This window comes from Muntiacus reevesi, chromosome 10 (genome assembly GCF_963930625.1).
Source record: "Muntiacus reevesi chromosome 10, mMunRee1.1, whole genome shotgun sequence".
Classification (NCBI taxonomy): Eukaryota; Metazoa; Chordata; class Mammalia; order Artiodactyla; family Cervidae; genus Muntiacus; species Muntiacus reevesi.
Genome location: NC_089258.1, coordinates 47,200,019 through 47,272,107, shown reverse-complemented (window position 1 = coordinate 47,272,107; position 72,089 = coordinate 47,200,019). Strand labels below are relative to the sequence as shown.

At 41.7% G+C, this 72,089-nt stretch overlaps 1 protein-coding gene and 1 non-coding gene across 2 annotated transcripts; one reads left to right on the top strand and one right to left on the bottom strand.

The window, feature by feature from the left end:
* Positions 1 to 17,325: 17,325 nt before the first annotated feature.
* LOC136176348 (uncharacterized) lies at positions 17,326 to 60,657 on the bottom strand. Its single transcript, XM_065946516.1, is given in 4 exon segments — positions 17,326 to 17,518; positions 18,098 to 18,258; positions 55,306 to 59,840; positions 60,612 to 60,657. Coding segments are annotated over 3 exon segments (4,809 nt in total). The 5' UTR covers positions 59,761 to 59,840; positions 60,612 to 60,657.
* On the top strand, positions 35,261 to 35,332 carry TRNAC-GCA (transfer RNA cysteine (anticodon GCA)). Its single transcript has one exon. It is a non-coding gene; the product is annotated as a tRNA-Cys (tRNA).
* Positions 60,658 to 72,089: the final 11,432 nt, after the last annotated feature.

Genomic DNA, 72,089 nt, shown 5'->3' with positions numbered 1-72,089 from the left:
CTTCCCTGTCCATCACCAACTCCCGGAGCTCATTTAAACTCTTGTCTATCAAGTCGGATATACTATCCAACCAACTTATCCTCTGTCATCCCTTTCTCCTCCTGCCTTCAATCTTTCCCAGATATTGCACTGCCTACCTTCTAAACATGTTTTCTCCCTACTCTTTATTCAAGTACTATTCTTTGAAAATACTGCTTTGACTCACCTGCTAACACATCCTTGACTCATTTGTATGACTTAGATATTTATAAAAGTGGCCATTGCTTTCTTTCCTCATTTGCATGAACAGGAAACAAAAATAATTCATTGGCTGATCACTAGGATTCAATTTTAAAAATCATGTGGCTGGTGGTGGCACCTACTGGCCAAGTGTGATACTGCATCCTGGAGCTATTGTTTTCATGTAAAAATGGGGCCAAAGGCAGAATTCTCCTGTGTTCTAAGGTGGTGAAGAGAAATCAGTGACTGCTATGGATAGGGAAAGTGGAAGCAGTAGCAGATTTTATTTTTTTGGACTTCAGAATCACTGCAGACAGTGACTTCAGCCATGATATTAAAAGATGCTTGCTCCTTGGAGGAAAAGCTATGACAAATCTAGACAGCATATTAAAAAGCAGAGACATCTCTTTTATGACATAAGTCCATGTAGTCAAAGCTACTGTTTTTCCAGTAGTCACGTATGGATATGAGAATTGGATCCCACAAAGAAGTCTGAGCTCCAAAGAATTGATGCTTTCAAATTGTGGTGCTGAAGAAGACACTCCAGAGAGTCCCTTTGACAACAAGGAGATCAAACCAGTCCATCCTAAAGGAAATCAACCCTGAGTATTCATTGGAAGGACTGATGCTGAAGCTGAAGCTCCAGTACTTTGGTCACCTTATTAGTAAGAACTGACTCATTGGAAAAAGACCCTGATGCTGGGAAAGATTGAAGGCGAAAGGAGAAGAGGGCAACAGAGGATGCGATAGTTAGATAACATCACTGACTCAATGAACATGAATTTGAGCAAACTCCAGGAGACAGTGGAAGACAGGGAGCCTGGCGTGCTGCAGTCCACGGGGTTGCAAAGAGCTGAGCATGACTTAGTGGCTGAGCAGCAAGAACAACAGCATGGGGTGCGGCATTATCTCTATAAAGGAAGGATCTTCCAGGTCCTTTAATTGCCGACGTCAACCCGAGCCACGTACACTGCTTTATCACTATATACAGCGTGGTTAGAGTGGAGAGCTAGTCCTGGTACCCCACTGATGGGAAGGTTCCATTTTAGTCATTTGGAATAACTTTTCATGGGATTGCTTGTTCTGTCAATTTACGGAACAAGCAGACTTGTTGTTCAACAGAAGTCAGTGTAAATCAACCGTTGCTTTAAATTTTATGAAGAATTACCTTCCTTCCACTAGATGTGATTGAACACTTGCTGTTGCAAGTAACACTCTACTTAAAAGCATCAGCTACACAGTCAGGATCCATTATAAATATTTAGCATCCTTGCTTTTGATAATCATACTCTCCATTTGTAATCTAACACTCAGTTCTCCATAATAACTTATCTGCTGTGGATAGCTCAAGGTAGCTCAGTTTCAATTTACTCAGGTCATGAGAAATTCAGGAATAGTCACATACATATTTAAATCCAGTAAAAACTAGAAGGTTTTTTCCATCAGATAACTTCTCCTGTCCACTTGTGGAAGTGAATCAAGCTGATGATTTTTAACCAGAGATGGTGACGGTGAGAGGCCCAGGTCTCCCTGGGATCAGCCTAGAAGCTTCTAGAACAAGGACTTCAGCTGTCAAGAGTTCCAAACCATGTGATATCTACTGTGTGCACTCCTCAAAATGTGCACTCCTCCCAACACACCCCACACAGACACCCCTTCTTCTATCACGGAGGTCAAACTCGCTGGCTGTGACACAGGGCGGGGTTAGCTGTGTCCAAGCTCTCATGTGTGAACCTGTCTGTTTAGCTAATCCCTCCGGTTTAATTCCTCATCAATGAGATGGAGATAGGCTGGCATTTACTGGAGAGTTTCTGTATCTGAAAGCAAATGTGATAATGTAATATGTGAAGCAGTTATTGGCTGTGTCTGACACTACTCTATGCTCAGTAAACTGAACTATTCCTATTTTGAACTCCAAGTAGACGGCCAGTGCTTTCCATAATCCCAGATGCCTCCAAGTTGCATTGCTTTTGTCCTTGCAGTTCCTTGTGCCAAGTTAAATTCTCCCAACTTCTTTACAGGGCCAACTTATACTTTTTCTTTATGGCATTGGTATCTCTTCTCTAAAGCAGTTTCTAATGTCTTTGGTAGGAGTCAAGTACCACCATGTTTTTGTTAACCCTTTAAACTTGTCTCCAGCAGAGCGCATGGCTCCATCACCTGGATTCTCTCTCGGCGTGCCCAGACCCTCGTGTGCTCTGAGGGCTGAGACCTTCTCTGGACCTTGGAGCAGGACCGTCCACTGGTGGCTGCTCATGGTGCCCTATTCCTTCCACCCACCTCCTAGCGTCTCACATCCTATCCCTGATGCATCCTGAGCATCTGACAAGCGTTGGCTGGTGCGTCTGCATTTGGTGAAGAGGCAAGGCAAGCAGGGAAGCAAGCTGGGTCAGTTAGCAGGGCACTAAGGTTTGTAGAAGAGATGGAGAAAGAGAAGCTGACTTCGGTTGTCAGGCAAAGGATGGAATTGGTTCCAAGGAGTCCCTTCCTTCAGAACCTGTTGGGTTTGCAGAAGTTTGGGGCCCCGGAAGCTGAGCTCCCAAAAGAGCAGATTCGATCTCAAGGGCCTGGCCCTCCAGGCGGATGTGTTTGCTGGTGCCAACAGCCTCATGGTCCCCTTCTGCCAGCTCTCCTCTGTGTGGGAGCTGCCGTGGTCTTGTTTATGAGTGTATGCGGCCAGGAGGTAAAGTTGGCACTTTAGAGCGATCTCTTCCAAAATCGTGTGGCTTAGGTTGGAATCTCAAAGCCTGGATGCAGGTATTTACTTCCAAATGTACTGTGAGTATTCATCAACCATTACGTCAGAGTATGGACAGATGAGAATGCCATCATTCAGTCAGTTCAGTTCAGTTCAGTTGCTCAGTCATGTCCGACTCTTTGCAACCCCATGAATCGCAGCACGTCAGACCTCCCTGTCCATCACCAACTCCCGGAGTTTACCCAAACTCATGGCCATTGAGTCGGTGATGCCATCCAGCCATCTCATCATCTGTCGTCCCCTTCTCCTCTTGCCCCCAATCCCTCCTAGCATCAGGGTCTTTTTCAATGAGTCAACTCTTTGCATGAGGTGGCCAAAGTATTGGAGTTTCAGCTTCAGCATCAGTCCTTCCAATGAACCCCCCAGGACTGATCTCCTTTAGGATGAACTGGTTGGATCTCCTTGCAGTCCAAGGGACTCTCAAGAGTCTTCTCCAACATCACAGTTCGAAACAACCAATTCTTTGGTGCTCAGCTTTCTTCACAGTCCAACTCTCACATCCATACATGACCACTGGAAAAACCATAGCCTTGACTAGAGGACATTTGATGGCAAAGTAATGTCTCTGCTTTTGAATATGCTATCTAGGTTGGTCATAACTTTCCTTCCAAGGAGCAAGTGTCTTTTAATTTTAGATAGCGTTTATAATGAAATTGAAAGTGTAGCCTAAGAAAGAGACACAGATGTATAGAACAGAATTTTGGACACTGTGGGAGAAGGCAAGGGTGGGATGTTTCGAGAGAACAGCATCGAAACATGTATATTATCTAGGGTGAAACAGATCACCAGCCCAGGCTGGATGCATGAGACAAGTGCTAGGGCCTGGTGCACTGGGAAGACCCAGAGGAATCAAGTGGAGAGGGAGGTGGGAGGGGGGATTGGGATGGGGAATACATGTAAATCCATGGCTGATTCATGTCAATGTATGACAAAAACCACTACCATATTGTAAAGTAATTAGCCTCCAATGAATAAAAATAAATGAAAAAAACATTAAAAAAAAAAAGAAAACAAGGTGGTTATGGAGTCAGGCAGACCTTGGGTTATATTCTAAACTGTGTGACCTTATAGAAAAGTTATTTAAATACCTTGAGACCCTTTTTTTGCAACCATACAAAATATGTCTAATGCAATTATAGATTTGACATCAGCCAAATCAGATGTCACCTTTGGAATGTCTGGCATACATAGGTCTTCCATATTGTCATTTGTCGGTACTCAATAAATGACAGCTCCTTTTTTATTCTTAATAATACTAAGGGTGCTAATTATAAGGGTGTTGCAACAACCAGTGAAGATCTGGAACAATGATGTGAACCAAAATGAAAACCCTGAGTGGAGCCGTGGTTTTCCAGCCGTAATTATAATCTGCTCGTGCAATCCTGGCTGTTTCTGTCAGGTGTGGAAAATGAAAAGAAATCTGCAAATAATTGTATTTTTCAGATCTCAGGGCTTTTTGTCCATTGAATAGCTGATGGTTTAATAAAGTTTTGACAGTTCCTCTTTCTTCTAAGGCATAGGTAAAATGAAATAAAAGAAAAAAAGCACCCTCCCACTTTCTGACTTTGCATGTTTGCGGTTGAAGCAAAGGGCAGATCGTCCTGCTATTCGCTACCTGCCTGGCGCAGCCCCAGAATGAAGGGCTTCTCAATGCCTCCCTGATGAGCTGCTCGCACCCTTCCCACTCTAAGCAGTCTCTGGGAGGTTCACACAGAGTTCATTAGACTTCATTCTAGAGGTGTTATTCTGATATTTATTCTTTCCAGAATCTCTCACCCATCTAATTTCCATTCCCCTCCTCATCTCGTGTTCACTTCAGAGTAGACTGCGCCTGATTCTCTGCATTCATTTCTTAGAATGCAAAGATTCATATCAAGTGGAGATTCAAGAGCACAAACTTGTGGGACAAAGTTGTCCCTAAAGAAGCAGGAAGTAAACTTTCCTTCGTGAGCCCTTAGCAATCGTACCAAGAATTGTCAAATCACAGTTCTGCCTGTGGACCTGTTGTTCTATCATCTGTCTTTTTTTCGTCTCTCTATACAATCTGTTACCTACCTATGTACGACCTATTTACTATCTATTTGCAATCTATCAATCATGTATCTTTTAATACATTTTGGTCTATCCTATATCCTTAATTTATCACCTTTCATATATTATCTATCTTCTACCTATCAGCTCTATCTGTCCATCCATCCACCTACTTATCTATCCATTTATCTATCATCTGTTTATCTGTCTGTCTCTCTCTCTCATGTACAATGCCCTAATCATGTCCCTTCTTTACACATAAGAACATGACCTGCTTGTAGTAAGTTGTCAGGACCAGTAGTGTCTCCATCCTTTGCCCTGAAAAGCCAACACCAAAGCAGGCCCCAAATAATTGCTTGAAAGAATGAATGGTTCCATAAAAATACAAATTCAGTTCTCCTACTGTTGTTCTGTGGCTAAGTGCTGTTTTTCCCACAGTCATCAGACATCCACAGTGTATTAGCATTTTGTAGATTCTTAAAAGTGAGGGACTCAGAGACAGGAAAGGAAATGACAGTCTCACAGTGACTTTTCTTTACTGGACTTGGGTTAAACCGGGCGCTCTGCTGGAGAAATGCAGGCTGGAAGGACTGTTTTCTCTTTTGTAATCTCACTGTGGGAAGCAGGACTCTGCACAGGTGTTGGATTTGTTAGGACTGGCCCCGGGGCCTGTGTGGAGCTGAGATTCCCATAAGCCTGGCTTTCAGCACTGGGGTTTCCCTGGTTTAGGAAGGACAAGGACAGATAAATCATAGTCCTCAGTGTGATCAGTGCCATACAGGGGTAGATGAGGGTCATCATGGGGGCATGGAAGGATACGCTGTTGGGTGGGTGCCTAAGTCAGTAGTTTTTTCATGAGTTTTCATTCATAAAAGTCCCAGGAGATGTCTCGTCTCAACAGGACACCAGTGACATTGCTCACTCTGAGGATTTGAGCTGATTGACCTTTTCAAATATGTTTTAACTACCAGATAGTAGGTGTGCAGTGAATGTTTTTATTCTAAGCCCAGTACTCTGTAAGCATTTTCAAACTTGGTATCAGTAGATGTCTTACAGTTAGGCAAGCTTTTTCATCCACTTCAAGGGTAAGGAAGCAGAGGCACAGAGAGAGTCGTGACTTTTCCGAGAGTAGTGGGAGGTGTCCAGTGAGAACTCTGAGTCTGGCTGGCTTGCCTTTTGTGCACCTGGCACTTTGCCCCATTACATCACCCAGCCGTGCCAGGCAGCCTGTGAGGGACCTTGGCTTTAAAGAGGGATGCTCCAGGTGAGGGGTCTGGAGGAAGGGAGGGCGACAGAACAGGCTGGGGTTTGCCGCACACTCAAGAGAGCAGGAGATGGCGCAGGCAGCAGAGAGCCAGGCGGCGCCGGGGGATCGGACTCCAGGATAGGAAGGCCATGAACAGAGGTCTTACTTCCTCTGCGGTTCCGACTGAAAGAAGGTCAAGTGTCGGGTTACCTGCCTGGACCTCACAGCTCGCTCCTGATGCCATCAAGTAACTGTAGGAAAATCCCTGTGTTCTTCCCCATTCAGGCTGCTGCTGCTGCTGCTGCTGCTGCTAAGTCATTTCAGTCGTGTCCGACTCTATGCGACCCCATAGACGGCAGCCCACCAGGCTCCCCTGTCCCTGGGATTCTCCAGGCAAGAACACTGGAGTGGGTTGCCATTTCCTTCTCCAGTGCATGAAAGTGAAAAGTGAAAGGGAAGTCGCTCAGTTGTGTCCGACTCTTTGCGACCCCATGGACTGCAGCCTACCAGGCTCCTCCATCCATGGAATTCTCCAGGCAAGAGTACTGGAGTGGGTTGCCACTGACTTCTGCCCCTATTCAGGCTAAGTGTTGAAAATTATGTTATTCTATTTTCTTGTGCCTACACAAAAAGCCAGCAAATATGCTGACATAATTTTCATCGAAGTTAACAAATATATGGAGTGTATTTTTTCCCATAACAATGTTAGCTAAGCATTTAGAATATTAAGTGTCCATAGCATAGCTTTTAAAACACTTAAATTAGTTGTGTTCAGGTTTGGAAATCAGTTACCTTATGGGATAAGTTGCCATCTTGAAAAATCAACTTTGTATAATATCAAAAAAAAAAACCAGAAGAATATTTTATTCTTATACAGATAGGCTGCTTTTGATTCTAACTGGCTTAAAAATTTAACATACATTTTTGATAAAAGTTTATTATGTTGAAATTCTACACTTTGATCATCCTACATGTAAAACTCTTAACTATAACATTTGCTATTGCTCACTGTGTTTCAAACAATTGTTTTGAGGAAAGATACTAAATATCAAAGGACAAGTAAATTAATATTTGAATAGCTTGTGCCTATAGATTAAAATTATTTGCGAGGTCTAAACCTGAGCTCAGACTATAATCCTTGAAAAAAACATCTTTGAAGAAAACACAAGCACCCTGGAATATAGTACAGTTTTTATGGATCTATAGGTTATTAACACAAACGAGCTCAGTGGAAGTTTTTCAGTGAATCAGGGTGAAAATAATAATCTCATAACTCCTGAAGACTGGCTAGTCAATCTCTCAGATACATATCCCTAAAATGGAATGCTTTATTTATTTATTTTAATGTTGCATTTGTTTAAATAATGTATTTATTTAAACAACTTATTTAAATAAATTAAAATGAATATAGCATTTATTTTCATTGATGAAGAAAGCATTGATATATTTTAAATATATCTGCCTGGAATCTTGGTAGAAAATATTCACCAAGGAAAGGCTGAGGCAGTCCCTAACCACTGCCCCCACTTCCCTGGTTCATATTTAGGAAGTTATCTGAGATAAATGATCCCCTAAAATGAAAAATTCCACAGCCAATGATCATGAAATATATCAAAAACCTTTAATAAAAAGAAAATATTACAAAAGAAAACTTTGATGAACTTGGGTTTTATGAAGACAGGATCAAAAATACAGAGGATACTAATAAATTCATTGCGCAGCAGAAAAGTAAGAAGATAAAATAATTCGTATTTTTCACAAAGTTATATTTGTAGAGAAGTGTCTTTGCAAATACCACTACAATATTGTAAAGTAATTAGCCTCCAACTTATAAAAATAAATGGGAAAAAAATAACATTTAAAAATCATTAAAGAGTAAGTCATTGACAAAACCCTAAAATTTAGAGAAAGGAGTTAAGTTTCACTTATATTTAATTACTAAAGTTTCACCATTTAAAACTATAGGCATGAGAGACGATTAAGGGATTTAAACTTTTGGATTAAACCTAAAAAGAACCTAGGGTTAAACAAATCCTACATAGCTCAGAAATTATTAAGGTTGCTGTATAAAGTATTGAATACTTTGATTTGACACCAGCACGTCATGCTCTATCAAGACATCACTTAAAATAAATGTAGTGGACAGAGCGGCAAAAATGCATTTTACAGACACAGTGATGAAATAAGAACTGGATATGGTGAAATAAAATTAATTACTGGATTCCCCAAATGGTTGCTAGATGGGATCATTGGAGACAAAGTTCAAGTAAATTGATTATCAACCCAAAATATTAGTCACAGAAGTGCACAGTGCATTTTTCAAATTAATATTAAATACAGGGGAAGAGATGTGAATCAAATGAAAAAAGAAAATTATGGAAGGGGCAAGATATATTGAAATATGATTTCCTCAAACTGAGGAATGTTCTTAAAATATTTGATTGACAAATCTAGAAGTTAAAAGCACTGTCACGTATGTGTTTCTGTTCACTCACCAAGTCGTGCCCAGCTCTTCGAGGCCCCCTGGACTGCAGCACACCAGCTGCCTTGTCCTTAACTGTCTCTAGGAGTTTGCTCAAACTCATGTCCATTGAGTTGGTGATACCATCCAAACCTCTCATCCTCTCTAACCCAGTTCTCTTGCCCTCAGTCTTTCCCAGCATCAGGATCTTTTCCAAAGAGTCAGCTCTTCGTATCAGGTGGCCAAAGAACTGGAGTTTCAGCTTCAGCATCAGTCCTTCCAGTGAATACTCAGGATTGATTTCCTTTAGGATTGACTGCTTTGATCTCCTTACTATCCAAAGGACTCTCAAGAATCTTCCCCAGCACCGCAATTCAACAGCATCAATATCATTTAAACAAATATTAAATTATTCTGATGAAAGCACAGATGTAGGAAATAGTATATAATTGATTAAATTTGAAATGAAAATTATGGACAGAGTCTCTGAAGTGTCTTTATATTTTCATCTTTGTATATTGCCCCAAATAAATTTGTTCTTAATCGGTCTTTTATTTTTCCTACCAACAGTCTTTTTGAGCCAGAAACAGGTTGCTTCTTTGGTAATCCCCAGCCTAAGCATATATGATGTATCTTGATTCAGGTACAGAACACTTGTGTTGACTGTTACCATTTTTTAAATCCTCCTGAATTCATATAGAATATGAATTTAAAAATATCAGAGGAAATTGAGGATCAATAGGACAATGATCACAGTTACCTCTTGACTAAAAATAAAATTATGATGATTTACAGTATTAGGACTTAAATGACATTTGGATTGTCATTTAGCAAGAATCAAACTCTGGCCCTCTTTATTAATGGCAGATAATACAATGGACATTTAAGTCGTACAACACCATGCATCAAACTCAGCTTTATTTTATTTTTCTGGAATATATCGACACACAGTTAAATTTAGGGGATTGCAGCATTCAGTTTGGGGGAGGGGGTAGGAAAGCAGATGGAAGTATCTGAAAGTTGCAAATTTTTGCCAGAAGAGAAAGAAAGGAAGGGGAACAAGAAGAAAAAGGATAATTTTAGTAAAAAAAATACTTACGACAGCTGCCATCATTGTGTTTTGTAATACTTTTTATTTTACACTGTATTTTTTCAGACACCTTATTCAGTTTGATTCTTTTAGAATACCTGAAATAGGCAAGCAAATGTAGTTTCCTGCACTAGGCAATGAAGATGTCTGCACTCCTAACTCTACACAAGCAGTGTGTGCAAATAACAGGAACAGAATTCAGATGTCATGACTCTGAGTTTGTTGATCTTTATTCAGTTACGCTCTCCATTCAGCTTCAGTCACCTCATTGCTAGAGGGTGGTGGCACCTCATATAGAAATTAGGAAGGATGACATCACGTATGACACCAGAACATCACTGTTGCTCGGGATTTAAGCATAACTGATATGGTTCTTTCTTTGAAAAAATTAGTTTCACCATTTCCTTGTTTGTACTCAGTCAGTTCAGTCGCTCAGTAGTGTCTGACTCTTTGCACACCCATGGACTGCAGCACGCCAGGCCTCCCTGTCCATCACCAACTCCTGGAGTTTACTCAAACTCATGTCCATTGAATCAGTGATGCCATCCAGTCATCTCATCCTCTGTCTTCCCCTTCTCCTCATGCCTTCAATCTTTCCCAGCATCAGGGTCTTTTCAGATGAGTCAGTTCTTTGCATTAGGTGGGCGAAGTATTGGAGTTTCAGCTTCAGCATCAGTCCTTCCAATGTATATTCAGGACTGATTTCCTTTAGGATGGACTGGGTGGGTCTTTTCCAATGCCACAGTTCAAAACCATCCATTCTTTGGTACTCAGCTTTCTTTATAGTCCAATTCTCACATCCATACATGCCCACTGGAAAAACCATAGCCTTGATTAGACAGACCTTTGTTGGTAAAGTAATGTCTCTGCTTTCTAATATGCTGTCTAGGTTGGTCATAACTTTTCTTTCAGGGAGCAAGTGTCTTTGAATTTCATGGCAGCAGTCACCATCTGCAGTGATTTTGGAGCCCCCCAAAATAAAGTCTGTCACTGTTTCCCCATTTATTTGCCATGCAGTGATGGGACCAGACGCCATGATCTTAGTTTTCTGAATGTTGAGCTTTAAGCCAACTTTTGTACTCTCCTCTTTCACTTTCATCAAGAGGCTCTTTAGTTCTTCTTAACTTTCTGCCATAAGGGTGGTGTCATCTGCATATCTGAGGTTATTGATATTTCTCTCAGCAATCTTGTTAACTTCCCTACTTTTCTGAATAGCAGGGGCATCAGGAGATAATGTGGGCTTCCCTGGTAGCTCAGCTGGTAAAGAATCTGCCTGTAATGCAGGAGACCCAGATTCTATCCCTAAACTAGAGGATCCCCTGAAGAAGGAAATGGCAACCCACTCCAGTATTCTTGCCTGGGAAATATCATGGACAGAGGAGCCTGGCAGGCCATAGTCCATGGGGTTGCAGAGTCGGACACGACTGAGCAACTAACATGCACACAGAAGATAATGCAGGAATCATTGTGCTTGCCAGGGACACTCAGTGATGTTGTATTTGCATATTACACTAAGCAATTCCATGGTGCACATTGACCATGCACAAAAGAAAGTTGACCATCTATAACATTGCATATGTCACGAGTATATAGTATGAGATTTTTGAAAGTAAGTTGCTGTGGAAACACTCAAGAAGGAGTACCTAAGTGTTTTATGGGGGAAGTTGTACTTCTTTGGATCTGTTTTATTTTTCAGATTAAATTTGTATAATTAATAGATTCTTCAACCAATTGCGTTACATCAGTGCATGTTACTAAGCTATTCTTCAGCAATAATTCCAAATAGAAATATCAAAATAATCCTTTATACTTATAAAATGTTTTTGCATCCCTGATGTGACTTGAATGTCACAGTGACCTGGTTGCAGACGAGAAATGAGGAATCCTGACTCAGAGAGAGGTCCAGTGTCCTGTGAGATGTAACCCTGACCTTCAGTGATCACTGCAGCATCTTTGTGCCCATACGGCAGGGCTCTCGCTGCACGCTTTTCCTCATGCTGTGGAAGAATCAGAGGTGGACCATCCAAGAGAAATCACACTGAGTTTATGAAGATTGAACTGTTTTACTATTTTTCAGCATTAGGAAACTGCAACTTGAGGATAGCCAGGTATATATATCTGGGGGTTAAGGAAACATCTCAAATCCTTTACATATAAAAATTCTGACCCTACATATGACAATTCTGACCCTTCATTTGCACCCACTATATAGAAGGCAGATATTATCATCATTATACAGAAGAGCAGACTGAGTCAGAGGTCATGTAAAAGAAGCAGAAAATAGAATACATGTCTGCATGTATGATCACAAATCTCTACCCTCCTTCATTCATAAAGTCTGCAGCCACAGGTAGGAAATCACAGAGACACTTGAATGACCAGAAGGCATCATCTTCAATTATTCTCAATTCACCTCAATAATTTCAGAGAACTTCTGCCATATTCATTTCATTTTTATACCTTTCTTTATTTTTTTTCCCCTAGCTTATCTTCTCTTATTGTGGCAGGCTTTAAGTTTAATGGCCATTTTCTCATGGTTCTTAGATGGGCTTTAGACACCATTGATGGGAAAACTATGCAAAACTAGTGATCATTTAATATTACCCCCTTGCATATTCTGGTCACTAAATAAGCCCTGTTGGAAAGTGTTTGTTTGACCATGTAGGCGTGCATTGCCTATTTTCTTTCCATGCTGCTTCTCCATCCTTAAGCTTCTGTGCCCCTCTTGACTGCCCTAGCCTCTGTCCCGGAGGTCTGCGCCGTCTCTTCTCTGTGCGGTCCAAGCACTGATGCCCCACAGGGAATCGGGAAAGGATGCTGCCTGCGTGCACTGGGTGGGGGGCTGCGCCTCACAGAGGAATGGGAGAGATCCCCACCTGGGTGTTGGCTCCGTCCGTCCTCTCTGATGGTTTTCACTGGGCTGAGGTACGAGGCGGGTGGGCGTAGCGCTTTTCTTCCAAGAAGGGAAACTTGTGTGATTGGAAACCTAGATGGTGGTGAATAGAGCAATACTATAAGTGTCAAAAATAATGTGTTGGTCGATTAAAAATACTTCCAAATGAGGCATTTTAGCATTGCTGGTCCTCCATACGTGGAGAAATCCCACAAGACAGAGTCCTCCCTTCCTTCACGGGTCTTCCCTCGTCCTGCTGGCTCTTCTCCTTAGCTTCAGGGGCTGATGGTTCCAGGCATCCTGACCCTCAGCACGTGACCCTGTTTTGTGGCAGAGCAGCCTATTGACTCCACACAAGCACTTTCAGTTCAATAATCTTATTCGACAGAATTCTACAGGAGCATTTCCAAAGGGTGAACATATCTGACATGTTGAATAAAAAGATCAAGAGGCAGAGGAGAGGTCAGCTGTTTGTTGACTGAATGATTGATATTTCAAACTGAAGAGGAGAAAATTTGAAGACAAGTGCCAGGATGCGTATGTTCTTCTTATGTGACAGATGTAAAAAGTTAGAGAGTCTAATACAAAGGAAACCAAAGACCCAAGTAACATAGGACAGTACTTATCATATATTTATGATATGTTGACCATAAATTTGATAACAGTCTTTCTAGAAGCTAATCATGAAATTTATTTTGCTCTTTAAAACTTGCAAGATAATTAGATAATATGAAACCAATTCAGGAGACAAATTTCCATATTAAATAAAAGGACACAGATAAATTCTCCTTTTGGGCATGAAGCATGTTGTGTGTGTCTATATATATATAAAGGATTTTTAACCAAGATTTAGTTTCTGTTCATTTTAAAATGTCTCATAAATATTGTAGTTCCCCTGGAGAAAGAAATGGCAACCCACTCCAGTATTCTCGCCTGGAGAATCTCATGGGCAGAGGATCCTGGTGGGCTACAGTCTATGGGGTTGCAAAGAGTCAGACATGACTGAGTGACTCAACAAAGTAATAGTTATCAATATTTCTTCCATCAAAAAATAAATCCATCTTTCTTGGGACCTGAATGTCAACAATACAATGGAAGTAAATATAGTCCATATTGCACAAACTCTGAAGTGTAACAGCAGCGTCTAACCCTTTAAGAGCATGCTGTTGTTATCTTGTGCTATACTAAACTTTTATATCTCCTAAGCCATTTATTTCTCACATGGAAAGCTGTTGAAGGTAAATAATATCATTTTTCCCATTTACAAAGGAGGATTCTGAGACCTGGTCATTAGCTGAATTGTAGGTTTTGGAATCAGAAACCTAGTTCCAAACCTTATTCTCACCTTTAACAAACAAACATTCCTTAGTAAACTTCACAGCTCTTGATTCTTTCCCTCAAAGAGGGAAGCAAACCATACTACGTACATCCTGTGGTGAGGCTTAAATGAGATGAAGGTGTTTCTGGTTTGCAGATGATAAAGCGATGTGTAGACTCTATTATTAGACTCTGAGTTATATTTGCACTGGTGGCTGCTTTCTGTATAAGGATTGTTTTGCTAAAAACACTTGTGTATTTATATTTTTACCTCCTTTCTAATGATATTTCTTCCTTTTACTGACATTTTCCTCCCAAGCATATGTCATGTGGCCAGATATGCAATTTATTCAAGGAAATATTTATCTGTATATGTTTTATTTATAAGAAAATAGAAATTAAAATATGAAAGCACATTTATTATACCCATATATAGAAAATTACATGATATACACATATGACATGAATATATTCATTTATTATTTACTTTTATTTGTGTATGCAAATAGGCATCCCTTGTGGCTCAGATGGTAGAGAATTGTCTGCAATGTAGGGGACCTGGGTTTGATCCTCGGGTTGGGAAGATCCCCTGGAGAATCAGGAATGGCTACCCCCTCCATCATCCTTGCCTGTGAAATCCCATAGACAGAGGAATCTGGCGGGCTACAGTCCATGGGGTTGCAAAGAGTCAGACACGACTGAGTGATTAACACTTTCACTTTCATATATGCAAATAATAAAATACTTATATATAAGTAGGTATCCAGGCATATATTCACTTGTATTGCCATATGTATATGTGTGTGTTTATGTGTGTGTTTGTGGAGATTACAACCAAAGTAAAAAATACAGATGAAAATATTAAAACTCATCATTGTTGCTAAGATTGAATCTAATTTTGAATTCACTGAGCTTTTGGTAATCAAGATATAAAGAAAAAATACTGTTGTATGGTTTGCTTTATTAAAAATTTTTTAAAATTAAAGAAAAATGTATATAGTGTTTATCTAAATGACGTTAAGTGATGTAACAGGCAGTGTCCAAAACTATTTTTCTCTAGTTTAGCTGTGACAAATTTCATAAAGGCAATAACTGGACTTCTTTCTAAAATAAATCATGGGCTTATATGAGACAATTGTTAGGAAGTTAGAATAATTTCCTCTTAATATGCATTTAAAAACATTTGTTCAAGAGAACCCATGGTGATAGGAAATATTAAGAACTTATAACTCCCATCTGTCACATAAATTATACAAGTTTGTGAACAGGTTCCAAGAGTTTTAGTTATGTGTTGTATATGTTTAGTTCAATGTTATGTCCTTAATTGATTACAGTCTATTTTGATTCACATATAAAAAATGCTGATCAGTAAGATGTTGACTGCATGTTATGATGCATAATATCCTGATGTGAAATTTAGCTCTTTAACACAATCATAATGGTGGAGGTGACAGGCTAAAATATAACGTTGAAGCAGATAATATTTTGTGGCTGATTGTTCTAATTTTTTGCCAACACTATATCGAATCATTAACTATTTTCAATCTTCGCCAAATGACTCTGTAGCCATAAGCTTCTTACATTGACTGAAAAATGCAGGAGTCATATTACTTCTGATGATTTATTTCTAATCATATTGCAAGTATATATTTAGGGTGATAGCTGAATTATATTAATTTGGCTATAAACAAATGATGGCATTTAAAATATTGATTGCAACAGCACTCTCTTCATAAATCTGCCTTGTAATTCCATTGCTTTTAAGTATGTGATTAAATTGTTTGGTTTGATTCAGAAATTACATTGGAATTCTATGAGAAAACTCAGAAGGTGGAAAATTATAATTTTAAGTTAAAAAATACATGGCACCCGTTACTTAAAGCAGTGGTGTTGGGTATATGGCGGGAGACGAGAGTCACAACTGGGCAGTTTAGACAAGATTGATGAGTCACCTCCATGGGGAGGATCAAGATCCTGCCTCTGAAACTCAAAAATTTGAGTTTCCAGGCAGACCTTTCCATAGGAAAAAATGGGGTGTTTAAAGAAAATAACAAAATCTTTAACATCTACAAAAACCCTGGTACATACCTGTGAGAAGAGATTCTTCCTATTTTGTCACTAAATCCAACTCTAGGTTGAATCATAATCAAATGTAGATATGATACATGTATATGATAGATTTAGATATGTGTATATATATATATATAATTTATTTCTTCCCTGGTGGCTCAGACAGTAAAGAATCTGCCTGCCATGCAGGAGACCTGGGTTCAATCCCTGGGTTGGGAAGGTCCCCGGGAGGAGGGAATAACCATTCTACTCACTCCAGTATTCTTGCCAGGAAAATTCCATGGTCAGGGGAGCCTGGCAGGCTATAGTTCATGGGGTCACAGAGTCAGACATGACTGAGAGGCTAACGTTTTCACTTCCTAATGTATAAGATTATGTGTATAAACGCATATATTTATGTGTGGGTCTCCCAGATTACAGTAGTTATAAAGAACCGCCCTGCTAATGCAGGATACAGAAGAGACACAGAGTTGATCCCTGGGTCAGGAAGATCCCCTGGAGGAGGGCATGGCAACCCACTCCAGTATTCTTGCCTGGCGCACCCCCATGGACAGAGGAGCCTGGTGGGCTATAGTCCATAGGATCGCAAAGAGTTGGATCGTGACCGAAGTAGCTTATCACACATGTGTGTATTATGTCTTAATATACATATATGTTTATGTGCAAGTGTGTGCATAAATATATTTTATTGTTCTGTCGCTCAGCCGTGTCTGACTCTTTGGATAAATATGTGTTAATACATAGAGAGATAAGGAGATTACTCCTTCATTTAAGGGGAATGCTGTTGTATTGAATATTTTAAAAAATATATGTTTTATATATATATATAATGTATTCAATATATAAAGTATACAAGCAAGGCACAATCCTATATATCTGTTCATAAGTCCTAATGTATATTTCTCATCTGAGAGTTTCTGAGTCTTCTTTTCTGTGTTATGCTGTGGTTTCACTTTCGATTAACTGATGATTGTCTTTTTTTAAATTAATTAATTTATTTTAATTGGAGGCTCGTTACTTTACAATATTGTAGTGGTTTTTGCCATCCATTGACATGAATCAGCTGATGATTGTCTTCTACATGAAGGGAGGGACGTTTGCTGGGGAGAGTTGGGGGGAGCAGCAGGAGGTGAGTTCTTTCTGAGAATCCCATGCAGCCCCTTCCTCATGGGGCATCCGTTGCTCAGGCCATCAAGCCTGACCCTGCGATCTCTCCAGCTCCTGCCCGTCCAGCCCACCTTCAGCCCTCCTGGAAGGCGCACTGCTCCCCTGGACTCTGCCCTGTAGCCCTTCTCTGGTAGAAGTTCCCGTCTTGCTTCCTGATGAAACTGCGCCGGCAGAACCCGGGGCTCATACAGGCAGGGGACACGTGCTCACCCCTGTTTGCCTCACACTGTGTAGTATAGTCAGAAGGCTCTCGATCAAGGTTTGCACTGAAAAAAAAAAAAAAAAAAAGCAATACCTGTGTTGAGTCTGACTCACCTGAAGAAGCTGGGCAAAGCTTCACACAAACTTGGAAGTTCCATGATCCTGCCTTCACTGTCCATCTAAATCCACCCTCCACTGTTTGCATCTCTGCCCTGTGGGGGTGACTGGCTGGTACTCTTTGCCCCCTAGCTTCATGGTTATTTTTTTTTTAAGTAAAGTATGGTTGATGTCTAACATTATGTTAGTTTCAGATGTACAGTGAAGTGATTCAGACGTGTATATTTATGTACATATGTTGTTTTTGTGTAGTCACTAAGCCATGTCTGACTCTTTGTGACCCCCATGGACTGTAGCCCACCAGGCTCCACTGTCCATGGGATTTCCCAGGGAAGAATACTGGCGTGGGTTGCCATTTCCTTCTCCAGGGGATCTTCCCAACGCAGGGATCAACCCTGCATCTTCTGCGTGGCAGGCAGATTCTTTACCACTGAGCCAGCAAGGAAACTGATTAGCCCTGTTAGCTTCATGGTGCTGTGCTGTTTTCCCTCGAGAGTCCTCTCACTTCTCCGCATGCAGTCTGGCACCTTCCAGGGACTGGCTCAGAGGCCACTTCCCCGATATTCTGGAGGTGGTCTTTCCTGGTCCACACAAAGCAGTCGTGGTTTTCTCCAAAACAGCCACAGCCCTTCTTGAGAGACAACCCTTTTCGCATTGATGACTTTGAAATTGTCTTAAGTAAAAATTGCTAAAATCCAGAATATGTGTCCTCATCATTAAAAACTCCCTAAAGGAAAGATTTCAACCTGATGTATCTTCCTTGTACCTAGTATAACCCTGGTGAGAACAATGACTTGGAGCGTTTCTATTATGTAGAGAGGTTGACCAGATGTAAACCACGTGGAGGCTAGCAACTTAATTACCCAGATAATATGAAGGGTGCCTCCTTCTCGTTCACCACAAGTGGTACAGAAAGAGTATGGTTGTCCATACTGTTCTGCAATATCATTGACTTCCTCTTCTGTTCCCAGAACCCTCAAAAATTGTACTGAAGCCAGCACTCCATGTTTCATTTTTAATATATTGTCATAAATCAGTCCTGTAAGATCCTGTGTCCACAGGCTGGCTGGGACCTCAGGTGGGCTGTGGTTTCGGGAGGCTGAGAGGGTCAGGGCACAACTGCAAACTGACTGATTTGCAGCCAATTGAAATAGATGGTTAACTGAGTTGTTCAGATGGTGAGACAAGGCTTTGCTTTAACATGTTCGATCCTATTGATCTTCAGATGTCCATCATGGTATCTTCTAACCTTCAGTGATATTAACCTGGGTGCTATTGATCAAGTCAGACCTCAGGTCAAAACTGAGGCTGCCCAACGGAAGGCTGCATAATCTGCTCCCTGTTCGAGCCATGATTTAGATGGACTTTTAAGCCATGTCTATATTAAGTAGAAAAATGATTGTCTGTGAAATACAGGATTTATCAGTCCAAGAAATGAACAGATAAGATCATCAAATTATTAACTTATTTAATAAAACATATGGTTGTATGGAATATATTATATTTGTATCAGTTAAATATGCATTAACTTTATCCACCTTATGATAAGGGTTCCCAAAACTATAATTTGAGGGGATCTTATTTTAATAAGGGATTTCCCTGGTGACTGAGTTGGTAGGGCATCTGCCTGCAATGCGGGAGACCTGGGTTCAATCCCTGGGTCAGGAAGATCCCCTGAAGCAGGAAATGGCAACCCACTCTAGTATTCTTGCCTGCAGAATCCCATGGACAAAGGAGCCTGGTGAACTGCAGTCCATGGGGTCACAAAGAATCGGACATGACTGAGCGACTAACCCTTTATTTTTAGTAAGCTAAAGTTAATAAAGAGGGATTTTTATATTCTTGAACACTTTCTCATTGATGATTTCTGTCCTGGGGCAAAAGTGCTGAAGGTGTTGGCCTCAGGATCCAGTTGCATGGGCTGGGGCTCTCTGCTCTGCTCACCTGGGTTCCAAATCTCTGGGTAGTATCCACTCGCAATAGACACTTCATGATGATTTGTTAAAACTGTGCTTCATTGTCTGCATACATAAACCTATGAAACCAAGTATTTTGTGGATAGACTACATCTAATTTTCCTGTAATTTCCAGGAAGTTCTTTGTGTATTCCTGGAAATAGACTAAAGTTGTGATGCAAATGATGAAAAGTTCTTCTTAAAATTATTTTCTAAAAGTGATTGGTTCTGGAACTTACATCACTTTCCCATTAAAGCTCAGAAATGATTGTATTCAGTTGTCTAGTCACTGATTATTTAATCAATAATACATGATAATAAAGAAAGGTTGAAGGTAAAAGAAGAGGATGGCAGAGAATGAGATGGTTAGATAGCATCACTGACTCAATGGACATGAACTAGAGTACACTCTGTGAGATAGTGGAGGGTAAGATAGCCTGACGTGCTGCAGTGCATGGGGTAGCAGAGTCTGACACGACTGAACAACTGAATAACAACGCTATTATAAACGGTAAAGAAATTTAGAGAGGGTGAATCAACCTTCCAGGGGATAACTGTTCAGTTTACACTATGTTTGTATCATGTGACAGTGATACAAAGCCTGAGAAGACTGCTTGTATACTCTAGGATTGTTTTGTTATATCTGATGAAATCCAGTGACAACTCAGACATTTTCAAGCGATGGTATGATTACTCCAAACGCATTTTCTCAAAGGTTGCATGTCAGGGGTTTATCTGGGCTGTTTCTATCTCGAATTACTGAGGATTCTTGAATTCTAACAGTTTGTCCTTCTCTCCTGAAATGTGTGAAGTGAAGTTGTTATATCTCTGGAGACCCTCACAGAGGCTCAGCAAAGATGCTGGCTAGAGATTTGAACTCTGATTAACAGGTTTCTCTAGGGTTTCTGGGAAGAGCTAACACATTCTCTGGTGTTTGGTCATTATCATTAAAATAGGAAACAAGTCAGAAAGCTCCTGGTACTTAATTTTAGAAACTCCCTTGCTAGATGCGGGAAGAATACAAAAGATTGGCTTATGTAGATCATAAATTTTGTCTTAAGACAGGGTTGATGGCAGTTTTATATTCTTCAAAATTTTGTTCCACAATCTTAGCAAATTTTTTTTTTTTCTATAACACAGCCCCTGGGTGGGAGTAATTTGTGTATTTACTTTTTAATAGAAAGGTGTCTCCTGGCATTTCATGTTTGATTTTTTCTTCAAAATACCTTTTCCCCTTGAATACATATATTCCTATGACCAAAACATGCAGTGTGACTTCAGTCTATGAATTAATCAATGAAGCTGATGTCAGTGACTTAGAGAGAGCTTACCATATTTTTGGAAATAGTTTTTCTCAACTATGTAAATCATGTAAATCATAAATATAACATCTGCTGGAGGGATTTTAAAAGCAGGGTGAAATCTTGTTGTTCCTTTTAGAATCCAATGTTGATAAGAGTTTTGGCAGATAAATAAGACTAAGACAAGGCAATTTTTTTTTTTTAAAGTCATTCATTCTTAGAATTTTGTCAAGCAGTGCATGGTTTAATGTGGTATATTCTGACATAAGCAATATCACCTGGTTCTCAAGGGTATAATAAAGCATACTGATGACATACCAGTGGTAATATTGCCTAAGAAAAAGTGGGGTATAGAAACGTGGTTTCCTCTCTAACAACATATGTGAAAACCCAAAAATACACACTCTGGTTCTTTCCCAGCTACGTTAGAAAGACAGTCTCTTTGCAACCCCATGAACTGTAGTCCACCAGGCTCCTCTGTCCTTGGAAATTCCCAGGCGAGAATATTGAAATGAGTTGCCATTTCCTTCTCCAGGGGTCATCCAGACCCAGGAATTGAGCCCGTGTCTCCTGCATTGCCAGGCAGATTCTTACCACTGAGTCACCAGAGAAGATCAGGGATGACAATACCAGTGGTAACACTGCCTTATAAAAAGCGGGGTATTAGGAATGTGCATTCCTTTCTAAGAGCAACTGCAAAAATCCACACTCCAGATCTTTCCCAACTACTTTAGAAAGAAAGTCAATTTCCTTAAGTGGTATTTTTTCAGTTTTGGTATTAACTTTATAGCTTACTCATTTAGGGGAGTAAAGTTTGTAGAGTAAACGAGGGATTTTTTTGGTAGCCATCTGTGTTCAGGCTCCATGCTGGGCTGTGTTTAGTCGCTCAGTTGTGTCCCACTGTGACGCGCCAGGCTCCTCTGTCCAAGGGATTTCCCAGGCAAGAATACTGAAGTGGTTGCTGTGTGCCCTCCTCCAGGGGATCTTCCAAACCTGGGGATCGAACCCAGGTTTCCCACATTGCAGATGGATTCTTTACCATCTGATCCACTAGGCTAGCCCAAGAAAACTGGAGTGGGTGGCCTATCCCTTCTCCAGGGGATCTTCCCAACCCAGGAGTGTAACCAGGGTCTCCTGCATTGCAGTTGGATTCCTTACGAGTTGAGCTATCAGGGAAGCCCCCATGAAGGTATAGGTCAAAGGTATAGATCAAAGGGGAATCCAAGTATCTGTCTTTGATGGGATGCAGCCATGATCCCAGAGAGAATTAAGGACCTCCCCCAACACGAAGAGCTCTCCATCTCTGGAACCTAGACTCCGACTAGCGGTCCTGTCTCACTTAGAGATGCAGGTCAGGCAGAGACGGGGCAGCTGTGTTTACCTCGTTGCACACGTGGAGCGCACAGTAAGTGCCATCGAAAGGATTAATTGGCTGCTTTCTCATCGCTGACAATTCCCGTCCAGCTGTGTAGGAAATTTTGGCGATGTCAAAGTCATATACATGACAGGACATGCAAAACTATGTCATTTCTTGGTCTCTTGCTGTAATAGGAAGGGGGTTTTTCATTTCTCTTCATTTTATTTATTTATGTTTCTAACCCTCAGCTTACGTTTGTATGACTTATTCTAAAGCCTCTCTCAGAAAATTCTGTCAAGAGTAACACCTTGTTAGGGAATAGTCCTCTTATTCACAGGTGAGTGGTGGTGATTTCACTGGTTTTTAGAGGAAAACATAATAGCTATTCCTATGTTGTGCTATGCTTGGTCACTCGGTCATGTCCGGCTCTTTTGGACCCCATGGACTATAGCCAAACAGGCTCTTCTGTTCATGGGGATTCTCGAGGCAAGAATACTGGGGTGGGTTGTCATGGCCTCCTCCAGGAGATCTTCCCAACCAGAGTTTGGACCCAGGTCACCCACATTGTAGGAAGATTCTTTACAGTCTGAGCTACCAAGGAAACCCTTTCCTATTGCTCTGCAAAACTTCTTATTTTAAACTATATTCTTAAAATGAAATCATGTTTTGGAAAGAGAAAAGAAGATTTAAAGGAAGGAAAAAAAAGAATGAGAGCAAACCTTTACTGTTTTTAATGATTTACTGAGACAATAGAAATTCTTCCCACATTAAAACAAAACAAAAGAAAAACCAACTGTGGTTGTCAGAACCCCATGCCATTTTCAAGTAAATACTGGAGATATTACAGGATATTTCAATTGACACTAAAGATGCAAATCATATGTCTTTTTTTTTCCAAGTCAGCATTCACCAATATCCCTTACTACCACAATATCAGCGTGTGGTCATCATGCCTCTTGGGTGTGTTACATTGTATCTTTTGACATTTTGTTCCTCCAGAGCAAAAATTGTCAAATAATAATTGTATATGATTCAACTTAGCATATTATTAAAAAAAAAAAAAACTAATCCTAGTCTAGTGGTTAAAAAACAGTGGGTCACTATTCAAAGTATCTTGACAGAAGGAACTTCTATGATCAGAGGCAATATTCCCAATTGATAGCAAGTTTTGCATTTCTTCTTTGAACAGAAATTGAATTGTCTACAGTTCTCTTATTCAGCCTCCTGCTTCACACCTTTCCAGACAGGAGAAAGGAAGAGATTAATGAGGCAGAGATTGTCACTGTCCCCAGTCTTACTTTTCTCACTTTATCCCTTATATGTGGTAAAAACGATGCTTTTCATTTGTGCAGCAACTTCTTCTGAAATGTGCGGATCACTTTCCTGATAGTATCTGATTAATCCTTTAATTTTGGTGCACATTTCACTGGGTGGAATTGTACTGAAAATAAAAACCTTAGAACAGACATCTTGCTTTGAAAATCATACCTATTTTATCCCACTCTTTAATCTCATTTTGCAGGAAAGGTAGCAGTTTAATTTTATGTGGTGCAGACTAAAGGGTCTTAGAATTTTCTTGTAAATCATTTAATCTCCATGAATTAATTTATAAAGCTTTCATCTTCTTTTTTTACACAATTTATTATATTGGTGATATGCACGGCATTTTCTCAAGCCTTTTCAATTTCCTCAGAGTAAGTGCATTGTTACATATGAATTATGAAAACTTCCAGTTGACTGATTTTCCTTAGCTCACTGGGAGAGTATAAAGATGCTATTCAGTTATCTATGAAATACAAAATTGCAGTATCTGTGTATTTTCCTCCAATCCTAATTGCAAAATATATATATATACTTTTATATATATATATACACACACACACACACACACACACACATATATATATTCCATGAAGTAAAGCACAATAAAAGTCTTACTCGTTTCGTTTACCTATGTAGTGAATATGAAAACTAATCTAATTATTATTCATTATGGGTTAAATTACCAGAGGAAGAAAGCAAAAACAGCAAAGTGTTCATTTTCGAAAGATTATTACATGGAGCAACATTTTCATTTGACTGCAAGGAACATCTTTCAAATTTTAAAAACATTTTAAAAATATTCATTTCTTGAAATAATGAATCAGAAAATTCAATTTCAATTCAGCACAGGGAATACATGTTGGTGAATGTGATTCAATTCTTTGACGCTCATATTGCAATTTTTCAAAATTATGTAAAATGGTAAGGTTAACTAAAGTTTGGGTTTGTAAAGACTACTGAAGCCATTTTAGGGTTAGCTAATTAGAGTAACTGACATCTTTATATAATGCTGACCCTGGACTATCCAAGGTTTTTATCACTTTGTAGTCACTAATCCCCAAGATGTTCATAATGATATTAGGAGGGAGATACTGTTATTATCCATGTATGGGAGAAAATCGTGGCAAAGTTTGTGAGTTAATTAGTGTAGGTTTACCTACTTGGCAAGTAACTTAAACTGGATTTAATCTGGTTAATCAATATAGTAGCCCCATGTGGCTCTTGAGCATGAGAAATGTAGCCAGTCCAACCTGAGATGTGCTGAAAGACTGAGAGAGACTTGGATTTTAAACTTTAGGAAAACAGATGTGAAATATCTAATTAACAATGCTCATATTGATTGCATGTAGAAATGATAATAGTTTGAATACACTGGGGTAAATGTTATCAAAATCAATTCTATCTTATTTTTTTTTATGTGGCTCCTAGAAAATTTAAAATTATGTGTATGGTTTCATTTATTTCTGTTGAAGGGCAAGAATTTTCCCTCTGGTTAGGATTTAGACACCTGATGTAGTGGCTCCTATCAGGAGTGGACTGAGTCTGAGATCCCCAAAGTCCAGTGGGATCTGCTGGGCCTCGCTCTCCTGGCCCTTCCACATTATTAGCTCCATCTTTGCTTCATCAGAACGTGGTGCTTTTTGCTTTTTATTGCTGTTACTTCTCACTGATCTATATTAAAACTATTGAATAACACCCCTGATGTTGGAGATTTAACCAACACACGACCAGGATTCTGTTTTATTTTATTTTTTTAATTTGTGTTAGATTTGTTTTTGCAATTGTCATTGTTTCTTTTATTTTTCACTCAAACCATTCTGTAGAGTCTTTATATCTATGTAGCCAACTGGCTTTTCTGGATTTGTAATTGTTTCATATAAACATAAAATATATTTATATTTCAATTTTTAGTGTAAAAAATATAATCCTCTGGTTGAGTCTGACTATGAAACATAGACACTTCATGTTATGCCCTGGAATCAGAGAGAAGTAGATTCTGTGCCTAATTTTGCTGCCCCTTGTAAGCAGTATGAGCTTTGTCAGCTCACTTAGCTTTGGTCTCAGGTATCTCCTGGAAGAAGGGAAAATGATAATGCCCATGTCTTTAGATTTCAGTGGGCCTTGCATGCAAAAAATGTAAGTGGACTTCCCGTTAGGTATCTTGGTTGATGCTCAAAATGGTTGCTATCATTATTTAGTTTTTAATTTTCCTATTGTGTGACATGTGTCAAAGGCATCTTTGAAGAGGGTATTAATTGATGATTTATTTCTGAAAGATATTCCCTATTTCCTAAAATATTTGAAGCATTTGTGCAAGTCTTTCTTGATTCAATTCTCTACCCAAAACTCTTGCTATGGAGAATTGCAGCACTGCATTCAACGGTTAGCCCTGATCCTAGGAGTAAGTTTTGCAATATTGTTGGCTCAAAGGAGTTTGTTGAAAGATTTTACTGAAATACTGAAACAAGAGAAATCAACTACCTGAAATTTTTGTGAGTTTAAAACCCACTCTTGGGGTAATGGGAAATATTGTGCTTCTCTACTTCAGCTGTATATTGATTAAATATTTATATATTTAACATTCGAAGGAACACATTTCTATCATTAAGAATTAGATCCCAATGCCCAGAAACACAAGTGGGTTCATAGTGCAAATTCTCAAATATATTTTAGGCTTGACTTCATAAGCTTTTAGTATTTATTGAAGATTTATTATCCAATCAAATAGAAAGCCTTTGGAAGACATTAAACATTATTTAAATGATTAAGTTATCATTTAATAATCATTAAGTAAATATCCTTTGAAAGCATGTAGGTCATTGCATGTCCAGAAAACATACATGGACCTGGCTTAATGGAGCCAGTAGTGTAAGGAGAATTAAGGGCATTGTATGACTGATTCCCCCATGAATAAATGCTATCAATGATGAATGCAGTGTGCAGTACTACTGAATAACAGGTGCATCTAACCTAAGGGAGGTTGGAGGATGCAGAGGCTTCCATTAGAAATAGGACATTACAGTTGAATCCTGGGAGTGAGGACACATTGAACTGACGAAAAAGCAGAGGAATTTCACAAATTAGGCAGCACATAGGAAGGCCTAATGGGCTTCCCAGGTGGCGCCAGCGGTAAAGAATCCGCCTGCCAGTGCAGAAGATGGAAGAGATGCAGGTTCAGCCCCTGGGTTGGGAAGATCGCCTGGAGAAGGGAGTGGCAACCCACTCCAGTATTCTTGCCTCCAGAACCCCAGGGACCAAAGAGCCTGGCGAGCTACAGTCCATAGTGTTGTAAATAGTTGGACATGACTGAAGTGACCTTGCACACACACAGGAAGGCCTTACTTTGGAAAGAGGATTAAAGTATTTATTATGGGAAATTAGTGTCAAAACAGCATCCACTATTCTGTTTAAGAATGCTGTATTACACATGCAGTTTACTTAGCTTTTAAAGACACCAAAGCAGAACCAAATAAGAGTTTAAAAATTCATTAAGATTTTGGCCTGAACTCTCAGGTGTAAATTTTAGGAAGTTGGCAGAGTATGTCCATTACTGGTCAATTTATTCTTCCCCAATTGGCTACACATAAAAAACAAAATGAATTTGTTAAGTTAATTTTTGATATTTTAATCAATTGTTTACTACTGTTATTTTCCTGGAATATCTGAGGGTTTTTTTTTTTTTTTTTTTTGTAACCAACTTCTAAAATTGTTAGTAGGGATGAAAATCCAGTTATGTGATGACTAAGAGCTAAAGAAAAACCTTCGGCTTTAGCCTTTTCCAGTCTCATGCTAGTTAAAACGTCTAAAAGCCATGTCTGGGACAAAACAAATTACATACAGAAGGTAATACTCATTTCATTTTCTGTGAATATAGTTTTGGAAGGATAATGTATTTATATATTAACAAAAATAATATTTTCTTGTAATACTTATTTGGCTTCAGTTATATTGTGTGAAATACTGTTCTTTTAAGAAATATCCAGACAAATAATAATCATTTGGCTCTATATATATGTGTTAGTATACTATATTGGTCTTTTTATCTTTCTGGCTTACTTCACTCTGTATAATGGGCTCCAGCTTCATCCATCTCATTAGAACTGATTCAAATGAATTCTTTTTAACAGCTGAGTAATATTCCATGGTGTATATGCCTGGTGCACTGGGAAGACCCAGAGGGATCGGGTGGAGGGGGAGGTGGGAGGGGGGATCGGGATGGGGAATACATATAAATCCATGGCTGATTCATGTCAATGTATGACAAAAACCACTACATTTTTGCAAAGTAATTAGCCTCCAACTAATAAAAATAAATGGAAAAAAATAATAATCATTTGGCTCTCTAAAATTTAACAAATTAAAGTGGTGTTGCAAGATTGCAACATAATAGTATGAAATGTAGGGTTTAATTACAGACATATGCAATTGTAAAATAAGCTATGGGTACATAATCCTTTATACATACGATATCCTTAGTTGCAGGTAGAATTTGGGCAGTTAAAGTAGATTCCTTACAGCTCAAAATGTTGGATGTTTGATAGGTGATTTTTGAAGCAACTCTTCTATCCTATGACTCTATTCTGAAAGTTCCTTATATGGGTAAATAATGTTAACAGATACAATGCATTTAACTGACTTTCTTACTGTCCTTTTTTGATTTTCCCCCTTGTTTTTAAAAACTGCATTTTTACTTCAAAAGAATAATGTCTGTGAGTTCAGTTTCTAGCAATCCATATACTTGCCATGAAGGGATCCAGCAGTTGTTTCAGCAATAGTTGTAACTACTTTATTAGTAATAAGACTGATCTGTTTCCTTCTCAGTTTGTTCTGGCAGGTGTGGGGGTGAGACTCTTCAGACATGTCCTCATCAATGCCAGACTGTAAAGTAAAACTTTCTAAGAGATGACTAAATGAGAAGGATGTCCCTCATGACATGACAAGATTCTGCTGGCAGCTCATAGCCTTGAATAACGATTTCTCTTCCCGACCCAAATGATTTCACCTCAGTCATTTGAAAACACAGTTCAAGAATATTTGACTCAAATTCATCTTAGAAATACAGAAAGCTTTTAGATCTCAAAAGCACTGTCGCTTGAATCTATGACTCTTGGCCTGGACACCAGGAAAGATGATCTTGAGATTCTAGAATCTATTAATGTTTTAATGCTTTCTTGCATCAGGGGATCTTTTTGGGTGGTCACGTCCAAGAGTTTGTTTTAAAAAGCAGTGTGCTCTAAGTGGTTGAGGCCACTTAGCTAGTGAATGTTAGTTTGATTGCTGCCAGGGTTCTGGCTTATTTCAAGGTGAAAGCATTAGCGTTGTCTATTATGATAAGTATTCAGGACATTTTAAGTTGTATTACTGTTTAGAATGCAAGTACAAGCTTCAGGCAAATTACATCTGCCTAATATTTCAGATCAGGTATTTGTGTTTTTTCCTTTGGTTCTTTGGAGCCCACAGGCAAAAAAGGCTGTAATGTAAGAGATGTTTCAAAAATATTTGTCTCAAGATGGGGAGAAAGTTGGAGGCACATCAGTAAAGGACTTGCACACTTTTCCTTCTACAGGGTAAATAGCAGCAGATTTCCACAACTGACTCCCATGGCAAATGCTTCTTCATTGTCATTCTAACACAGCCATCCAAAGTCCTGCTCACTGACTGCTGCTGGCCATGGACACGGTTTCTTTGCCACTCTCTCCAGCCACCCGCTCTCTAGGCTGTGGAGGTGGGTTCCTCAGTGTCCGTCACCCAGGAGGCGTAAATGAAAGTGAGCATGCTAATGGCAATCTTTAGCCCACGTTCGGATTATTTACAAGATGCAACCAGATGTACTGTCCGTGGATGACAGTGATGAGATACAGAGTGGACTTGTGTTCCAGTATTTGGGAAATACATCCTGGTGAATTCCAATGGATGGATTTATAAAATTAGAGCGGGCATTAGGAAGAGAACTTGCATTTCCTCTCAGGGAGATCTTTAGCTATATACTACTCCCTTAATATAATTAATAATAATGCAAATATTAATGGTATAATAGTATTAATAAAACTATATTGAAACAATATAGTAGAATATTAATATAGATATTAACATTAAGAGGAGTAGTAATGTTCTCACACGTATTATTAATAGAATAGCTGGCATTTATTGATCCGTTATTATATGAGAGACATAATGCTAATATTTTTAATTAATTTTGATTTATTGATTTATAAGGCTATATGTGGATTTCCCTGGTGGTGCAGGGGTAAAGAATCTGCTTGCTAGTGCAGGAGATGCATGGATTCGATCCCTGGGTTGGGAAGATCCCCTGGAGAAGGGAATGACAACCCACTCCAGTATTCTTGCCTGGAGAATCCCATGGACAGAGGAGCCTGGTGGGCTACAGTCCATGGGGTCGCAAAAGAGTCGGATACGACTGAATGACAGAACATGAGCACTCAAGGCTTATGCAATATTTTTAACAAATAAGTAAACACACACACATATATATATACCATGTGCAAGTATATGTGTATAAGTTAATGCTTATCCTAGGATTTTTAACACCACTGTCTGCTATTGCCATAAAAATGCTGAGTGGCAAAACCCAGTACCACAAAACTTTAAAGCATTTATTTACCAGGAATATAGCTGTGACTGTCTAGGGTTGTAGATCTGAGCTGGGCTTGGCTCAGCATGGCCGTAGGGCAAGCTTTCAGCTCAAGTCCATGCCTCGGGTCTTTATTTTTCTGAGAGCTATAGGCTATCCAGAGCACATTTTAATCATGGTGCTAGGAGAAGCTCAGCACCTGGGTTTGGAGCTGGCACCAGTAATGCGTGGCCTTGAAAGCTAGGAAGGCTTGTCAGCTGGCCACAGCCAAGGCCAGTGTTGCTGAGACACTGGAAGCACCGCCTTCTGCGGCAGGAGCTGTGCAGGCATGGGGCAGGATGCAGGAAGGAATGAAAACCTGGGGGCAGTGGGGCCCCTCCTGTGATCATAGGTGGAAATTTCCTGAGGACCCCTTTATGTTTCCGTTAATTTGTTATGAAAATCTATTGCTGCTGGGATGAAGGAAATCTAAAATACATCATTATTTTCATAGTTTCAGGATACATCTATTTTGAGATGATGAGGTAGGCGAGATGACATTTGAAGTTGTTTTTTGTAATATGATGCCTTTGAAAAACCAGAACACTCTATAGGATTGAGTAAGTAAATAACAGCCCAGGAGGCCATGCCATGAATTCCTCCTGTTCACTCAAGACCTGTGGGGGCAGGGCAGTCTTGCAAGCCTTCATCTTGTGACTTTTTCCATTCGTGGGTCAAGAATTTAACATAATCACGTAGGACTAGAGGTTAGTGATTAAATGGGTGGTTTGCAAATGAAATTCTTTGTGTACTGAATGATTTTAACACAATGCATTATACAGTGACCACAGAGGAAATGTGTCCAGTGTGAAAAGGTGTCTGATTTTTTGTACGACTGGAATATGAATTTTACTGAAAATTTCTAGATGAGTGTAAACAACTAATTTTTAATTTTTTATTGTGGTTAGAGTCACATAATGTAAATCATACTATTTCAACTATACTTTACACTTTAGTGGCACTAAGTCTATTGATATTGTTGTGCAACTCTCGCCATCTTCCATCTCCCAAGTTTTTTACCTTCCTAACCTAAAACTCTATCCTTATTAAGTTCCCATTCCCCCTTCTTACCCTCCACCCGCTGGGTCCTGGCGTCTCCCAATGTACTTTCTGACTGTATGAATTTGACTGTTCTAGGTATCTTGTGTAAGTGGAATCAAACAGTATTTGTCTACACTGAATGTATATTGGAATGCATTTTGAGATTAACTCAATGTATGTCCTACAAACAGACCGTGCCTCCGCCTTCCCTGCCCCGTGCTCTATAGGTTCACTAGTTGCCTACTTTAAACACGGAGGTGTGTATATGTCAGTCCTAGTCTCCCAGTTTATCACACCCCCCTTAGGGTCCATATGTTTGTTCTCTGTGTCTCTATTTCCATTTTCCAAATACATTCATCTGTACTCTTTTTCTAGATTCCAAATATATGTACTAAAAGATTTGTTTTTCTCTTTCTGACTTACTTAAAATATCTAGGAATAAACCTAAAAAGGTTAAAGACCTGTACTCAGAAAACTGTAAGATACTGATGAAAGAAAATGACCTCATTTTAAATGATCTCTGCCTTCACGTGTTCCCTGCTCTCGGGCCACCTTCCTAGGATCTGCCCTCCCCTAACACACTCAGGTGACTTGGTCCAGGCTGGAGAACGTCATGCATCCTATGTGGACCCTCAGTCAGATGGTGTGCTTGAGATTTTCCAGGACTGTTGGTAGTCATTCAGTGTGTGACTGACTTCATCACAAGAAACTGGTCATCACTTTCTAGAAAATTCTCAAGTTAGGTAACCTGATGTTTTTTGTTGTGTACATCATAAAATTGAAAAGTATGGGTCCATAGGTGTTTAAAAGTTCAGGGTTCTATCACCTGTTGGCTAGTTTCATCAAGAAAATTCCAATAATTCTTTTGTTAAATATTCAGTTGGTGTGAAAAAGAAAAGTGCCTAGTGATTAAAAGACAGTCTATCTGAGGTTCACTTCTACCTCCCGGAGGTCCACGGGCCATCTGGTTGCAGTCACCCAAATGGTTACATTTGTCATGATTCATGTTCTGATCTGTGCTTTATCCTCAGGCGAGCTTGTGGTCCTGGGTTCTGTCTGTCCTGGGACAGCATGCCACTTTGAAGATACATCCTTGGATTGTCCCATATTCATTCTATATGGGATCATTCTATATTCATCAATGAAATGTTGGCAAAGTTTGAAATTTGAGCAAAGTATAGTATGATTCTTCATTAGGTCAGTTTTATTATTTGTGTGCAAATTATTTTAAAGTAATGTTATCTTTTGAAAGATCCTTCACAAGCATTAGCAACATAACACACACACAGTACCTTCATTTCTGTTTCAAATCTAAGGCAATTCAAAGTGAGAAAGCTTAGATGAGACACATGATCCCAGGGTGACAATCCAGAATGCCGAAACTATGCTAGCAGAATTCTCAAACCACCAGGCAGCCTGGTTCTATCAGGCAAGGGCTTAATCACCCAAAGACCAAGAACTGATTTATCTCAGTAGATCACAGTACAAATGAGACCATACATTGGCAAAGTGCTTAATAATTTTCAAAGGACATCTACCTGTTATAGAAAGTAAAGCAGATTATGTATAATATGGTATGTGTGTCTGTTCTGTCACTAAGTCGTGTCCAACTCTTTGCGACCCCATGGGCTACAACACACCAGACTTCCCTGTCCTTCAGTGTTTCCAGGAGTTTGCTCAAACTCATGTCCATTAAGTCAGTGATGCTATCTAACCTTCTCATCCTCTGTCATCACCTTCTGTTCCTGCCTTCAGTCTTTCCCAGCATCAGGGTCTTTTCAAATGAGTCAGCTCTTCACATCAGGTGGCCAAAGTATTGGAGTTTCCACCTCAACATCAGTCCTTCCAATGAACACTCAGGACTGATCTCCTTTAGGATGGACTGGTTGGATCTCCTTGCAGTCCAAGGGACTCTCAAGAGTCTTCTCCAACACCACATTTGAAAAGTATCAATTCTTAGGTGCTCAGCTTTCTTTATGGTCCAATTCTTACATCCATACATGACCACTGGAAAACCCATAGCCTTGACTAGATGGACCTTTGTTGGCAAAGTAATGTCTCTGCTTTTAATATGCTGTCTAGGTTGGTCATAACTTTCCTTCCAAGGAATAAATGCCTTTTAATTTCATGGCTGCAATCACCATCTGTAGTGATTTTGGAGCCCAGAAAAATAAAGTCAGCCACTGTGTCCCCATCTATTTGCCATGAAGTGATGGGACTGGATGCCATGATCTTAGTTTTCTGAATGTTGATCTATAAGCCAACTTTGTCACTCTCCTCTTTCACTTTTCTCAAGAGGCCCTTTAGTTCCTATTCACTTTCTGCCATAAGGGTTCTGTCATTTGCATATCTGAGGTTATTGGTATTTTTCCTAGCAATCTTAATTCCAGCTTGTGCTTCTCAGCCCAGTGTTTCTCATGATGTACTCTGCATAGAAATTAAATAAACAGGGTGACAATATACAGCCTTGATGTACTTCTTTTCCTGTTTGGAACCAGTCTGTTGTTCCATGTCCAATTCTAACTGTTGCTTTCTGACCTGCATACAGGTTTCTCAAGAAGTAGGTCAGGTGACCTGGTATTCCCATCTCTTTCAGAATTTTCCACAGTTTATTGTGTTCCACACAATCAAAGGCTTTGACATAGTCAATAAAGCAGAAAAAGATGTTTTTCTGGAACTCTCTTGCTTTTTTGATGATCCAGCGGATGTTAGCAATTTGATCTCTGGTTCCTCTGCCTTTTCTAAAACCAGCTTGAACATCTGGAAGTTCACGGTTCATGTATTGTGGAAGCCTGGCTTGGAGAATTTTAAGCATTACTTTACTAGTGTGTGAGATGAGTGCAGTTGTGTGGTAGTTTGGGCATTCTTTGGCATTGCCTTTCTTTGGGATAGGAATGAAATCCAATTTCCTTTATTTTTCCTTTAGGATTGACTGATTTGATCTCCTTGCAGTCCAAGGGGCTCTCAAGAGTCTTCTCCAGCACTGAAATTCAAAAGCATCACTTCTTCGGCACTCAGCCTTCCATATGGTCCACTTCTCATATTCATACATTACTACTGGAAAAACTGTAGCTTTGACAAGATGGACCTTTGCTAACAAAGCAATATCTTTGCCTTATAGCTTTCCTTCCAAGTGTCTTTTAATTTCATGGCTGCAGTCGCCATCCACAGTGATTTTGGAGCCCAAGAAATAAAATCTGTCACTGCTTCCACTTCTGCCCCTTCTATTTGCCAAGAGGTAATGGGACCGGATGCCATGCTCTTAGTTTTCTGAATGCTGAGGTTTAAGCCAGCTTTGTCACTCTCTTCTTTCACCTTCATCAAGAGTCTCTTTACTTCCTCTTTGCTTTCTGCCGTTGGGGGGGTGTCATCTGCATATCTGAGGTTACTGATATTTCTCCTGGTAATCTTGATTCTAGCTTGTGCTTCATCCAGCCTGGCATATGATATAGAAGATATATTAAACATATACATGAGGGAGAGGAGGATTATTTTTAAATTACACATTATTTTTAAATTAATTTTTATTGATGAATAGTTGCTTTGCAGTGCTGTTTTAGTTTCTACTGTATAGTAAAGTGAATCTGCTCTGTGTACACATATATCGCCTCCTTTACAGATTTCCTTCCACTTAGGTCACCACGGAGCGCTGAGTAGAGTCCCTTGTGCTGTACAGTCGGTTCTTATTATATATTTTATACATGGTATCAGTAGGCAAAACACACATGCATCCTTGAACCACAATTTTAGGACTGGAGGGATCTCAGAAATTAGCTCACATTTTCAAATTATTAGACAAATATTTAGGGGAAAAATAAACATAAGAGCAAAATCATGTCTATACCTAATTTTATTTTCCACTTTAATATTATCTGTCTGATAGTTAGGTACTTTACACAGTGGTCTTCAGATGTGAAAAGTTTTGTTACAAAACTTGTTTCTTCCTTAATCCTACATATTCCTCAATGCAAAATTACTCTGTGTGTGTTTATCAGGAAGCAGAGATCTGTCTCTTTTATTGTTAATTAAGGTATGCTTTAGGTGGTTTGTTTTTTAGAGAGGCACATATAGAGAGAAATACTTCCCTGGTGGCTCAGATGGTAAAGCGTCTGCCTGCAATGCAGGAAACCCAGGTTCGATCCCTGGGTAGAGAAGATCCCTGGAGAAGGAAATGGCAACCCACTCCAATACTCTTGCCTGGAAAATCCTATGGACGGAGGAGCTTGGTAGACTACAGTCCATGGGGTCGAAAGAGTCAGACACAACTGAACGACTTCACTTCACTTCATGTAGAGAGAGGCTTTTTACACAGTGTACTTGATAATGAGTTGTTCTCTGTATTTGTCCAATGTGTCTGGTCTATTACTGTGTTAAATTTCCTAGGGAAATCTTTGCATGTGCCTCTTGACCATCTGTATGTCTTCTTTGGAGAAATGTCTGTTTAGGTCTTCTGATCATTTTTTTTATTGGGTTGGGTTGTTTGTTGTTTTGATATTGAGCTACATGAGCTAATTGTATATTTTGGAGAGTAATCAAAACATGGACAGCTAGGGGGAACCTGCTATATAGCGTAAGGAGCTCAGTTCAGTGCCTAAGGATGGGGTGTGAATACAGCTGGTGGCTCAAATGGTAAGGAATCTGCCTGCAGTGCAGCAGACCTGGGTTTGATCCCTGGGTCAGGAAGATCCCCTGGAAAAGGAAATGGCAACCCACTCCACTAATTTTGCCTGGGAAATCCCATGGACAGTGGAGCCTGGTGGGCTACAGTCCATGAGGTCGCAAAAAGTTGGACATGACTGAATGACTAACACTTTTGTTGTACAGCAGAAATTAATAAAATATTATTAAACAACACTACCCCAATTAAATAATAATGGAAAAAAATTCCTAGAAACAAACTATGCCATGTAAACATACAAAAATGCTAAAGCTCTTTTTTTTAAAGTTTCCATGTATTTCATAAAACATTGACATCCATATAATAAATGCACACATATTGGTTCTGTTTTTTTAACAAACAAAGATTATTTGTAATGTTGTCTGTCTGTCCCTTCTTCTCATCTTTCCTCCTTCCTTCCTTCATTCCTTCCTTCAAAAAGCTGAACTTTCCAGCCTACTCCCTCTCCTCCTTGTCTCTTTCTGTCCCTCTCTCTCCTCCCACCCTGCTTTCCATCTTTTTTTCTGCTGGTTATACTAATATAAAGTAATTCAATAATTCCTTCTCTTTTTTTCAGTAAAATAGTATTTATTAAGAATTTATTGTGCCCATAAGAAGAGTTCATGAACTGGGGATTTTCAAACCCCATACTGATGTAAAGATTACAGAATGGCTTGTAAAGTGAAAATGAAGAAATGCTTTTTTTAAAAAATTTATTTATTTTAATTGGAGGCTGATTCATGTCAATGTATGGCAAAAAGCACTACAATAATTCCTTCTTACATTAAACAAAAAAATCACATTTACGCTGAAGACAGGCTGTGATTGGCAATTTATTCTGTAGTTGCCCAAAAGGTTAGTGATATAACTTCTTAAAATGTTTCAGTCAAATTGTTGACCTTGTTATCCAGTTTTAATCTCTGACCATTCCCCAGCTCTGACTTTCTTCAGTCATTAACTGCTTCTGTTCTGTTAGTTTTCTAGTATCACATTCCTGCATCCATGGAAGGTGTATTTTAACTCATCCGGTTAAATATGGTTTAGGTTAAATGAAAATTAACTCCTTTAATTATACTCACAATACCAGTGTTTTTAATTCTGACTTGTAATGAATTTTTTTCATCATTCTAGAAAGAAGTTCTATTGTTGAACAGATAACTAAGTAACCATGAAATAAAACACGTTTCCTGTTACTATTTTATTGGTGTTTATGAGATATAACTTTCCAGTTTGTTATGACATTTGAGGTTGTGGCTCCAAATGCATCGCCTACAACTTACGATGCGTTCAGTAAAGACTTGAGTTGTGTGAGTGACTTGTCCTGTCAGTGGAGGTCGGTGTGGGCTGGCCACTTGACCAAGCAGTTCACACCATGCTCTCCTACAATCCTTGCAACAAACCTACAGCACAGATGTGGTGATGGCAGCTGAGTTGTTCTGTGAGACAAGTTGGCGCCAAGACAGAACTCTGACAGGCAAAACAGGAGGATCCAAACACCTGATAATATTTTATGAAAAAAAAAATTATGTCAGATTTCAAAAGATTCTAGAATAGGCACCTGCAGAAAAGGCAGAAATGAGCTTAAATGCATTCCACTGTTTTTTCTTAATTTAATTTTTATTTTAGATTGGGGTATAGTTGATTGACAAAGTTGTAAGAGTTTCAGGTGCACTGCAAAGTAGTTCAGTTACATGCATACATATATCCACTCTTTTTCAGGTTGTTTTTCACATGTAGGTTTTTACAGAGCGTTGAGTAAGTTCCCTGTGCTATACAGTAGGTCTCTGTTGATTATCTATTTTATAGAAAATAGTGTGTATGTTAATCCTAAACTCCTATTTTGTTGTTTTTATTTTGAGTTAAATTGGATGACAGTCAGGAGACATAGATCTTTTCAGTAATTATGATATATAAAGGAGCAACTCAAAAAAGACAGTTTTTGAGTGAAACCACTGAGATTGAGTGCATCTGACTTGTTCCAAGTGAAGTTCTGCTCTGGTGAGTTTGCGAATCAGATTTCTCCCCAGGGCTGTCTGGGCCTTAAACCTCTTTCCTTCGGTCAGGCAACACCCCGTCATAGAAGAGAGACCAGAGCTAATATAGATGGAATATTTAATAACATGTTGATTAAATTATTAATAGTCTGTAGTAAATCCTACCCAGTTTATATTTCAAAGGTCTTTTCCGTGAGTTCTCCATTTCATTCTAAGGGAATGAACTCCATTCATGCTTTACTAGGGAAATAGTTTTGAGTAAACCATAAATTATAAATGTGGATGCAAAAATTTCACATTTATCACTACCTTGAAAGTGGCCATAGCCACCTTAATGTATATGAATAATTAGCTAACACTAGTGAACAGTCAGTGTTATAGTAGACATACATTACACACATGATCTTTAAACAAGACTGAGACAATGGACCTTTCTATGACTTGCGTGAAGACAATATCTTGATCATTTTTTTATTGAATTGAAGCTGGCATTTGAGAAAGCAAAATGACATCTGGTAACTTTAGAGCTTACTTTACGAACATAAGGATTCTGAAAATAGAATTTATTGCATAAGCCCACATTAAGATCATTTGATTCTTCCTCTCTCTGCTAGTCGATGTCACACAATTTGCAAACACAGGGATCTTATATTATTTTCACTATTGAGGGATATATTATATATTTCGAGAACAAAGTGTAGTGAAAGTCTTGGCTTCCGTGTGAAATCACAGATTTTTGTATATCTGGAAACATGGACAAGTATAACAATAGAAGTTTATTTATTCAAACTTAAGCTTTATCTCTGCAAGAGAATATCAAAAATAAGGAGAAAATCCTTTCACAGTAGAAAAATGTATTTCAGAGTTATCAGAAGCAGGGAAGCCTATGATTGTGTGTGCGTTCTCAGTAATGTCTGACTCTTTGCAACCCCATGGACTGTAGTCCACCAGGCTCTTCTGCCCATGGGATTCTCAAGGCAAGGATACTGGAGTGGGTTGCCATTTCCTTCTCCAGGGGATCTTTCCCAACCCAGGGATCGAACCTGAGTCTCCTGTGTCTCCTGCCTTGCAGGCAAATCCTGTACCACTTGAGTCATAAGGGAAGCCCAGGTCTGTGCTTGGAAGCATAAATATAGACATTATGAATAAAATGTGAGAAAAACTATTGAGTACCCTGTAATATCCTTTATCTGTGGAATCTGAAAGAAATGATATAAATGAACTTATTTACAAAACAAAAATAGACTCATAGACACAGAAAACAAACTTATGGTTACCAAAGAGAAAGGTCGGGGAGGGACAAATTGGGAATAACAGACGCGCATCACTACAGATAAAAGCAGGTCGACGGCAAGGACCTATTGTATGGCACAGTATCTTGTAAACACCTGTAACAGAGAAGAATCTGAAAAATGTGACTGCTATACACCTGAATCAACGTAAATCAACTGTACTTCAATTTTTTTAAAAAGAAAAAGCTTAAGAGAAAAAAAAACTATTGTGAACACTTTTAAACTAACTGTGGCTTGAGATTATAGAAGTCATATAGGAAGTGTATTTCTCAGTCTAATTTAAAGATCGTGTACTGATTTTCTATAAAGTGGACTATTCCCTAATTTGAAGATTATAATCTCTCCAGCTGCTTAAAATTTCATCACGTAGTTCTAGCTTCTTAAACATGGTCTTGTTTTTATGGTTTTACTCTCGTTGCTTGTTTCTTTTGGGAGATGGCAGGTGTGGAAGGGTGACTTAGCTGTGGGGCGGCTCTTCACCCCTCCTGCATGCATAACACCCCGCACATGCGTTTTGGCGGGAGGGCAAGGATGGAAGGTGAGCCGAAGTCCCGGCTGCAGTGGGCAGAAGACATGGGAGAACGATCCCTCGATGGATCACAGGGGTACTAAAGACGCATCTTCCATTTCAGTCTAGGGGTCTGAATGAGTTCCCCTGTGATGCTGCCCTTCGACCCTGAGATTCCTCTAGATCGTCTCTGCTCTGTGCACAGACCCCAGACTGGTGACCTTCCCCAGTGTCGGGGAGCTTACGCTGGGTGGGGGCCTCTGGGCACGCTGGAAACACGACTGTCCGTGATACGTCCGTATGGAGGAGACCAAATGACAAGCCCTCCGTCACTTGGAGACTTGGGGAGTGTGGAAATAAGAGATGAGAAAATAAAACAAAAAACAGAAATGACCTTGGCTGTCTTGCAATAGCCCCCATACCTAAAATCACAAAAAGATACTGGCCCTGCCAAGTCTAGATAAACAAAACAAATCATTCTGTCCTGCAGCCTAGAAAACAAGAACTCACTTCTTCGCTTGTTTTATCTCAAATTTTTAAACATTGTCTTCCTTTTTCTCTTTTTTCCTCCTTTTTTAGCTCATGAGGACTTCCCTGCTGGTGCAGACGTTAAAAGCGTTTGCCTACAATCTGGGAGGAGAAGAAAATGGCAACCCACTCCAGTAATTTTGTCTGGAGCATCCCATGGACAGAGGAACATGGGGGCCTTAAGTCCATAGAGTCACAGAGATTCGGACACGACTGAAGTGACTTAGAGCACACAGTCTTAGAGACCCGGGTTTGATCCCTGGTTGGGGAAGATCCCCTGGAGGAGGAAATGGGAACCCACTCCAGTCCTCTTGCCTGGGAAATCCCATGGACAGAGGAGCCTAGTGGGCTACAGTCCATGGGGTCGCAAAGAGTCGGACATGACTGAGCAACTTCACTTTCACTTTTTCACCATCTGTGTTTTTCGGTACAACTCCTGCTGAATGGTGAGGGGTGTAGGCTACCTTGTCTCCAAGGACAGCAGCACCTCCTTAGATAGGCAGGAGCTTCCAGACACAGTGAGCTGGGTTTCAGAATCCTGAATGTGGCAGAGCAGCCCCTCACCTCCAGGGACGTTTGAGATAAGAAGTGAATTAGGGAAGAAAGATTTCTTTCTGGCCTGGTAATTGCATTCCCTCACAATCGCATTAAGGACTCCTTTCCATTAAAAAAGAAAATACCAAATTAAAAAAATCATCAGATGCTCTGAGTCCATTAAGTGCTGCCTGGCTGAGATAGGACCAGGGCAGGTGTGTATTTCATTCTCATCTCCTGCCGAGTATCCGGTTCCCACAGAGGCAGCGGTTAAGGCTCCATCCTCTCTGTGTGACTTCACACTTTATTTTGAAGTTGAAGATGACTTGCAAAAGCTGCCCGATCACAGCTCAGTCCCAAGGTGTTTACAGCTGGGCATAGCTGAGAGGTGTACAGAGCTGGACAAAGGTCACAGACCGCCTGGGACGAGACATTTATTTAAGAGAAGAAAAATGAAATGTGAACACTTTTTTTTTTCCCCTTGGGTTTATAATTACATTTTTTTTATTCATTCCTATTGCTTTTTATTTAAGGATCTTTCAATGGTGAACTCAACTCGAAACATTAAAAATGTAAAACTGAACTCAGTTTTGCTCCTCATTAACAATTTGGGATAAAACTAAGAAAGGGAGACTGATTAAAAATTTTAAAAAAAGTAAAAGACAATGTTTTGAGAGCAGTTTAAGTATAAAACTGAGAAAAAAAATGGAGAGATTCCCCTTATACTTCCTCTCCCACACATGCAAGGAAGGCTGATTTTCAAGTCAAAATCTAGAGATTATAGGTAGTGTGGTCTCTATTTCACTGGTTCACAATACAGATGCTAGATGTTACCACTAAGAAGTCATGCTGACTTCAGAGCCAGCTCTTGCTGCACTGCGCCCCAGTCTCCCTTACCTCTCCTCACTCCCCCACCCCCCACAACCTTTGCCTTTCAGGCCTGAATCCCTCCCCTGGCCCCTCCCAGCAGCCCTAGTCTGAATCCTGAATCAGCCAGTCCATGGGACTGACATCTGTGAGGCCTTAGCCTCACTCCCTTGCTCGACATTCTAGAATATTCTGAGGACTCTCTGTCCCCAGCGTCTCCCTGTGGGCTTTGAGCTAACGATCTCTATGGAAGAGTTGATGGACAGTGCAATCTAGCTGACCTCCTTCCTTCCCTCCGTGCCAATCAGCTTTATCAGGGAACACATCTTAAAAAGTAATGTTCCTGTTAATACCAGTCCCAGGGTATATATCTGGGCAGTGCAACTTAAAGCATAGATTATTCATTTTTACTTTCACTTTCATTTTTACTTTCACTTTCATTTTTACTTTCGCTTTCTGTATTAAAAATCATTTTATAGAAAACAAAGAAGATATACTTTATAAAAAAAAGCAAAATATTTAATTTTATGCCATCTAAAGCTAATTATTATTTCACCTATTTTTTTCCAACCTTTTTTTTAATAGTAGAAAAAGTTAGAAACATCAATAAGGTATGTGTGGTGTGTGGTTTGTATGTTGAACATGCATGTGACATTTTTATAACTGGATATCTTTTTTTTTTTCTTTAACCAATCCAAGATTGTTGAATATTTGGGTGGTTTTCTACATGGATTACATATATATAAAACTGAAAAGAACATCTTTGAATAAATATCTTTGCATGTTGTCACTTTTTAAGACATGGGATAGATTCCTAAAAGTAGAGTTTTTTCCAGGTCAAAATATACAGGCATTTGATGTATAATGCCAACATTTTCAAGAAACATTATACTGTTTCATTCAACCCAAAACAGTGAAAATAAAATCCTAAACTTCCTAATAGCTAGATAAGTGCTTGGAAATCATCTTTAAAAATTCATGTGTTTAAGTAGACATAAAATTGTCATTGTTTTAATGTTTTATTATAACATTGTTTTAGATGTTTTAATTTATTTTATTATAAATGAAATTGAATATCTTTCATAGACTTCTTAACCGATGCATCATTCCTTTTTATGATCACTTGCCATTTTATGGATGCAGTTTTTTATCTTTTTTACATACACATTGATTCGTAAGATCCCATCATGTATTCACCTTGTAGGTCTTTTACGTATAGAATTGGTTGAGATCCCAGAAGACAAAACAAAAGACAGAACTGTCATTCTAAGTGACTAATCGAAGAGTGCTGAGTGATGAGAAGACCCTGTGAAGACATGGGCCTGGTGAGGTGGTCAGAGCAGGATGAAGGGTACCCTCGGCCCATAATGGTGGGAAACGGCCCCCCCAGGGGATACGGGAGTCAGGAGATGCTCTGGTCCCTCAGGGGAGCCCTGGGGCTGGTGGAAAGAGGGCCCTGGAGGAGCTGTGAGCTGTAGGGCAGAGTGGCCATCGCCCCCCAGAGGTCTGGCGGGGAAGTCCAGGCCATCCTGACACCCTCTTGGACTTCTGTCCCCAGCAGCCGGCCTTGTCCCGTCCCAGCCTCTCCCGAGGGAACCGCCTGGAAACCCGGGGAGGCCGTGAGGGGAAGAGGTGATGGTGGGGAGGGTGTGGAGACAGAGAAGCAGGTGGAGAAGGGAGGAGGGAGGATCTGGCAGAGGAAGGTCTCCAGCCCAAAGGCCTCCTAGGTTTCCTTGTCTGCACATCAGCTTCATCTTGGCACTTTGTTTATGCTATCTGAGATAGACACAGGTTATATATATAATTTTAGGCAGCCCAGATGAGTAATCCTTTTCCTCTCAGCTTCTAGTTTTGGAGTTTCACTAATGAGGTCTTTATCAGCAGGGTACTACATAAATATTAATGTATGTAACTTTCTAGTACTTAAAAAAATGGATTTTTTTTTTCTGGAAATCATTTTGATATATGCTTTGACGGGTATATCTTTTTTCTCCACACATTTTTGCCTGGTTTTAGAACCATTTTTTATTCAAAATCCATTTCCACACACATACTCTGTTGTCATTTTGAATCCCTCCACCCTGTACCCACCTCCCTGATGATACTGAATTATCTTTTAAAATGCCATTACCAAGCTGTTTTCAGTTTTGTAGTTTTTAATACAAGGTCTCTCTTTTCACACAAACTCTCTACATTTAGTTTTACAAAATTTCTTCTTTAAAACTTAGGGGAAAAATAGTTATTAAAAACATACTTTAAGATTTTGATGGGAATTAGTTTGAATTCATAGATTCATTTGGGAAATTGTCACCTGGGAATATTGCATCATCATTTACTCAGACCTTTCATACACCCCTGTGTGATACTAGACATGTTTCAAATATGACTTTCTTCAGATCAATAAGTAAAGGTCTTTGTAAGTTTTTCCCTTGATAAGTTATATTTTTTTATATGAATGGGAATTTTTAATGATAATTCTTGATGTTTTTGAAAACTGTTTCTTTTATACATTTGTTTTGTAACTCTCACACTTAAGGACATCTCTTCATAGTTAGTGATTTTCAAAGGAAGCAGTCCTGTTATCCAAAAATACCATTGTCATGGTGTCTATAGGTTTTTTAAAAATAATTTTTCAGTCAGTCTGTCTGTCTCAGTGCTTACAGTGGTACTTAATTTTTGCCTTTGAAGTGATGCTTTGGTTTCCATGTCCTAGACACCATTCAGTTCTGTAGATGTTTACTTTGTCTGGCTTCATGGAAGGTGTACCTTTGGCTGCTTCATAGTCAAGTGCGGTACAGTTATTTTAAGAAATAACTTCCAGACCACAACCACCACAGCAAATGACATTGATGTGAGGGGATGGGTGTCCTCACGAACCTCATGGTGGCGATAATCTCTCAACATATGTGTGTATCAAATTGTTACCTTGCATACCTTAGCCTTACACAGTGTCTTATTTCCATTATAACATTATCTCAATATAGTGATCTCAAGAAAGGTGAAGAAGTAGTTTTAAACTAAGTTAAACCTGAACATGCCTAGTAAGGAAAGAACGGAACTTCATCTCTCGCAAAAAGTTCTGTTCTGATGGTGTGGATTTCAGCAGATGGCCTGTCCCGAGCCTCACAGGCCACTGGCTTCTCTCACTTCCTCTTCCCACCAGGCTAGTGGCCCCCGCATTCCCCCAGGCCCAGCCTCACCCAGTGCCCAGGCCCCTGGACAGAGGGCTTTTCCTAAATGATCAATCCGAATCTGCTATTTCTCTCTTGAGAATCACCCAGCAAGTCCGGCCCTTAGCTCATAGGATAAGATGCACAGTCCTTAGAAAGCAAAACATATTCCTTTTGTGGGTGGCGGGGCCTCCCTGGCCTGCCGCCACCAGCCACGCTCGCAGACCTGTTTCCACATCCCTCCCGTTGCCTGAGTCCCCCCAACTTCCCCTGCCTCCACCCCAGTGTACTGTGTCCAAACAATGTAAATGTACTGGACAAGCTGGATAGGCGAGAAGACTTCATTCAGGAGAATTGCAGTAAGGGGGAGAGACTGGATCCTCTGTCCTGGAACAGAGGTCAGGAAGACTTTTGAGTGCAGACGGCAGCTGGTGGAAGAGCTTTGGGGGCCCGAGAGGGAGATGGATGAGCACTTTGGCTCTTCCTGAGTCTGCATATGATTTCCTTGGTGATTAGACTTCCTATGTTTGCTCATCGGTATGCATCAAGGTTGGGACTCCCCTCCCCTGGAGAATGGGAGACCGAGGCGCCCTCACCTCTGATGACTGCGTTTTAAAGGATCAACTTCTGAGTCATTGAGAAAGACTATCCTGGATTGTAAAACCAGCAAGAGTCTTTTTAGAAAGATTGACATACATCTCAAAGGGATAAGGGGAAAAAAAAAATCTGCAGTGAGATTTAAGAGTAAATGTTCTTTAAAAAAGGAGAGGAGGGGTGGGTAGAGGCCTGGAATCAGGAAGACGTCTGTCTGAAGTTTAGTGTCACCGAGGGGATGGGTGAGGCCATTTCAACCACCTGCCTGACCTGCCCTCAACTGAGTTACCCACTGGCCTATCCCCAGGCTCAGCGAAAGTGAGGGTGTTGATCTCTCCACACACTGAAACCTTCTTTAAGACCTCCTTATAAATAAGCAGGTCTTACTTTTTGGAGTCTCAATGGCTCTGGTGATTCTAATTTATATACCTCAAGTCTGACCTTGGTTATGTATGTTTCCTGTGTTTTAAGAAATATTGGAAAGATTTAAAAGAAATATCACAATATCATATCTGATTGCATTTGAAAGCCTTGCGTGTGCCTCTTAGTGGCAGTATTGTCAGTCTCCTTTAACAGGAGAGCTCATCTGTGCTTAATTTGAGAAGCACCCGGCTCGGTGCAGTATTGTTCGTGATGCAAGAATTGAGCAGTATGTACCTGCAGGCGTGAGAGGACCCAGGTAGGAGCAAAGCCGTGGAGAGCAGGCCGGGGCCCCTCCTGCCTGGAATTGCTGCCCCCAGTTCAATACTGGTCGTAAGTTTCGCTTTGTATCATTCATTCGAGAAGTTCTTGTCAGGGAAGCAAATGTATATGGTGGTGCTCACATACACAAAGAATTGAAATGTAGCTTGGAAAGCTGAGGCAGCTGGTGCCAGTCAACCTGGAATGCTGTTGTGTGTGTGGACTTGATTGATGGTACCAATAGGCAAAATGGAAAAGCCATTTGATTATGTGCAAAATGTATCTCCTCATGACCACATGATATATTTTCCCCAATGGAAAATAGATGCCTAAGTCAGGCCCTACACACAAAGAAATATGGATTTGCAGTTGTCAGCTGTGTGTATGTGCAAAGTCACTCAATTGTATCTGATTCTTTGCGACCCTATAGACTATAGCCCGCCAGGCTCCTCTGTCCACGGGATTCTCCAGGCAAGAATACTAGAGTGGACGCCCTGCCCTCCTCCAGCGGATCTTCCCGACCCAGGACTCAAACTTGCATCTCTTCTGTCTTTTGCATAGGCAGGTGGATTATTTACCACTAGTGCTACCATACCATGTTGCGTTTAATTGTTGGTGACTAGTCATAGCTCAGTGCTCAAAGACTTAAAGGTTAAAGAAGTTGGTGCTGTGAACACATTGCTTTCTGATGTGTTGCTATACTTCTTTTTTCTTTTTTTTTTTGATGTGTTGCTATACTTCTAAGGTGACAAAAAAAGTTTGTATACTGTTACCTCCATGATATTTTTCATTTAGATGTTTATTAGACAGATTACCCAATGGCCCACATACATTTCTGTAAAAAAATCGCATCTGTTTTTAATCACATGGTGTCCTATATGGACTTCGGTATGCTGACCAACAGCGTAAAACACCAGTGCACAGTAAAGGTTTTCTGGAGGCTCCTGTGAAAGTTTAGCCTGGGAACTGTGTGGTCTCCTTCCACACCGCAGTGTTCCTGGGGGCAAGGGACCAAGAGACAGAATGTCCTATACGAAAGGGCATCTGTGTAACTGAGGAAGCTGCTTGGCCACTCCTTCCAGCACTGATCCTTGTGGCTCTGCAACCTTTGGTTACAAACTGAGTCTTCCATGTGATTGCTAATGATTAGGGAGCAGTTGTGTGGAGAGAGTTGTAAGGACTGCCCTCACCCTTCCCTGCTTGGCAGGGCTGCTAGCTCTGAGTGTGGTACCCTACCTAAGCTGGGGTTTTGGCACCCACAGCAACAAGGAGTAGATAGAAAATCCCAAACTGCAAGTAACATCAAAATGAGATACATTTGATGTCCCATAATGGAACTTGGTCTTGATGTACAACATATGTACTACATATGTCTAGAGGTAAACTTGAGTGATAATCTTTTTTTAAAGCAAATTACTTACTGGAAGTGGGCTAGCATTTTATGGGTGTAGTTTTTGGAAGCTGAGGGGTCATGGGAACCATGAGTTTTATTGGGCAAGGGAGGGAGCAGAGAGATGTTTGTGTGTTTTCTGCTGTGTTATTTTTTTAGCATCATCATTTAGCACCTAGTTCCATGTTTGAGTAATTGTGTTAGTTTCATAAATACATGAAGAAGATAAATGGAAGGAAAGGGAAATGGAGGAGAATGAAAAGGGAGAAAAAGAGAAAAGGGAGGAAGGCAGGGATGGAGAGGAAACAGACAGAGGGAGGGAGGGAGGGGAGGATGAGGAAAGCGTTCAGTTAGGAAGTACAGAGGAAGAGACCTCCAGAAAGAGAGGTAAAATTAACACCAGAACAATCAGTTTTGGCTGAGAATGTCACCAGTTTCATGTGAGGTGGGGTTCATGAATCACCTTTGAGGTACCCAATTTAAAGAACGCTTGTGGCCTTCCCTGGCACTCCAGTGGTTGGGACTTCACTTTCCAATACAGGTGGTTCAGATCCTTGGTCAGGGAGTTAAAATCAATAAAGTCTTTAAAAATGGTTCACATTAAAATTTTTTAGAAAAATTGAAAATATGTAAACACACTTGTATAAAGAACAAGAGAATGAGCAGAAAGGAACTAAGTTACCTGTGAAAAGTCCACTCATGCAAAATGTATGCATAAAATTATAATGAATAGAAAGTAAAAGATAGAAGGTGTATCATTGGGGTTTTATAGATCAACATGGGAGAAAATGACACCAAATTTGGATTAAATTCAAAGTAAATCCTTTAGCACAAGAAATTACTGAGGCCAGAGATGTGCGGGCTTCAGGCATCTTGGGCTTCTCCTCTTCCCCTTCTGACCTGACCTCTCTCGCGCTGGTCCTCTTCGTGGACGAGTTCAGTCATCTTGTTGGTAATGGGTGTACAGGCCCTGTTCTAGATTCCCTTGGGTTAACTTCCAACAGAAAAGAGAGAACACATTTTTTTCCCCCAGTGGTTCCCACACAAGTTGAAGAATTTGTTAGTTCTTCCTCGAACCCAGCACAATAGGGAGGAAATTTAGTGCATTCTTTCCTTAGTTCAGGTGACATGCTTCACTTTAGATAAGGGGTGGAGTCCCACCTCCAAATACATGAATGTTGAGAAATGCTGTGGCCCAATTCCTATACAGAACATTGGAATACTTCCCCGTAAGAAGGAAGAAGAAATGGCCAGGAGACGTCACAGCAGAGTCTATACCAGGAGAGGCCCCTGGGAAGGAGTGGCCTCCTGAGGGTCTGTAACCAGAAACAGGGGGGCCAGGGTCATCAGGAATGCAGGCAGGGGCTCGCCACTCACCATCCTGTCATCTATTCTTCCTGTAGACTATCCTGTTCATCTCTTCTCTGCAGACCAAGTGGTCCTTCATTTCTATGGGATATATGAGTTTTTTCTTTTCTCTCATAAAGTCTCTCTCTCATAAGATATCTCTCCTGCTGCCTCTCTTTCCCACTCCTTCCCTGTGTGTCTTCCATCCTGTGAATCTATGTCTCCTTAGCTCTAAGTACATAAAATATGTGAGCATAGACTTTCTTATTGACAATTTCTGGTAAATTCACCCATTGGTGGTGAAGCATAATATAAGCATTGCTCTAGGGGAGACATGTCTGTCCTTTAGAAGTATTTCTTCCTCAAAAGATGATGGTGATGAGTTGTAGAGATGAACTTCAGTGTGTATGTGTGATAGGAGAGGCCATTCTTTAGGAACTATGAAGAAGCGATTGCTCATCTCAGTTTGACCTGAACGACATGGTCAGTATCTTCTAGAACTGTCTGACTTGAACCCTTTGGCCTAAAGACTTTACTGATTTGTAACTAAACATGTTCCTGGGCTGCTTTAGGATGATTACTTCAGATTTTAAAGCTTTTAAAAAAAAAAAATTGGCTTAAAGTACACTACCCCTCCTGCCCAACTTGATCTTTCAAAGGTGATTGCACATCGCGGGCACAAAACTGGTGTATTTCTGTGCAGGGTCTGTGTGTGAGGACCATGTTCCTAGTGAAGACACAGCCCTGAACAGCTTCACTGGAACACTGCAATTGATGGAGCATGATATGCCTCGCATGCATTCTGCTTATGGGACCGAGGGCATGGTTGTGATCCAAGTTTTCGTTCCTGATACTTGAGATGCATGTGGCAATACATTTAAAATCCAGTTTAAATCTTACATCTCTACCTTTAGGTTCTGGGTGAATTCGAATATTGGTGTCAGAACGTGACCTGAGCCTCTCATTTGAAATGTAGCAGATCAACCATCTTCTTGCTCTGCTTTCTGTCTCATTCCTACCATTGATGTGCCAAGTAGAGCAAAAGAGAATTTCATCTGTCATAAGAACCTCCTCTTTTTTCCCCCAGTCTCCCTGAGTCTGCTCCTTCTGGACTCTCTCCGTGATCTGGTGTCACTGCTTGTGTTTAGGTGGTGGCTCCCTGCTGAAGATGAGCAGGCCTTGGGTCTGCAGTCCAGGTGGAACTCAGGTGTGTGCTGGTGGCCACAACCCTCACTGTGATGCGTCTAATTAGGGAGGGCTTGCAGGGCAGCAATGCTACAGTCTTGCTCCGGATGGTCCTTGAGGTCAGATTTTACTTAAAGCAATGGTACCCACATATATTTATTTATTGGGCATTACTCTTCTACATGGATTCTTTGTTATGCCCTGTATTTCAAGTTCAATAGGGCATCAAGTAAACTGAAAGCTGTTGTTACAATTCGAGCTTTAAATCTTCCCAAGCTAGGGGATATTCTTATTAGGTTGAACCGTATGTGTTTGCTATAATAATAGCTGGTCAAGCAGAGTCAAGTATTGGCTTTTTTATACAATGCAGCTTTATGTTTTCTCATGAAATTCCTGTGATATTTTTGTTCCTAGAATTATCTTGAGACTCACCAATAATCATGGATTCGTCTTCCTTAGTATAACCTGGCCTCTATCAAGCTAAATGCTGAAGGAAGGTTGACAGCGCTTTTAGGGTAGATCTGAAGGGTATGTTTTTCTCTGGTAGAACAGATTTGATAGCTACTGTTGTATTTTGTTATTTGGACAGAAATTAAAGATAAAGGAGTGCTAAAGAAGTTCCAAATTTTAGAGTCAGATTTATTTTCACAAATAAGATGGCAAGGACCAAAATGGTACCTCTTCCCAAGTGACATTAGGATTTAAAGTGTGAGAATAAGTACTTTTTAAAATAATGTGCTATATGCATAATGTTATTAGAATTACCGGGCAATCTTTATCTAAATAAATACAAGCCCGTGAGTAAATGAATTTTAGAATAGAGTCAATTCTGGAACACAGCTAGTATGCCAGAATTCAACACTGCAGCGCAAACTAGCTCTAATCCACAGAGGAAATCAGTTGCTTCCAAACCCTGTCCTGTGGACGAAGTCCCTTGTGGTATATTCTGGATAAGTGGAAATCATCTGGGAGAGATGCGATTAGTGTTTACTGAGTGGAAACCAGGCGCCAGGCATTTACTTGAGTCACAGTATAAACTCTGTTGTTGTTTAGTCGCTATGTCCTTTCGGACGCTTTGTGACTCTGTGGACTGTAGCCCGCCAGGCTCCTCTGTGCCAGGCAAGAATACTAGAGTGGGTAGCCATTTCTTTCTCCAGGGGATCTACCCGACCCAGGGATAGAAGCTGTGTCTCCTGCACATGTCTCTTGCATTACAGGCTGATTCTTTACCACTGAACCGCCTAAGAATATGGGCTTAAAGGATTCAAGGCAAGACAACTACAAGAAAAGAGTAAAGATTCACAGTTTGTGGTCACGGATTTTGTTGGATATGATGAATCTCATAAAGGCCAAAACAAAGCATTACCATAACTTAAGTCATCTTTGTGTTCTCAGCTTATATCCATAAACCTTCACCAGCCTCTGTTCTTGTTGGGTTCTGCCAGTCCCCACATTTGGGAACTCCAGGTCGGTGCCAGCCCTCAGGTCAGGAAACGGGTGGGGAGAACTTCTATGGTGCAGTTTACACAACGTGCAGACAGTTCAAACATAACTGTCGTCTTCAGTTAAACATGGCATATGTGTTCAGTCGCTTTAGTTGTGTCCAACTCTTCATCACCCCCATGGACTCTAGCCCGCTAGGCTCCTCTGTCCATGGGATTTTCCAACAAATATACTGGAGTGAGTTGCCATCCCCTCCTCCAGGGGATCTTCCCTAGGGATGGAACTCGAGTCTTTGCAGGCAGATTCTTTACCCACTGAGCCCCTGAAGCAGCCCAGACATGGCATTTCCCCCCTTTAAGTGGAAGAAGCTGAGACCCAGCTTCACTCTGGCCCTCAGGAGTTCCAAAGGTGAAACCCTGGGCCTCTTCCCTTCTATACGTGATGACCACTTCAGCAGGAGCTGGGATGGTCACGTTCTGCTCACTTGGTTGTCCTATTTCCCGTCACATTGAAGTCTCATCAATATAAATACTGTACAGGTTTCCTGAGTAGATTCAAAGACTGAATAAGACACAATGCTATTAATTCTGCTTGGTAAACCGCATCATTTAGTCATTGGTAATGTCTCATGGAAGTCAGCATTGTCATCTTTTTAATGTTAATACCATTAGGGAGATAAGTGGGGCATTACCATAGGCAGGTGTGTGGCTTTGACAGTGTACAAAAGATATTACCTTAAAAATTTCAGATACAAGACTCTCTTAAATGGAGTACTCTCCAAGTTATTTTTTTCCTGCTATCACCAACCATCTTATTTGCAGACTTACTATTTTCTCATCATTATCTTGTGTGATCTAAGTTATGTAGGCTTCAGTTTTTCAGGATACATTCCAAATCTGCACATGCTTCCTGATTGGGAAAGATTGAGCTCATTTAAAGGAAAAAAAAAAAATGAAGCACGACATCCTATTTTTAAATTCTTCTCATGTTTTTGTTATGCCCGATGTCCGAATCCCCGAGCGGGAAGAGAGAAGGCTTCCAAGGCAATGCAACTCGCAAAAAAAGGGAAGTTTATTACTGACTCGAGCCAGGGCCTTCTGCCTCCGCCATCACAGTGGTGCAGGGTCAGAAAAGCCCTGAGCCCAAGCTGTTACAGAAATTTATAAGACATGCATAATCAATTAGTAGCTGGCTTAAGCGGATTGGTTACATGTTTACAAAGCAATTCTATTGGTACAGACTTTCGCGGGCTTTTTCAAACCTGGGCTTTCGCGGGCTTTCTCAGACCTGGGCTTTCGCGGGCTTTTCAGCTTTCCCCTTTGTCTCTTACTGGGCGCATATTGATTGGCTGGCTTCAGGTTACCTGATGGGGGTGGGGAATCTTACCATTTCGGGGAAAGCTAAAACTTAGGTCCAGGCTGCCTGTCATGGAATTAACCCTGGCAGCCTCACATTCCCCCCTGTCTTCTTGTTCCTATAGAGGAATCTTTCTCTTCATCCTGGGCTACCATCTGATATTGCTGCCTTAATACCATAATCTGAATTGTATTGAGACGTTCTTTAATAAATGACATTAGCCGGTTTAAAATACAAGGGCCAAATGTAAGTGTTAATAATAGCACTATAAGTGGCCCCAGGAGGGTGGAAACTAAGGTGGTCAGCCAGGGGGAGCGTTGAAACCAAGACTCAAACCATCCCTGTTGGGCCTCTCGTTCCCTCTTACGTTGCGCCAGCCCTTCTCTCACTTTTGCCATAGATTCTCTTACCACTCCTGTATGGTCTGCATAGAAACAACATTCTTCTCCCAGAGCCGCGCAGACCCCACCCTGTTGGAGAAAAATTAAGTCTAATCCTCTCCTATTCTGCAAGACCACTTCAGACAATGAAGTCAGAGACTTCTCTAAGTGGCTGATTGATTTTTCTATGCGAGCTATATCTTCATCTATGGCGGCTCGTAGGGAGGAAAACCCTTGGCCTTGCAGAGACAGTGAAGCTATTCCTGTCCCTGCTCCTGCCAGCCCAAGACTGAACAAGGCTGCCATGGTAATCGCACTGATTGGCTCTCTCTTTTGTCTTAGCAATTCCCGGTCCCAATGTGAGTACATAACCTCTTCAGAGTGGTATAAGATTTTTGGCATTACAGCAACCAGGACACAGAATTCTTGATTCTGGTTAAAAACCTTCACATTTAAACATGGGGTTAGCCCAGTATGTGAACAAATCCACCAACCCCCAGCCTCTGGCACAATCCAATTTTTGCCATGTAAGCGTAGGTTACTGATAGTCCGGGCACAGAGGGGAGTTTTATCACGTGGCACTGTGCCCAAACAGAGTCCCTGTCCCCAAACTTCATTCATTGTGAGGCCAACCTTGCGTTCTTCCCATCGGCATTGGGGCGGGTTCTGGCCTGAAGACAAGTGGTAAGAGACATTGAGGCCTATAGCCTCATAAAAGGGTGGGTGAAGATTATAACAAAGCCAACAGGACTGGGTCGCGTTAGGGTTGGTATGGTTTAAGACCGTAAAGGCTGCATTCACTAAGGCCCATAGGGGGTCCTGAATTGTTGAGCTAATGGTAACAGCCAGAGGGCCAGGGGTCTCTGTCAATTTGCCTCTAAGGCTCGGAGTAGAGGAGATGTTAAATGTTCCCGGCGAGCTTGGTCTGAAGGTAGTTGGCTTGGGGGTCGCCTTGTGCCCCTGTAACGTTTTGATCAGATTGGGACCTAAACTATGTACCTGCACTGGCTCAATAACCTGTTTAATGATCAAAAGCTCGCCTGGGTAGGGGCCGGGCCAATTTACATGAAGCTGAAAACCCCAAGTCAGTCCTGAGGTCCAGCGGTTTTCTTTTTTCGCCCGTTCCTGGTTAAATTGTACTCGTACCTGAGGGCCATGGTGTCTACGGTCCTTGAAGGTGAAGCTAACTAGATCTCTGTTTCCGACATCCCACCTCTGGGGTCCATCACAAGAGGTCACACAACTCCAGCTCCTGCAATAATAGCTTTCTATGCCACCACAGGTTTTCCAGTTATTTCTTACATAGCCCGGGCAAGCCCAGAACCCCAACCTATGGTTTTTTATCCCATCCCTATAATACTTATCATAGAGACCGTCCTGCTTTGCGAAGAGGCTTGAGAGGTCGAAGTTCAGGTCCGGCCACCAGGTGTTCGGAGGGTGGATTCCTGATGTCTCATTGAGCAGCTCATGAGTTTGCCCGTCGCTGAGTTTCCAGGTGATCTTAGCAGGTTGATGGGGGTTATGACTGGTCGCTCCTGGGTCGATGAGAGCTGCCATCAGCAGGAGAATTAGGAGGCCTCCCGGCGGGCGAGTTTCAGTTTCAAAGGATTTGACGGGTGAGGACTCGCCTTCCATTCTGCTCGTGCTTTTTCCTGTTCTTCCGGCGTGGCTTGCCGCACGTGATTGCAGTGAACCCAGGGTCCAATTCCGTCGACCTTGACAGCAGTAGGAGTGGTAAGGAGAACAACATAAGGGCCTTTCCATCTAGGTTCTAATACTCTAGATTGGTGTCGTTTTACCCAAACCCAATCACCTGGGCCAATATTATGTGAGGGAAGAGCCCTCCTGTTTTGGCCCTCGTGTATCTCTCGAATCAATTTCCAAACATGGTTATGCACCTTACTTAATGCCATCAGAGTTTGCTGGAATTGTCCCAAAGTAGGGGGTGGCAGGCATTTTCCTTCGAAAATAGGATACACAGGAGGGGGTCTCCCATATAAAATCTCAAAAGGAGTAAGATTCAGCTTATAAGGGGTGTTACGCGCCCGAAAGAGTGCAAAGGGAAGGAAGGTCACCCAGTCCCCGCCAGTCTCTATTGCCAACTTTGTCAAAGTTTCTTTTAGGGTCCGATTCATTCTCTCAACCTGTCCTGAGCTCTGGGGATTATATTCGCAATGTAACTTCCATTTCGTCCCCAGAGCTTGGGCCAGCCCTTGTACAATCTGGCTCACAAAGGCAGGTCCGTTATCAGAGCCCATAGTCACCGGCAGCCCATACCTAGGCACTATCTCCTCTAAGATCTTCTTAGCAACCACTATTGCTGTCTCTCCCTTAGTGGGGAAAGCTTCTACCCACCCCGAGAAGGTATCTACCAGAACCAACAGATAGCGATACCCGTACTTGCCTGGCCTTACCTCAGTGAAATCTATCTCCCAGTGTTGCCCTGGCTCCTCCCCCCGGTACCTCATTCCCGAGTGCTGCTTCTTCTCTGCCCTCATCAGCTGGCACGCTTCGCAGGCTTGAATTATCTCTCGTACAGCTGCATTTTGTCGAGGGAACCTCAGGCAGGCCGTCTGGAGAAGTGTTAGGGTCTTTTTTTCTCCCAAGTGGGTAGTTGTGTGCAGGTGTTCACACAGGTGACGACCCAGGGTGGCAGGCAATATCAGGTTGTTGTTTTGGTCCCGGTACCATCCATCTTGGTCATCCTTCTGGAGGGTGGCATCCTTGTTGATCCAAGCGAGATCAGGGAGGGAATAGTCGGGGACTGGCGGCAGAGTCCCCATACCAGGAGGTGGAAGTCCCACAGCTAATATGGGGGCGGCGTAGTCCCGGCTAGCCGCTTCTCGAGCGGCCGCATCAGCGGCACGATTGCCCCGCGCCTTAAGGTCTTCTCCTTTCTGGTGACCGGGGACATGTACTATTGCTACTGCCCGGGGCAGTTGGACAGCCTCCAGGAGCCTGCGAATCTCGGGCAGATTTTTGACCTCTTTTCCCTCAGCTGTCCGAAATCCCCTTTCTTGGTATATGGGACCTTGAATATGGGCAGTGCTGAAAGCATATCGGCTGTCAGTATAAATGGTGACTCTCTTCCCTTTGGCTTGCTCTAGAGCCTGTATTAGGGCAATCAATTCTGCTTTTTGCGCAGAAGTGTTTGGGGGAAGTGTCTCAGCCCATATCGTCTGCCCTGAATCATCAACTATGGCGGCTCCCGCCTTCCTTTGCCCATCTTTTACATAGCTGCTCCCATCGGTGAACCATACTAGCTCACTGTTGCTTAAGGGAACATCAGTTAAGTCTTTTCGTGCCGCCAGGGCCTCAGCCAGTATCTCATTGCAGTCATGGAGAGGGCGGTCCTTCTCTGGGTTAGGTAGGAGCGTGGCCGGATTTAGGAAGCAAGGGGTCTGAAAACGCACCCGTGGGGCATCGAGCAGCAAGGCCTGGTAGTGTGTCAAGCGGGCATTGGAGATCCACTTACCCGGCGGCTGCTTTAAAACCCCTTCGATGGCGTGGGGGGTGTACACCGAGAGTTGCTGTCCATACGTCAACTTGTCGGCGTTGCGGACGAGGAGGGCTGTAGCTGCAATGATGCGAAGGCAAGGGGGCCACCCAGCGGCCACCGGGTCTAATCGCTTCGAAAGGTATGCTACCGGCCGCTTCCATGGTCCCCATTGTTGCGTCAAGACCCCCTTTCCTATTCCTTGCTTCTCATCTACAAACAGCTGGAATGGCTTATTTGGGTTAGGCAGGGCAAGGGCTGGGGCTTCTAGTAGGGCCTGTCTAAGCGTCTGGAAAGCCTTTTTCATTGGCTCAGTCCAAGTCCAGTTTGGGGTCTCTTTACTTCCCTCATACAAGGGCCGGGCCTTCTCAGTAAACCCCATAATCCACAGTCTGCAATATCCAACAGTCCCCAGAAACTCTCTCACCTGGCGAGGGGTTTTGGGCTCTGGTATCTGCAATATTGTTTCTTTCATGGCCTGAGTTAGCCACCTTTGTCCCTGCCGGATCTTATACCCCAAATAGGTGACCTCTTGCCGGGCTATTTGTGCCTTCTTTGCGCTAGCACGATACCCCAAGATGCCTAGGGTCTGTAAGAGGTCCCCGGTGGCACGGCTGCATGCCTCCTCTGTGGTTCCAGCCAACATGAGGTCATCTACATATTGTAGCAGAATGACCTCTGGGTGGCAAGCCCGATATTCGCAGAGGTCCTCACTCAGAGCCTCATTAAACAAGGTAGGGGAATTCTTGAACCCCTGTGGGAGACGGGTCCAAGTTAATTGTACTACCGGTTGGCCCTCCCCCTCAGTCCACTCAAAGGCAAATATCTCCTGGCTCTGGGCCGCCAGGGGTAGGCTGAAAAAGGCATCCTTCAAGTCCAACACAGTATACCAAGTGTACTCAGGCAGTAAACTGCTCAGGAGGGTATATGGGTTAGGGACAGTGGGGTGTATGTCACTCACCCGCTTGTTGACTTCTCGCAGGTCTTGGACAGGTCTGTAATCTGTCCCCCCTGGCTTCTTCACCGGCAGTAAGGGGGTGTTCCAAGGGGATTGGCATCGCCTGAGAATTCCGGCATCCATGAGACGTCGAATGTGGGGAGTGATCCCCCGCCGAGCTTCCTGGCTCATGGGGTACTGTTTCACCCTCACAGGAACTGCCTCTGCCTTTAGCTCGATGACGACCGGATGTCTCTGTTTGGCTAGTCCCATCCCTGCCGTTTCTGCCCAGGCCAATGGGTATTTATGGACCCACGGTTGTACATCTAGTGCTATGGTCTCTGAGGGCTTAGGCACAAAAAGTCTGTATTCATCTCTTAAGGCTAGGGACAAGACATGTATCGGTTGTCCAAGTCCATCCGTGACTGACATTCCCCCAGGGTCAAAATGGATCTGAGCATTAACTTTAGTCAACAAGTCCCGTCCAAGTAGAGGGGCTGGGCATTCTGGTATCACCAAAAACGAATGGGACACCTGGTGGGTCCCCAGATTTACTTTCCGTTCTGTGGTCCAACAATATCTTTTTGTCCCCGTGGCTCCTTGCACTAAGCTGGTTTTTTTAGACATTGGTCCCAGTTTTTTATTTAAAACAGAGTGTTGGGCGCCAGTATCTACCATGAAGCCAACGGGTTTCCCCTCCACATATATGGTTACCCAGGACTCGGGGAGGGGCACCGAGTCTTGACTCCCCTAGTCACTGTCTTCCCCCGCATATAGAACTCGAGTTCCAGGGGAAATTTTCTCTCTCTGGGTCATTCCTCTCTTTGAGTCCCTCTTAGGGCACTCGTTTTTCCAGTGCCCCTGTTCTTTGCAGTAGGCGCACTGATCCTTCTTTAGGGCCTGCCTTTTTGGTTTTTCTTTTTCTCCCATCCGGGGGTCTCGAGGTTCCCTCAATTCTGTTCCGGCCTTTATCCCAGCAAAAAGGATCTGGGCTAGCTCCCTCTGGTTCTTCCGGTTTTCCCTCGCCCTATGTTCCCTATCTTCTTTCCTGATCTTCTCAGCTAATTCCCTTTCCTCCCGTCGAATTCGTTCTTCCCTTTCTTCTGGGGTCTCCCTATTATTAAATACCTTTTCAGCTACTTTCAGTAAATCCTGTATTGTCTGTTCTCCCAATCCCTCTACCTTTTGTAATTTCTTCCTAATATCTGGGGCTGCCTGATTTACAAACGCTAACAGAACTGCAGCGCGTGACTCCTCAGCCTGGGGGTCCATAGGTGTATATTGCCTGAAAGCTTCCATCAGCCTCTCTAGGAAGGCTGCTGGGCTCTCAGTGGGCTCTTGCCTTACTAGATTTACCTTTGCCAGATTCGTCGGCTTTCTTGCTGCAGCCCGCAGGCCAGCCATTAGAGTCTGGCGGTACACTCGGAGATGCTCCCTACCCTCCACCCGCTCAAAATCCCAGTTAGGCCGCAACAGAGGAAACCCCTCGTCCACGAGATGAGGCTGGGCGGTTGGTCTCCCGTCGGCCCCCGGGACCCGTTTCCGTGCCTCTGCCAGGATTCGCTCCCGTTCTTCCGTGGTGAAGAGCACCTGCAACAGCTGTTGACAATCGTCCCAGGTGGGGTTATGAGTGAACAAAATGGAATCTAAGAGGTCAATGAGGCCTTGGGGTTTCTCTGAGAAAGGAGGGTTCTGGGTTCTCCAATTGTACAGGTCACTCGTGGAAAAGGGCCAGTACTGATAGGTTCGCTCTCCGTCCGGGTTAGCTGGTCCCACTCGGACGGGGAGCGCCTGAACAGTGGATGAAGGTAACTCTGGGTCCCCAGGGTCTTGTCCACCTCTATCTCCCCTAGTTCTCCCCCGGGTCCCCAGTGCCGGTCCCCCCTCATGGTCAGTTCCCGTTGGCCCTTTTAAACCTCTCGGTTCACCCGTGGGAGCTTCTCTCCTCGGAGGGGGTTGCGAGGAGGGCACATATGGCGGAGGCCTTATCTCCGTTTCTAGATCTATCAGGTTTGGATAAGATGATTCCTGAAGGACTGGTTTTGGGTCTTCTTTCTTTTTGGTTTCCTCCGGGGGGATCTCCATCACCAGGACCTGTGAATTGGAGGAACTAGGAAGTGTATAAACAAAAGGTTTTAACCATTTAGGTGGATTTTCCACTAAATCCTGCCAGACCATGACATAGGGGACCTGATTCGGATGGCCCCAGGGATCAGGAGCCATAATCTTCTCCTTCACAGCCTGTATGATGGACGGTTGAAAGGTGCCTTCCGGAGGCCATCCTACCCGAAAGGCGGGCCACTCTGCAGAACAAAAAGTTATTAATTTACTTTTCTTGACTAGTAAAGACAAGTTATGGGCCCTGGCCCTGACATCCGAAAAATGGTCAGTCATGAGAGAAAGTGGGGTAGATTCTCTCTGACCCATGGTTAAAATAAATGGTAAGGAAGAAAGAGAGAAAGTCACTGAGAACGACCACCAAAAATCCTACCGGGAGTGGTGGCGGCCAAGAGGTTGGGCTTATGGTATGCTTTTGGAACTGTTTATGTGCCTACGTCGTTGCACGGAAGTTTTCTTGCTGGGGGCGGGCACCCTAGGGGTTTCTAGCCCGTTCCGTGACCCCCTTATCCTCTCACGGGAGTCTTCAAGTGGCAGGCGCCCTAATGGCCTTTAAGTGCCTGACCCGTGCCCACAAGAAGAATTTTAGGCCACGTCCTCAGTTAGGGATGTTAAAGGAGAGTTTCACCCGGTCGGGCTCTAGTTACTGAGGCTCACTTATTGTAGGGCCTTCAGAGTCCGCCAGAGTGTAGCCCTGGCCAGGATTCATCAATTGCCCCACAACCGTTCGCCTGTTCACTGAAACTCCCGAAAAGAAAAGGAGTGGAGGGGAGATCGGAGAAGAAGAGAAGGAGAATAAGTCAGAAGAGAAAAGAACGATGCCCCAGAAGAGAACGAGAATAGAGACAATGCCGGCACACACAAAAACACGGAGAGCCGAAGACAAACACACGGACAAACAAACGTCGGCCGACGACACAGCGCTGGATTTTCGGGCCCCCTGAATTTTACCTTACCGAATGGCGTCCGCTGTTCACCAGACTCGGGGTCGGGAGAGGAACTTTCTTCCGCGCGGAGTCGGCTGCCTCCCAGCGCGTCCGCTGGCCTTGGCCTTACGCCGGCTGGTCCCCCCCCTTTCTAGAAAGCCTTCCCTGCAGAGTCGGCTGCCTCCCAGCGCGTCCGCTGGCCTTGGCCTTACGCCGGCTAGTCCCCCGTTACAGAAAGCCTTCCTTCTGTGCCAGATACGCACCCTCCTGCTCCCCAACAGGGCCCTGAATTTACTGTGGTCTTTCCTGAGCACCGGTGTTATTATTTATCCTTCCCCCTTTGTCCTGGAAGCGTTCTCTTCTCCCGGTCAAGGGATCCCGGACGAGCCCCCAAATGTTATGCCCGATGTCCGAATCCCCGAGCGGGAAGAGAGAAGGCTTCCAAGGCAATGCAACTCGCAAAAAAAGGGAAGTTTATTACTGACTCGAGCCAGGGCCTTCTGCCTCCGCCATCACAGTGGTGCAGGGTCAGAAAAGCCCTGAGCCCAAGCTGTTACAGAAATTTATAAGACATGCATAATCAATTAGTAGCTGGCTTAAGCGGATTGGTTACATGTTTACAAAGCAATTCTATTGGTACAGACTTTCGCGGGCTTTTTCAAACCTGGGCTTTCGCGGGCTTTCTCAGACCTGGGCTTTCGCGGGCTTTTCAGCTTTCCCCTTTGTCTCTTACTGGGCGCATATTGATTGGCTGGCTTCAGGTTACCTGATGGGGGTGGGGAATCTTACCATTTCGGGGAAAGCTAAAACTTAGGTCCAGGCTGCCTGTCATGGAATTAACCCTGGCAGCCTCACAGTTTTGAAGAACATCAGATAGAGCAGCATTTTCTTAAAAGAACATATTCTAGATTGAATTCAGTCAGATCAGAGAGAGGCCCAACCATCATCGTAATAACATTGATGTTGCAACTGCTACAAACTGCTGTCTTTTAAGTGGTCTCTAAATATAAGTGTCTTGTCTAAAGGCAAAAAGAAAAAAAAAAATTACCAACCACCAATTTCCATCTCATTGCCAAGAAAATAAAATGAGGCGGCTGTGGTGTGAAACAGAAGAGTAGCAGGGAGCCTCATAGCTGCCTTGGACCGCACATTAGCAGTGAACACTCATTAATTAACAGATGCCTCTTTTGTACCCACCAACCTAATCTAAAATTTTGTTGCCAGAGTCATGTATTTTTAAAATCAACAGAATCCTAAGAGTGTTTGCTTTCTATATAAAAGAAAGAAAAAAGTAAATTCCAATGGATAATTTTTAATTCCAAGTGAATGGGTGGAATAAAACTCTTGTTTACAAGCAAAGGTAGTTGGAAGGATGAGTTGTCTGGACTTGTGAGCTGTTGTTAAAATCCATTTCCAGAAGCAAATGGACTGTTTATTTTCCCCCCATCTCACACTCTTCCCTACATAATGGCGATCTTGTTAACATTTATAAACTCTTTGTGTTTAAAAGTGCTGGCTGTTCTTCCTCATCCTCAGGTGCCCCCTCCCTCTTCTGGATCAGGCATATGAGCCTCCTCCGATGTGGCATTCCTTTGCAACACTTTAATTTAGGGGAGTGGCCGAGAAAGTCTGATCTTGGGCGTTGTCACTCTTGGAGTTTAAACCCTGGCCTTGTTGGGTCAGGATCCCACCAGATAAGATTCCTGATAGTGTTCAGGACTCACGTATAAAATCAGGGTTATCACTTCCATCTTGTAGAACTTCTGTGAGATTGAAAGGCTATAGTTGTTTGCAGTGAACTGGTTCCGAGGATGGGCTCAAAGAGCGATGACCCTCCCTTCCTGTTCCTTCTGTTTGCTGGAGCGGTGTCTGCTTCCCTCTGAGAGCCTAGCCTGGGGCTGGGGCCTCCCTCACAGCCGGTCACAGGGGCGTGAGCTAAGCCCTGGCCAGGCCCTGCAGATCCAGCAGCTTTCCCAGAGGCACAGACCTTGGGGGTACACTTCAGGCACCCAAGCTTTCTGGTGATATTTGGAGTAATCGACTCTAAATCTCTCCTGGTCTCTGGCTCCAAAGCTTACAGCTTTGTCCTGCAGGTCACTGAGATGCACCTGGCTTAGCATGGGGACCCCTGGTACCCAAGATTCCCTCCCTCAGACTGGCATCACTCCTTCATCTTCGGCTCCTTTTTCTCTCCACGTAGATTGTGTAAGTTGCCATCAGACTAAGAACATAGTTAAATCTGTGCTCTGTTTCACAGTAAGGGACCTGGTGTGTCCAGTTAGACAAACTGCCTGTCCCAGGGCTTACCTCCTCATGACACCCCACCAAGCACCTTGACACAGTGTGACCGTTACTGAGCAGCCTCGGGGGACCACATTCAACATGGAACATGCTACAGAGCCATGTTCTGCCCTTTTCCACGGGGCTTGAACATCTCTTGGAGGGAGATACAAAGCGCAGATGACCTCTTGAGATCCATTCTTGCCTTGTGGTTATATAAATATCCCCTGTTACTAATTTTGTGCCTAGAATTGATTTCAGAATTTCCAATATCAGCTAAAAACTTGAGGACTTCCATTTCTGTGTTGAATATTTTACCACTTATGAGCCTAATTTAGTCATCTTTACAAACATAAATTTCCAGTGCTGTCAGCATGAAGTCCGAACAAGGGCTGGAGAAGGCCCTTAAATAATTTTAGTTTCAATGGCAGTATTTCTAGTCCCCCTCTCAAGGGAGCACATTCTCCCTAGATTTTTCTGTTCATGTTTCCGAAAAGAGCAGTATAGTTAAAAGCTCTTTTCAGGTAGGTCTTCATTTAAATCTTATGTTAATGTGAAAACCTATTGTCCATCATTCTGTTCTACTAGGCATTTCAAGAGTACAAAAATAATTGTCCCCTTTTATAATAGAGATATGATGGGCATTGAAATCTAGTGAATAAAGGATAAAGGAAAATAAAATGCTTGTGAAGGAAAAAGACTTGTCCCCTAGAAAAGACAAAAGATTAAAAGGTCAAAGGGGACAACCTCCTGTGATTAAGTAAAAGTAGTTGACCAAATCTATGACAATCAGGAAAGTTTCAGTGCAAGTATTAGTTATAGGGTAAAAAATAAAATAAGATCTCTGGGCCTTTGATTTCCTTTCTTTCCTTTGTAATTGTTCCTGTTATTTTATAACATCATCCATGAAATGACCCACACGGAGAACATTCCAGAACAAAATGCTGCCTGCTTTTGTGTTTGAACTGGAACCTGAACATTTGGCCAGAGGAGAGGTACATGCTTGAGCTTTACTTTCTTCATGATAATTACAGACCACAGCAATTGAATAAGTCAAAAACAGCTTCCCTTTGCAAGAAGGCATGTGCGCTTGAGCACAAAGATCTGACCTTGCCTCTGATGCAGCCATGTGCATGTGGCTACCTTCTAGCACGTATCAAGATGCAGGAAACCTTCTTTTTCTTTCTTCTTTTTGGAGGAGTTTGGGATTAGCAGATGCAAGCGATCATATATAGGATGAATAAACAACAAGGTCCTAGTGTATAGCACAAGGAACAATATTCAATATCCTGTGATAAACCATAATGGAAAAGATTATGAAAAATAATATATATATGTATAACTGCATCATTTTGCTATATAGTAATAATTAACACAACATTGTAGTTGAACTATGATTCAATAAAAAATTTTAAAAAAGGATTTACCCAAATCGAGGATGATAATGTGTTAAAAATTAAGGATTAATTAAAAATTAATCACAAAAAAAAAGATGCAGGAAACCTCAGCCCAGTCCTACTATAGGTAGATTCTGATAAATATCCAGACTTACACTGTAGCTATGCATGTCACTTTGGAATGCCAGATGATCAATTTTCTGGTGGCTGTAGACTGACTTTGGGTCCTTAGGTGGAATTTACCCACAAGATTCTAGAACTGCAGGGAGAAAATTCTGGAACCAGGTTTTCTAAGTTGATAGAAAGGTTGCATAAAAACAGCTTTTGCCAGTGGAAATGTAGAGGCCCGATCCTAGGACACACTGCCTCAGAACTCATGGGAAAACTGACACATTGCACGCCTGTCTGTAACCATCATGCTCACTAACCACACTCGTTCAGTGCCAGCCAGCTCTTTAGACCTGTCAGAACTCTTAAGATTCTCTTTTGCCATGTGTTGGGCACATCTGATTTTCTGTCTGGTTCAGTGTATGGAGATCTGTCACAAAAACAGACATCGAGAGTTGGCTCTGCAGGTGTGATTTCACTGATACAGGAACATCCTCCTAGGACTGGACGATCCATCTCCTGGGGGCCCTTCCTCTGCATCTCCACATAAGGTACCTCCAGGGTGCACCCAGGGGAGGCTCTGATTTCCTGAAGCCCCCAATAGTGTTTGGAGGCCTGGCATTTGACACTTTCGTGAGTGTAGTCTCTGGATTGGTTTTGGTTGGTTATGACTAGTGCTTCTTGGAACAGGACCCAGTGAAGGGAGGTGAAAGAATGTGAAACTGCTAGCTCATGCAGTGAGACAACCAGTAGCTGGGTCTACTTAGTGGGGCCAGAAGAGCAGTGCAATTTGCATAAAGTTTACTATTATTATTAAATTATTATCGTTATTTAATGACCACACAAATGGTTTAATTCCCAAGTGCATTGTTCTAACAGACAGACAGGTTGCCAAAGCCTCCCCAAGTGAGATGTCAGCACCTGCATATGTTTCCAGCTCCAACAGCCCTGTACAGCCCCTCTCAGCCCCCGGCCAGAGGACCTCAGGGAGACAGTCCGGATGGGGGGGAGGACACCCTCACCCTGTGTGACTCTTAGTCGATCTTGATTATCTCTGAAATTCCTGGTGGGGAGATGAATTTGCTGATTACTAATGACATCTTACCTTTGTGAATCAGAAACTATGCACTTTGTTGACCTAATACACATTTCAGTACATTTTTTAGAAGAGGTCCAGATTTATAATTGGAGTTAATACCTTGATTTCCAGACTGCAGCACTGCATGAACCTCAGTCTTGTGTCCACTCCTTCTAATCTGAAGTTGTCCTCAACTAAGAGAGAAATTAAATATCTGAATTTTTTTTTTAAGAATTCTTTTGTTAGTAAGAATCCAAATAAGACACTTTTTTCTTCCTCCAAAATCAAACCACACATAAAACTGTCTAAGGTGAATGTGTTTACTGAAAAAAGAGTTTAACTGCTTTCTAAATTCAATTTGGTGGACCTTGGAAAAAGGCATATAACCAGGAATCTTGATAACTAATATTGTCTAGAAAATGATATAGCCAAATGTTCTGCACTTTCACTTTTTTTGTTTCAAATTAAAGAGAGAAAGATGAATTGCTCATTTGCAAAAGTATGAGTCACAGAAGAGCTACATTGTGCAAAAATATACAGTAAAAATAGCTATAGATGTGGAGTTTATTTTCAATATCTGCAAAGAAAATGAGATGTAGGTGTTTCTAAGCTGAGTACCGCAAAACTAAAATGTCTTTGAATATACTAATGGTTTAATTATAGACAGACAAAAATCTACCATTCTCATCCTCAGATGAGAGTTCTTTAAAAATGTTCAGAGTTTTATACGCAGTGAAAATGAAGCTGTGCTGTCTTTCTGAGGAGTATGGCCTGGTGATCTGTGCTGTTGGGGTTTGAAATCACTGGTGTTTAGTGGGCTTTAAATGTGGCCCGAGAAAGCACAAACAAATGAGGAGACTCTGGCCTCAGGCAGTCTGTGTGTATTTTGTTGTTACTATGTTTTCTTAAAGAGTTTGTTTGCAGTGTCAGGAAGGAAGGCATTTTCTGTACCTTTCTAGGTTCTTCTGCCTGACCTAAGAATTCAATTGACCTGAGAGATTTGCAGGAGAAAATCAACACAAATTTAATCACATGTGTCTGTGGGTGATAGCCAGGGAAACTGAGTCTTTCATCAAGAGAGATGAAGCCCTCGGCGTAAATGCCATCTTCAGCTCAAGACACATGGAGATGTTGCTGGTATCAGTATGGGACTTCAAAGAGGGGGAAGGTAATGCGCATGGAGATGAAAGCAAAGGTTTAGTAAACGTGCGTTTGCTGGGCCAGGGACACAGAGTGGACCCTGATCTCAGGGCCTAGCCCAGCCTCCCTGCCACACTCAGCCTATATGCTTAGCAGGTGTCTTTGGTGATGCCACTGTTCCCGGAGGCCCGTCCTCTAAAGTCTCTTAGACAGTTAAGGGAGAGGTACTTAGAAAGCTTTTCTGAGTCTTCTCTTTCTTAAAAAATATCAGCCTAAATCAATCCTCATGCCAAAGAGGGATATTTTGGACTGGCAAGTTTTGCTCCCCTGCAGTTGTCGTTGCTCTACATTTTTTAATTGAAACAATTTTTAGAACAGTTTTAGTTTCCAAAAAGTTGAGAGGAAGGTACAGAGATTTCCTCTGCACCCCTACACGTGCAGGGCATCCCCCATTATCAATGTCCCACATGGGATGGTACCTTTGTCAGAATTGATGCACCTGTGTTGACAAGTCACCACCACCCAGAGCTCATAGTCTACACTGGGGTCCACTCTTGCTGTTGTACATCCTATGGGTTTGGACAAATGTATAATGGCATGTATCCACCATTGTGGTGTCATGCAGAGCATTTCCACTGCCCTAAAAATCCCCTCTATCTGTTCATTCCTCCTTGCTCACCCCGGGCAACCACTAATCTTTTCACTGTCTGCATAGTTTTGCCTTTTCCAGAATGTCATAGCACTGTTCTCATTGCTAGTAAGTAGCCTTTTCAAACTGGACACTTTTACTTAGTTATATGCATTTAAGGTTCCTGCATGTCTTTGTGTGGCTTTGTAGCTCATTTATTTTTTAGCACTGAATGGTATTCCATTGTCCGTATGTATCACAGTTTATTTTTTCATTTACCTTGAAGGACATTTACAATGAAGGACATCTTGATGCTACCAAGCTTTGGCAATTATTACAGTTATAGCTTCTATAAACATCCATGTGCAGATTTCTGTGTGGACGTAAGTTTTCAACTCCTTTGGGTGAATACCAAACAGGGTGATTGTTGGATCATATTGTAAGAATACAGGTGTCCCATCCCTTATCTGTGTGTGGGGGGTCTGTTCCCCAGTGGGTGCCTGAAACCATGGATAGCAGCAAACTCTATATACTGTGCTTTTTCCTATAGTACCTACCTGTGGCAAGTTCAATTTTTATATTAGGCATAGTAAGAGATTAACAACAGCAGGTAATAATAAAATAGATCAATTATAATAATATGCTGAAGTAAAATTTATGTGAACATGGGATGTCTTTCTCAAAATATTTATTGTACTGTACTCAGTTTTCTTGTGATGATGTGAGATGTTGTGATGCCTTTGTGATGAGATGAAAAGAGCTGAATGTCGGAGACACTGGGTGCAGTGTTAGGTTGCTGTTGACCTTCTCACCGTAGGTCAGGAAGATCACAGCTCTGGGTGATCCTGGCCTGTGGAGCCATGACGGTGTTGATGATTGGACGTCAGGAGTTGATGGAGGTGATTGGGGACCCCGGGCAGGGAGGAGCAGGATGGTGAGAGATTTCATCACTCTATCCAGAATGGTGCTCATTTTGAAACTTAGTAGTCGTTTATTTCTGGAATCTTGCACTTAGTACTTTCAGGCTGTAGTGGACCACAGGTAACTGAAACTTCAGAAAGTGAAACCATGGATATGGTGGAGCTACTGTATGTTGTAAGAAGGTGCCTGACTGTCTTTACAAGTGTCTGAAGAGCTTGTTTTAAGTTCTGGTTTCCATTTCCTGGCTGGACACCTGTTGGCAATCACCATTACTTCCTGCTGCTTCGTATTGTAACTACCATGTGGGAATCGTCTTTGAGAAACATGCTTTTCTGGTCTATATGAGGATCGCGTGTGCTAATTATCCTACAGATATTACTTACTGCAATGAATAATGGTTATTCAATAGTCAGCATTTATAATATGCCAAGAAATTTGCATACACACTCTATCACAATAGTGATAAGAACAATATCATTTCACAGTTGAATAAGCTGAGGACATTTGATTAAGTACGGAGCCACAAATTAATGAGCAGAATAGGCTCAGTTTTAAACAAGATCTGTTTAACCCTCGAGATTGGGTTTTCCACTGCTTTTCTGGCCCTATTACTGTTAGTTCTCTTCTTCATGTGATCTGCTTCTAAAAGACTGACCTCTGGGATTCTTTTGTTGCTTTGATGCTAAACCTGAATTAAGGTGATAATAGTTTTCATCAGTTTGCTTATTATCATATGCAGTAAGCTCTCTGGATGGAACAAAATAGAAAAAGTAAATGAGTGCAGAGAAAATAAGAATCTAGAAAGGGATCACATATCATAAATGACTGTAAAACAAGTGTGAACCCAGACACTATTTTTTTGCAGGACAATGTGTTATTGTTTTCATGATACTAATCTAGTCTATGTTGGAGGGAATTCCCTTCTCCTGTTTGGCCGCTGTACCTCACCACATATTACCTTTCATTGTACTTTTCTTACTTGGGAGCCATATGCACTATGTGTATATGTACGCTCAGTCATGTCCAAATCTTTGAAGCCCCATGGACTGTAACCCACCAGGCTCCTCCATGTATGGAATTTCCCAGGCAAGAATACTGGAGTGGGTTGTCACTTCCTACTCCAAGGGATCTTCCTAACCCAGTGATGGAACCTATGTCTCTTGCATGTCCTGCATTGGTAGTCAGACTCTTTACCCCTACAACATACTCACTGGGAAATCATACTCACTGGATTGGGCAGAAATCACGGCCACAATCCTGGGTTTTCAGGCAACAACAGCCCCTATCTCTGGATGCAGAGATGAGACCTGTCTTAAGAGGGTGGAGCGCGGCAGAGGGAAATCAGATGAAGCAGCAGGAATATCTGTCTGCAGGTGGGAGTTATCCTACTTAGGGTAAGATATCAATCCTTTAAGTGAGGGGTAACAATAAGAACAAGCTATGACTTAAGTCTTGTGATGACCTGCTCTTTTACAAACTGGATGGCCATGACGAATCAAAGGCAGAATTCCTTTCTCCTTTCTCCAGTAAAAGGGCTGTGAATCAGCAATAGAGCAGAGTGAAGAGCTTTCAGTTCCAGACTGTCAAGCTCATGATGTAGAAGTTCCTTCTTTTTCAGGTTGCAATTAGTTACAGATAATGTAATAGAGGCAAACTCCCTTCATATCACCAGAGGACACAGAGGGTGGAGCTCAAAGCATATGCACATCTGTTCTTCTTCAGTGTGGTCATCAAGTGGGATTTCTTGTTTGTTTAGACATGATTCCTGTTGTAAACCCACTAGGTTGTTAAAGATGCTAACCGTCTGGTCATTTACACCATGAGTCTATGACTGGAATAAATATTTACAAAACACATCACACAGGAGTACATATTCAGTAGACACTCTTGAGTAGGGGCTCAGTGATGGTTGAATCGCTCTTTCATCCCTTGTTGCTAATACAGAAGAGAAAAGGATGTCTGCCTAAAAGGCAAAAACTTATTTAACAACTGTTTGGAGCAAGTAAGGTCTGTTTCTTTTTTCCTTAAAAAAGGAAAAGGAAAAACAATGGCATGGAGGAATGAGCCAGGGGAGTGATCTTCCTGTGCTGTGCAGAAGCTCAAGATTCAGATGCATCGGCTTCTGTGCCATGGAAACCCCCTGGGTCTTCACTGTAGAAAAGGCTCCGGCATCAGCAAGCCTCAATTAAGAGGATTTATTTCTTATTTACACTTTCCTTTGGTTTTATACGTTCACGTTTGGATTTTCTCAGTGATGAAATGTTGCAACGGAGACTATTTATAAAAGCGCTCAACCCAGCTTTGCCGGAGAAGCCTGAAAATACTGCTGGGGGCACGCAGCTGATGTTGCCCATGTTTCTTTGAACTAAACCTGATATCCGTTTTGCTCTTGACATTTATAACCTGCATAATGATCCTTCTCTGGAACTGTATTAGGTTTAGGACTCTGAATAAGGAAATAAGGACAAGTGGATAAATGAGCTTCCTTGAATGTACATCCTGGTGAATTTTGTCTTTCAAAGCAGTAATTCTTCTCTGGGCAGTACAGGCTTCCAAGACTTTTGAATCTTTCTGTACAAATTATCCAGTGAGCCAGTTTGACTTGTTTCACTTGAATTTTTTAAAAATAAAAATGATATGTATGTGAAAACATCGGTTAACCCTCAAGTACTGTAAAAGTGTAAGGGATACAGAAGTAATGTTAGATTCCCCATGAGGCCAGAATGCTTTCAAATAAAAATATTAACCCGGCCAATTGGCATATATTTGCCACTGCTGGGAATTAGTAGAAACATAGGACTTCAGTTACTTCCTGAAAAAGGGTTCTAACGTTTTACAGAATTAAAAAGCTTTGAAAAAAAAAAAAGCTTTGAAATGAGCATCAAATCTCTGATAGTGACTTTATTTGTAAGTATCAGTGTCAATCCATCAAATATTAGTTTAAAAATAACTAATAGTAATCCTTATCATTTGTCTAAACCTTTATCAATGTATTCTAAATATTTAAATGTAGTATAACATTGTATAACGATTGTTTAAAAACTCACCAAAAACGGATTTCTCCAAAATCTTGTAAAAATTAATCATGTATTCCTTTTCCCATATATTGTTCCATTTTGCAGCCATCCCTTAAAGCAGATAGTGTCTGAATGTTGAGCATTAGATGTTGAATAGAGTTACCTACTCTATAGCAGGCATAGCCTGAATAAAGAGCCTGATACTTCCTTAGGAAAATCACAATGAGAGCTTTTAGGTCCAAAGAGTGACTTTATAAAATTGGGAGAGTTGAATAGAAAGCTCTTCTCTGTCACTCCAGGTTTACCAGATCGAGGTATAGATCTTTCCTGTCAAGATCAGCAAGTCAATAGAAGTAAGAGAAGAAGAACTTGCATGTGACCTTCCGCTCAGGGGATTCCCAGGACGGCCTTACTTGCAGAGTGCGTTGTGCACATGGACAATTACGCCTCTTTGCATAGCTGCCCCGTCCAGGTTCTGGGCTAAGTCCTTTCTCTGTGTTGTCTCATATGGCATAGAACGTGCATTAGACCTCCTGGAGAAATTCTGAGTGCTCCAAGGGGCTAAGGGGTCTCCCATATGAATATACTGAAAGGGATTAGGAAGAAGCAAATTCAACATCTGTGAAAAAATAATCAAAAGAATGAAAGAGCTAAAGGCCCTGTACAGTATTAATATTATCAAAATGACTCATGGCTTTTTATTTGCAGAAATGGACTCCCAACCTGTGTGCCTTAGCTTGGCAAATCCTGGTCTAGATTATCCATTCACGATTGTTGTTTTTCTGTCACTAATTCGGGTCCAACTCTTTGCTACCCCATGGACTGCAGCACGCCAGGCTTCCCTGTCCTTTACTGTCTCCAGGAGTATGCTCAAACTTGTGTCCATTGGGTCAGCGATGATCTATTCCTGATAGCAGATGAGAATATTAATTGTCATCA